The sequence below is a fragment of the Oncorhynchus keta genome, chromosome 7 (genome assembly GCF_023373465.1).
Source record: "Oncorhynchus keta strain PuntledgeMale-10-30-2019 chromosome 7, Oket_V2, whole genome shotgun sequence".
NCBI classification, from domain to species: Eukaryota; Metazoa; Chordata; class Actinopteri; order Salmoniformes; family Salmonidae; genus Oncorhynchus; species Oncorhynchus keta.
The window spans coordinates 11,424,396-11,496,484 of record NC_068427.1 but is presented as its reverse complement, the minus strand read 5'-3'; the positions used below and the strand labels follow the sequence as shown (position 1 = coordinate 11,496,484).

General features: G+C 42.3%; 2 protein-coding genes across 5 annotated transcripts in view; both read left to right on the top strand.

The window, feature by feature from the left end:
- Positions 1–29,581, top strand: part of LOC118385986 (activin receptor type-1-like) — a 33,407-nt gene extending 3,826 nt beyond the window's left edge. For 2 of the 4 annotated variants that reach the window (XM_035773283.2, XM_035773282.2), the window contains exons 2-12: positions 10,912–10,982; positions 12,205–12,459; positions 12,777–13,040; positions 14,894–15,154; positions 21,211–21,416; positions 23,082–23,181; positions 25,360–25,506; positions 25,753–26,028; positions 26,778–26,975; positions 27,958–28,088; positions 28,576–29,581. In XM_035773283.2, coding sequence (XP_035629176.2) covers positions 10,919–10,982; positions 12,205–12,459; positions 12,777–13,040; positions 14,894–15,154; positions 21,211–21,416; positions 23,082–23,181; positions 25,360–25,506; positions 25,753–26,028; positions 26,778–26,975; positions 27,958–28,088; positions 28,576–28,710 — 2,037 coding nt within the window. In that variant the 5' untranslated portion in view covers positions 10,912–10,918 and the 3' untranslated portion in view covers positions 28,711–29,581. Of the gene's footprint in view, positions 1–1,295; positions 1,372–6,233; positions 6,330–10,911; positions 10,983–12,204; positions 12,460–12,776; positions 13,041–14,893; positions 15,155–21,210; positions 21,417–23,081; positions 23,182–25,359; positions 25,507–25,752; positions 26,029–26,777; positions 26,976–27,957; positions 28,089–28,575 lie in introns of those variants that run through there. The other 2 variants (XM_035773284.2, XM_035773285.2) reach the window with 2 other exon arrangements.
- Positions 29,582–40,026: 10,445 nt separating this feature from the next.
- On the top strand, positions 40,027–70,954 carry LOC118385985 (activin receptor type-1C-like). The gene is made up of 9 exons (XM_035773281.2): positions 40,027–40,372; positions 44,032–44,262; positions 58,445–58,696; positions 59,013–59,243; positions 59,544–59,711; positions 62,465–62,621; positions 64,054–64,178; positions 64,627–64,757; positions 65,203–70,954. The coding sequence occupies exons 1-9, from the start codon at positions 40,303–40,305 to the stop codon at positions 65,326–65,328; spliced, it is 1,491 nt and encodes a 496-aa protein (XP_035629174.1). The 5' UTR covers positions 40,027–40,302; the 3' UTR covers positions 65,329–70,954.
- Positions 70,955–72,089: the final 1,135 nt, after the last annotated feature.

Genomic DNA, 72,089 nt, shown 5'->3' with positions numbered 1-72,089 from the left:
TGTAATCATTGTGCTTTGGCCCAATGACACTGTGGTGAATGTTGGGAAAATCTCTGGTAGGCTGCTCAGAAATGTAGGACTCCTATTTTTTTCATGAAGATTTTCATTTAATGTTGTCACAGTTAACGACTCCGTTTAAAGCAGTGGAACAGGTTTACTAAAGCTCTTTTGATGGTGGAACAAAACGTATTGTTGTAATAATATTGTGCCAATGTGATTCTGGATATTAACATGTTTGTCAGCGCCATAATGATTTTTCAAACTTTTTAACATTTTAATTGTGGACTTATCTACTAGATCAGGGTTTCCCAAACTTGGGAAACCCATTTGGGTGCATGTTTTGGTTTTGGGTGCACATTTTGGTTTCATCAAACTCGGTCCCAGGATAGAGGTTGGGGAAACCCTGTACTAGATGATAGTAGATTCACAGTGTAATTTCTAGATGCTGTTTGAGTCATCCACGGTTTATCTACTGGGCTGTTATGCCTAAGTGCAACCAGTAGTGTTCTATTTTCTGATCAAGGCCATTTCAACACCATGTGTTCATGTTGGGTTAGTGGGTTCAACACAACTCGTTTCTGACCCAACATGCTGTTTTTAAACCGATTTCTAATTCTCTCCCATAATCATTACTTCTACATTACATGATATCCACTTTCTATCGGAGCAGATATGCTGGCCTTTCCTCCCCAGATCCATTCTGCAGCTGCTCTTTCAGAGCACCCTAAAGTGCATAATTTGCCCACAGAGGCCCTGAACAGTTCAGAAAACAGAGGCGAAAGAGAAGAGAAGGGGGGAAACAGTCCTCTGACAGCAATCGTTTCTCTGTACGTACACAGTCATTTGGCTGTCAGAAAAAGCAGGCAGTATAGGCTGGATCATTATGAGAGCAAAGCAGAGAGAGAAGAGCTTGCCTTGCTCTGTGTGTGTGTGTGAGAGAGAGAGAGAGAGAGAGAGAGAGACATGACTGGCCTGCGGGAGGATAAGGTTACACACACTGTCATTAACAACAGACTGCGCTGTCCACAGAGACACAGAGCTTCAAGTCTGAGCAGGAGTCTGGGGCTGGCTCAGGCGCAGTGGTGTAGGTAGATCCGTCTCAAATCAGCCTGGGAGGGTAAGAGAAGAGGTGTGTGTATAACTGTGTGTGTGGTTGGTTGCATCCCTGTGTGTATGAATGTGTGTGTGTGGGAGGGACCTGCGTGTATGAATGTGCGTGTGTGGGAGGGAGGGACGGAGAAAGGGAGAGAGTGGGAGCTGGGGGGGGTAGGACTTGGCAGAGACTCCAGCAACGGAGCAGCAATCTCTTTAAGGACCCATCAGCTGCGAGGCTGGCGCTGCTGACCATGTGTGCCTGGCGCTGACATGCGAGTAAGTTGGGCTTTTAATTTTCTATTTGGATTAGCAGTAGACCTGACAGTTGTGGAGGCAGTGGGGTTGCAGAGGAACACAGCATATTGGTCACTTGGCCTGTTTCACCCCTGTGTCCACTGCTTTTTAGGACGTGGCCTCTGTCTGCATGTTATTTTTAGTCGAAATCCTTGAGGCTTTAATAATCATAAGCCTTGTGCAGCCGAAACATATTAGGATGAGTGTAACCTAGTCGTCTGGGGCCTGGCGGGCTCTGCAGCCTCGGCTCAGTGCGAGACAGGAAGTCAGACAGAATGTCTGTGCCCCAGCCAGACTTTCGTCCTACTTCTGTGTGTGTCTGCTCCTGCCGCCGGGTGCCTCTCTCCTTTGGTGGCTCTCCAGTGGGTTATTGATTTCTGTTTCTATCCTCTGTACAAATGTGGGTGAAAAGCAAATGGAGACTGGAGTCTGCCGTCTGCGCAGCCTAGAGCAGACACAGATCCGCAGTGTTCCTGGCTCCTCGCTCTCCCATTACCCCGAGACTGCACTGGAGACAGTCTGCAATACACATTTTATGAGTGCTTCACTCGCTTCAGTGCTCTTATTGCTCAGCTGTTAGGGGGGGGGGGGTTATGGCTCTGTTTGGTTTCTCTGCCTTTACTTGCTCTCCATTCCTGGGCTTTGGAGTGGATATAGAATACTAAGACTTAAAGCAGCAATATGTTGTTTTTTTGGGTGATCCAACCAAATTTACATTGATCTGTCATTCTCATTGAAAGCAAGTCTAAGAAGCAGTAGATATGTTCTATGTGCACTATTTCTATGCTTCCCGTACTTCTGTTTTATTTTTGTGTTTTGTACACCAGCTGAAAATACAATAACCTTGGTTATGGAAAATATATTTCAGTGGTTTAGATGCTTGTTTTGTCATAAACTGAAATTAGGTGAACTATTAGAATTTTACAACCAGAAAATGGCGGAGCGATTTTTGCGTAGTGTGCCTTTTTTTAAAGGATTGTAATTGCAGGTTCAATTCCCTAACATGCTGACTACACCATCCACGCCATCGAGCACATGTTGATTTTTATCCATCCGCGACAGATGCGATCAGGACACGCAGGTTAAAATATCAAATCCAACTCTGAACATACAGTATATTAATTTGTCAAATCGCATGAAACATTCTTGGACATTTAAAGATTGCTAGCTGTTGCTAGTTTGTCCTGGGAGATGAACATTGGGTTGTTATTTTACTTGACATGCATATTGTCCTCTTTTTAGCTCGTTCTTTGTAGAAGTTTGACCTGGAGTCTAGGGTGTCTTCCCACTCTACCCTGAGGGGGTGAGAATGCGCATTGGTTGATGAAATGTCAGTTCCTTATGTTAAACATTTTACGAAGACAAATATTGATTATTCATGTTCTAAATAGTTCAGTGGGGTATTTCTCTAACAGTATATCCAAAAAGTCTTAATTTTTGTAACCTAATACATCCGATAATGATCACGAGCTCTGTTGACAGAACGGTGCAACCTTTGAAGACTTTTGTGGGAGTCATCTTCAAAGTAGTTTCTGCGGGTCGCAAAAAGCGGAATTAGCAAGACACGAGCTGAGTTAAATGTGAAAGGCTTTGAAAATGCAAAGCTAGTGGTATGCTCAGTGCTTTGTTGACATTTATAGTTCCTTTTGTTTCCGTATGTTGCATTGATAGTGGCTAATATAGCGTTGATTTGATCACAATTGCCACAGCGAAGGGAACCGTTGATAGTGTTAACAGGGAAAACTAGAATCTCATAACCAATCAGTGCTGCAATAGGCCTATATGCAAATTGACCATTGTCATATATGGATCTGTGCCATTTACTTCGATCCGACTGTGTTTACAGCTGTGGTCGTGAGTAGATGAGCTTGTTTTCAGATCAAAGTGAGAGCTACATGTAGCCATCTGTGTAAATTGTTATATATTCTTTGCTAGTTAGTGAGTTGTTATTAGCCCAGCTATAGATCATTTGTAGTCAGCAATCGGGGAGGGATTGCTTCCTACAATAGCACAAAATGTGTACATTTCTAGACATATTCGAAAAGAGTCTTAAAGGGGCAGTGTTGTATTTTGAGATGGCTTCTAAAAGCCTAAGTAGCCAATAGGCAGAGGGCAGCATCCATTTGTTTGATTCTCTGTAATAATGGTATGGGAATAATAATGCATTTTATTTTGTAAAGTGTTTCCTTGCATCAAACAACACAACACCATTTTCAGTCACCTCCTTGTCTGAAGGACAAATGGATAAAGAGCATAATGTCAAGCTCTGCCTGTTTTTATTTTTTTTTAAGTCTCATGGGATGTAGGCCTACATTGAACACCACACATTGGCTGACCCTATAGGCTGAATGATAGAACAGCTATTTCCATGTTAAAATGTAATGGGATGCATTTTCTCCATTTAGTTTTTGATGGTAGGCCACTCTGATAGGTCTACATTACAATAAAATAGCGACAGTAGCCTACTTAGCCACTGTTATAACAGAGGGTACGGCCTCAGTGTTCACAGTAAACGTGCGCTGGAAGTTGTACAGAATTTTCACAATGTTCAAGTTTTGTGCTCAGCAAACCCCCCCCCCTAGCTTCCATTGATTTAGTCAGCCTAATTTTGGCCATCCTAAAAGGGTTAAAAAAAACTCCAATAATTTAACGGATTATGATAGAGACATGAAGTTTGGACCATTTGTTTTTCTTAGATTATCTACATAATTAACATATTTTAAATATGCCCTTTTTGATTGGACACCCTCCCGAGTGAATGAAAATTGTCTTTCTCTACTCTGACGATTTAATCCACCTATTTAGTTTTTAGTTGTCTTTTAACCTCTCCTTGTTTGTTTTTCAAGCATCCGCGTGGGTTTGTAACTACCTGATATCCATTAAGGAGGGGGTTTGCAGCGCGTGGAGCATCTGAAATGGAACCAAGTTCTATTTTAGTTCTGGGCTACGCAGACACTCGTTCACGCGTGCGAGCGACGGGGGTGAAATGATTTAACGTGTATGTGTACATTTGTTATGCGACGCTCACGCGGCCGGCGTGTGATTGAGCAGGGACCTCTGTTTGATCGATCCCTTGATATGTTTGATTGTAAACTGATATGATATGTTTTAAAAGTTAAGTCTGTGTTTTGGAAAGTTTTAAATGAGCAGTGTTAGAGTAAGGCCTATACATACGATTTTGTGGGATCTGTCCTAATACCTACAGTAGGTAAAGAGTTGGTGGTAGAAGATAAAACCGAGGCAGCCATTTTTTGGCATGGTGTGTAAATACTCCAAAGTATCATAGTACACGAGTTTGAGAACCCTAGCCTCTCCTCTTGCAAACAAATATGTTTCCCGGATTTATGTCTCGAGACTAGCGTTAGTCACACTCGCTAATATCAAACGTGTGTTTGATGTGCTGTGCTGCAGTTCAACTTGGACCTCCTTGTCTGTTGTGTGCTGCTGTTAGTTGTCTCTCCATGGCCTTGTGAGGAAGCTAGGTTAAACGTCTGATGGAGGCCAAACACTAAATATTTTAGAAAGTAAATAGACCCCAAATCTGTCACTCTCACCTGTAATGACATTATGTTCCCAAATGATTAAAACCTCATAACCAAGACAACAGGCATCTACAGTGCCACCATTTGACTTGCATATGTGCCTAAATATTTTGCTATGTGACCTGGAATTTCAATTGAAGGAGCGCTAGGGTGTCTAGAAAAAAAAATGAAGGATTCTAGTTGAATTAGCACAAATCTTTTTCTTTGTTCTCCTTCTTTTTTGTGTGCACCTACTTTTTTTCCAACTTAGGCACGCACATGACCCTTGTAGGAAGAACCCCAAAAAGGGTCAGCTTAGAGCCCTGGATAATGCTATTGAACAGTGCCACTTTTGTGTGCTTCAAGATCACTGTGAGAGGAGATCCAATTATACTGTCCCGTCACCTATCCTCTGTAATTGAAGGGGCAATTGACTATCAGGAATACCAGGTCATAAAGCTTCCATTGACAGGAGGGTGCGACTGTGATGGTCCAGCTGCAGTGGTGTTGTGTGGTACTCACGCTGACTCACGCTGACAGGTAGACATGGAGGGCGTGGGGTGGTGTGTGTGTGTGTGTGTGTGGCTTGGGGGACTGGTCTTGTTAAACCCGCTCTCAACGGCGAAGCTCACTTTCTGCCACAGGACATAAAGTCAATAGAAACGTATTGAAATTCCCTCTGCTTGGTGATGTCACCTACGATTCTTCTCGTTGCTTCCATACTGTAATTTTATGAGAGGTTTCTCCTCTCATAGCCCACTTGATCTTTGTCCGCGAGCCCAATGTGACCAATCAGGTCTGACGGTGGAGAAGAGGTGGTACAAATCAGGGTGCTATTGGAGGGCCCTGACGCTCCAGCACACTGATCTTTGTCAGAGGGTCAATCGGAGGGAGAATGTTTGTGCATTCCACTTTCTGCAAACATTGCTAAAGGTCATAAAGACAGTGTTTGAATTGGCCGTGGCGAGTGTTGTGATGGTGGTCCTACAGTGAACTCTGCAGTGCCATGGTGACTGCTGCCCGGTGCAATATGCTGACTTCTTGTCTTGAATGTCTTCTCGAAGCTATAAACTTTGTTCTTGAATAATTACCCTTGATTCATCTCTGTAGCACAGATCACTTTTATTTAATTGTTCTGGAGTTCTCGTTGCTTGGGGTTTTTGAACATTTTAAAGCTTTTGTGGTGGTGCAGTCGTTAATTGTTTTTCTTTTCTTTGCTCTCGCGTCTCACCAGTGCAACGTGTTACCGGTCGAGGCTGAAGATCCTCTGATGCATTCGATGGAATCAAAACGCTTGCTTTGCTGTAGCAATTTGTTTCCCCATCTCCTCACTCCCAATGTCATTTCAAAGTGAACAAGGTTGTCTGACCACATCAGTAGTCCCTGCCAACACCATCCCAGGGTATCATGAGTTGTCCGGTAAGAAATCAAACTTCATTTTTTTCAAAACCTTTTTATTTAACCAGGCAGTTAAGAACAGACTCTTATTTTCAATGACGGCCTAGGAACAGTGGGTTAACTTCCTTATTCAGGGGAAGAACGACAGATTTGTACCTTGTCAGCTCGGGGATTCGATTTTGCAATAAGTCCAACGCTCTAACCACTAGGCTACCTGCCGCCTAATTTTACTTCGTGACGAGTAGGTCATCTGAGACCAAATGGTTTCAAGAGGGTCTCTCTGGGTGTTTTCCAAGACAAAATGATGGGGGGAAAATAGTACTGCTGAAAGGAAATACATCTCTTGTCTCTGATTTTAAATGATCTACTACATGGGCCCCTGTGTGTGTGTGTCAGTCAGAAATGACCCTTTCTTGCACCGTATCCTGGAACCAAACCTGCTCGCCTCTTACCAGGACAGGAGTGTCAGTATTGTGATTTTACAAGAAAAGGGCCATTTTGCATTCGATTAAATTCCTTACATTGTGAGCGAGTCGGCTGCTGAGTTGAAGTCCTAGAGAGAGAAAGGAACGATAGCTCCGGCAGGGCCAGAATGAACTGAATGGGGTAGGGCCACGGAGGGCTGCCTGTGGGCTTTTCACTATCTCTTTTAATCTCCCATTTGATGAGGCCCCTGGCAAGGGTGGAGCAGACCTTCCATAGGTTAATGAGTTTTTCAGATTTAGTGTGATTATGGCAACCCCCAGTTGTTAGCTGTCTACGCTGTAATTAACTATCATGGCCGAGTTGTTTTATAATATAATATAATAATAATAATAATAATAATAATAATAATAATAATAATAATAATATAATATAATATAATAATAATAATATAATAATAATAATAATATATGCCATTTAGCAGACGCTTTTATCCAAAGCGACTTACAGTCATGTGTGCATACATTCTACGTATGGGTGGTCCCGGGGATCGAACCCACTACCCTGGCGTTACAAGCGCCATGCTCTACCAACTGAGCTACAGTCCCGGAATTATTTTTGACTTGCTCTGTAAAAGCTAATCTGTACATTTTTTCCCCCTTCTTTTGTTTGTGTTTTTGTTGTAGGATGACACGTTCTCGAAGTGCAATGTCCCTAAATGTACAAAATAAGGCATAAATTCATTATTAAAATTGTAATTTTTTTAAAATTGCATAGCTGAATTCTGAAAGAATGTTGATTAGCCATTGGATGAGTTGAAGAGCAGGGCCTGGGTGCGACAGAAGTCGTTCTTGGTTTTAAGCACTACACTTCCGAGTTAACAGGAGCATTTCTCTGCTGCTCAAATGGAAGCAATGACATTTTCTTCCCTGCTCCTAGTACACTAATACTCAACACATCTAAAAACATCCTGTGTGTGTTGAAGTCACACCGTTTTCAATTTGAATGAGCAATTGTTTTGTGTTTTGTATGGCATTCTGCATGTCACAACCAGTCGTGGGCTGCAGTCTGTTGTGCAGTTATGAGAGACGCCTTTTCCCCAAATAACCTATAGTATTTATATTTGCCGTAGCTGCACCTGTCTAATCAAGGCTATTTTTGGTTCTCTCTCTTTGAGAGTTTCCAGACAAGTCTAGTAAACAACCGAATAAACACTGCGATCCTATGTCAGGTTGACTTTGTTCATCCTGATTCACTTGGCTGTTTGGCTGCAAGCAGAGGCTGCCCCTTTGATCTGATCTGTTGTGCTAGTCTGCTGTGTGAATGCCAGGTGAGCACAGACAGACCGAGGGCTAATTCGCCCTCGGCGCTGTCTGTGTCACACCCACGCTCACCTCGGAGCGGGCCATCTCCGTCTCTCTGGTGTCGTACTCTTTGGTGAGTGGGACGGGGACATGTTATGTAGAGGCATGGGCTCCGGAGCAGGCCAGACTTGGTCGGCTATGCCCAGTTCTCCCTCCCTGCGGCTCCCCTGGTGCTGGGCCTATTTGTGCCGTGGTAACTATGCCAGCACCAGCTCAGACACAGATTCTACCTCCTGTCTCCCAGCTCGGCAGCACGATGACTCAGCAGCTCCCGCTAGGGCACCCAGGCCCATGCAGCGTCACACACACGCTGGGTCTGGGAGGGCCACACATCTCACATCAGACAAAATATAAGGTTCTACACTGCATCGCACCAATCGTTACCTGAGCACGATCTAAGCATATCGCAACCACGCGTGATTGAATCATGACGGTTGGGTGAAAGAGGAAGAATCCATCCAAATATCTGCGGTGTGCAAGTCAACACTGAAATGTTCATTTTGATGCAAATGTGAGCTTTTGAAGGAGCAGGGACTTTGAATCGTTTCAGGATCGTTTTAGAGAGAGGAGAAGGACTGCATGAAACCCGATTCTTTTTCAAACTGCCTCAACCACAACTTGGCCACATTTTTGTTTGGTCCCACTTGGTCCTTGGACAACAGCAAAGCCTTTCCACTGCCAACACCACGCCTTCCAATCCTCTCTGCTTATGTACTTTAGTGGTCGATCGGTATTTGATCTCCCTCTTATGTTTTCATCCTTCCCTTGGCTGACTGAATTACAGTGATACTAGCCCAAGATGCACAGAAAATGGCAACCCACGAGAACTGCCTGACCTCCCTCCCTGAGACTGGGGGGGGTTGAAGGGGTGATGCGGCACACCCCCTGTCAGGATGTCAGCTCTGTGAACTCACTGCAGTCAGGGGACTGCCAGAGAATTCAATATGCGGGGACAGAGGGAGCATAATCACAGCCCAGCACAGGCACACAACTCTGGGAAAAACCTACCTCTCTATGCTTCGCGCAACGTGTTCTGCAGATGCTGCTGGCCTTGTTTCTCTATCTCTCTCTCTCTCTCTCTCTCTCTCTCTCTCTCCGAGGACCTACTCTGAGGTCTCCAATATCAGGAGGAGCACATGTTAATCCCTCAACACAAATACTGCATCAGATCAGTCTGCCTTGCATGACCCGGTTTGTTATTCAACACAGGCATCGCTGCTCGCTGTCCTCGTAAGATGGCGATCGGGTTTTTGCCTTTTTGATATGCTGCAAAAGTTAGACTATCCTCAAACAAAAAGAATGTGGTCGCATTCTCGTCTTTGTATGAAGGCAGACTGCAGACTGTCAGTGATTTTTAAATATTTTTTAAAACATTTTTTGTTTTTTGAAGGCTAGTGATTGAGCAGATGAAGTGGCTGAGGTTCACTGGGCAGATAATTGAGGTGATATATTGATTTGTCGGGGATGGATATTAGGTGCCTGGAGGACAGCATTCTGTATCAGGCTGTTGAGGAGATCTGTGTCATGCTATGCATCCCTATATGTTGTTGCACGTTACCGTAATTTAGCGACCATAACCAGACCCTAACCAAACTATGCTGTCCACCTGAACTGACCTAGCCCCTCATTGTCCTCCCTTGCCAGTCTGTGCCCTGTCCTCGTTAATTGTGCGGCCCCCTATCCATCTGCCACCCTCCATTCCTCATCAGCCCCCCTGTCCCCCTGCCCTCTCGTTGCCCCCTGGCCATACATGGGTGCCCCCCTCGGTCCTCCTGTCCCCACTCTGCACAGAGCCCCTGATTATCTCTCAGTGGCTGCCTCTGTTTTGTGCTCTGATTAAAGGAGCAGCATGTGGTCTGTGTGAGCCGGGCCATACAGGCGGTGTTGGGGTAATGCTAACATTTATGTCTGGGAGCGGGCACAAAGGCTCTGGGAATACACCACTGGGATATTTATCAGTGGGCAGACACACACTGCCAAGATAACGATCAGCCCGGGCTTAGTATGTCATAAACACGCTGCATGGGGAAAAGGTGGCGGGATTGGAGGGAGATATCCTCCCGCATCAAATCTTATCGGTGTGGAATTGGTACAGGAATAGATTTGTACAACATGCATCCTGTTTTAATGGAGTGCGGATGTGTTGCTGTAGAGTGCGGTGGGCTCTGCTTGAATCAGACGGATCACAGCCGAAATCGAGCAGACATCAATGTACATGTATGTCAATGTGCCTAAAGACACATATATAGAAGGTTTTAAAGACCCAGCCTCTTCATTTGAAATCTTTCTATTTGGGCTCCCACGTTGGTGCTCCCTGCTGTGCCCTTCTCCGGTCCTCCTCGTTCTCCTGCCGCGTCTGTCTGCTCTCCTTGCTGTCAAGAAGGCTGTCTCTCTCGCTCTCTCTACAGCTCAGCCAATAGGAGCGCACCAGTCTCCCTATTGCTTGCCACTCAACACCTTGTTGCCAGGACAACAGGAAGGCATGAGACCCACTTGAGCATTTTAAAGTTGGTGTTGACTCTTTATTGAAAACAAGGAAAGGTCTTTCTCTTTGAGTAAAAATGCCATTAGGGTGGTGCTCTTAGATCAACCCCCCCTCTTTCCATCCCTTTATCCTGTCACAGCAAGTGGCTTGAAATCATTTTAGTGAACATAGCAAAGGCATGTACATAGACGCTGATTTGTCAAATGATGTGACACAAATTAATGTATGTATCTTGTCTTTCTAAATTGTAAGCTATTTTGAATGTCCAGTTTAGTGAACACGTCATTCCAGTGTCATCTGGTCGTCTAATCACAACTTCTGTCTCTTCCAGGTCTACGATGTTAGATGACATGTTTATTCTGGTCTTCATACTTCTGGTTTTACCCTCTTCCAGTGTGGAAGGTAAGAATTTCACACCTTTCCTTAAAAATAAAACCCTGTTTATTCTCACGAATAATTAGTTTTCGGTACGTTAGGTAGCTGCTTCAGAGATTACACGCATTCGGCACCATTCACCATACATTCGGCCAAGTACTCGGCTACGAATCTGCGTAGTGAGTTTACATTTTTCTGTCAAGGGCGTGCTTTGTCTCCCCCCGCTGTCTCGCAGCATTTTTTTTAACAACTGCAGTGACAGGCTCGCAGACTGGGCTCTGGGAGAACTGAGGATTTCTCACTGTCACGGGCTGGCTGGCTGGCTGGCTGGCTGGGGATACTTATTATTCTGCATTGCCTACTATAGTGTAGCAGCTAAATGATGACACACTCATTATTAGAATGAGGGAGGTTATAGCACATAGCATATCTCCTGCACTAACATGACCATAATATTCACACATTAATAAATCCTCTTAAGGATCCGTACACTTTTTTCCAATTTTCGCCTAAAATGACACCCAAATCTAACTGCCTGTAGCAAGGACATGCATATTCTTGTTACCATTTGAAAGGAAACACTTTGAAGTTTGTGGAAATGTGAAAGTAATGTAGGAGAATATAACACAATAGGTATGGTAAAAGATAATAGAAAAAAAAAAAAAAAAAAAAAAAAAATATTACCATCTTTGAAATGCAAGTGAAAGACCATAATGTATTATACCAGCCCAGGTGCAATTTACATTTTGGCCACTGGATGGCAGCAGTACATGTGCAAAGTTTTAGACTAATCCAATGAACCATTGCATTTCTGTTCAAAATGTTGTATCAAGACTGCCCAAATGTGCCAAATTTGTTTATTAATAACTTTTCATGTTCAAACTTGTGCACTCTCCTCAAACAATAGCATGGTATTCTTTCATTGTAACAGCTACTGTACAGTTGACAGTGTAGTTAGATTAACAAGACTTAAACATTTCTGCCAATATCAGATATGTCTATGTCCTGGGAAATGTTCTTGTTACTGACAACCTCATGCTAATCACATTAGCCTACGTTAGCTCAATCGTCCCGCTGAAGGGACACCGATCCCGAAGAAGTTTTAACAATGCCGAACGTCTGCGTATTTTATGCCTTTGGTGTTTAAATGTGTTTCTTTTCAGTTCTGTCCATCAGTATGTGTTGTGATTTTGTTTGAGTTTGAAATGGAGAATACTAAAAATGTCTGTCTGGTCTAATGACTGTGCAGATAAGGGCAGCGTGAGCGACTTTGAGTGTGTTTGCGACGGGCCATCATGCGACAGCGGAGACCGCTGTATTGGCCAGCAGTGCTTCTCGGCCGTCTCCATCCAGAACGCCACGTTCTTCCGATGGAAGGGGTGCATTGTGGGGCGTGGCGAAGGGTCCATAAGCTGCGGAAGTCCCCCGTCCCATAACTTGACTGTGGAGTGCTGCCATGGCGACCTTTGTAACATGAACGTCACAGTGGCAGACCCAGAGAGAGGTGACCGCATTGTTTTCATTGAAATCATTACACTCATGCTTTTATCCCTCCCTCAATGTAGGCTAAGCAATATCAGCATGCTGAGTCACTCACATTACCACATCATATATCTACCTACCTAGGCAGCACATCACCACTTTGCACAATGATTTAGTTAATAACACATTTACATTTAGTTTTTCATTTGCGTGTAGGCCATTTGGGTACATTAGTGAAATGCTTCCATAAACAAAACTACCTAAAGAGTCGTTATATTTGTTTAAATGAATGAGAATGAAAAAGTTTCATGGATTTGTCTGGTCTCTCTTATTGAACAGATGAGGAAGTGGCACTTGCCTTGCAAGACGATGAGTGTGTGTGTGAGGGACGGTCATGTGAGGGCAGCGAGCGCTGTACAGGCCAGCGGTGTTTCTCCTCAGTGAAGATCAGTGACGGGTATGTGGGTCACCAGAAGGGCTGCCTTCAGGATGACGACCAGGGGAGAGCCACCTGCGCCACCCCTCCCTCTCCCAGCCACATAGTCAAGTGTTGCCAGGGGCACCTGTGTAACATGAACGTCACAGTGGAAGCACCAGCAAAAGGTAACGCACTACCCTGTTTTCACTGAAATAATTTCAATAATTTTCCCTAATCTTGCCCTCACTTGAAGCTTCGTCTCTCACTTATTGTAGTTTTTATACATAAATACAGTGGGGCAAAAAAGTATAGTCAGCCACCAATTGTGCAAGTTCTCCCACTTAAAAAGATGAGAGGCCTGTAATTTTCATCATAGGTACACTTCAACTATGACAAACAAAATGAGAGAAAAAAATCCAGAAAATCACATTGTAGGATTTTTAATTAATTTATTTGCAAATTATGGTGGAAAATAAGTATTTGTATTTCTGGCTCTCACAGACCTGTAACTTCTTCTTTAAGAGGCTCCTGTCCACAACCTCAAATAGTCACACTCCAAACTCCACTATGGCCATGACCAAAGAGCTGTCAAAGGACACCAGAAACAAAATTGTAGACCTGCATCAGGCTGGGAAGACTGAATCTGCAATAGGTAAGCAGCTTGGTTTGAGGAAATCAACTGCGGAAGCAATGATTAGGAAATGGAAGACATACAAGACCACTGATAATCTCCCTCGATCTGGGGCTCCACGCAAGATCTCACCCAGTGGGGTCAAAGTGAGCAAAAATCCCAGACCCACACAGGGGGACCTAGTGAATGACCTGCAGAGAGCTGGGACCAAATTAACAAAGTTTACCATCAGTATCACACTACGCCGCCAGGGACTCAAATCCTGCAGTGCCAGACGTGTCCCCCTGCTTAAGCCAGTACATGTCCAGGCCTGTCTGAAGTTTGCTAGAGAGCATTTGGATGATCCAGAAGAAGATTGGGAGAATGTCATATGGTCGGATGAAACCAAAATATAACTTTTTGGTAAAAACTCAACTCGTTGTGTTTAGAGGACAAAGAATGCTGAGTTGCATCCAAAGAACACCATACCTACTGTGAAGCATGGGGGTGGAAACATCATGCTTTGGGGCTGTTTTTCTGCAAAGGGACCAGGACGACTGATCCGTGTAAAATAAAGAATGAATGGGGCCATGTATCGTGAGATTTTGAGTGAAAACCTCCTTCCATCAGCAAGGGCATTGAAGATGAAACGTGGCTGGGTCTTTCAGCATGACAATGATCCCAAACACACCGCCCGGGCAACGAAGGAGTGGCTTCGTAAGAAGTATTTCAAGGTCCTGGAGTGGCCTAGCCAGTCACCAGATCTCAACCCCATAGAAAATCTTCGGAGGGAGTTGAATGTCCGTGTTGCCCAGCAACAGCCCCAAAACATCACTGCTCTAGAGGAGATCTGCATGGAGAAATGGGCCAAAATACCAGCAACAGTGTGTGAAAACCTTGTGAAGACTTACAGGAAACGTTTGACCTCTGTCATTGCCAACAAAGGGTATGTAACAAAGTATTGAGAAACTTTTGTTATTGACCAAATACCTATTTTCCACCATAATTTGCAAATACATTCATTAAAAATCCTACAATGTGATTTTCTGGATTTTTGAGTGAGGTGAGATTTGGGTGAGATTTACACCACTCTAGTTGACGTTTGGCATTGTGCCTGGTGATATTAGGCTTGTGTGCGGCTGCTCGGCCTTGGAAACACTTTTCAAGAAGCTCCCGACGAACAGTTCTTGTGCCGACGTTGCTTCCAGAGGCAGTTTGGAACTCGGTAGTAAGTGTTGCAACCGAGAACAGCACTTCAGCACTTGTTGGTCCTGTTCTGTGAGCTTATGTGGCCTACCACTCTGCGAATGAGCTGTTGTTGCTCCTAGACGTTTCCACTTCACAATAACAGCACTTCCAGTTGACCAGGGCAGCTCTGGCATCACCCTACTCCATGAGCAATAATTATCTATTCTGTTTCCTGTCCAGAGGAGAAAGTGAAGTCCGCCGGGGAGCACGAGTGCGTGTGCAAGGGGCGGTCGTGTGCCACCGGGCAGCGCTGCATGGGCCAGCACTGTTTCTCCAGTCTGACAGTCAGCGACGGAGCCCTGGTCTACCAGAAGGGCTGCTTCAAGGTGTACGAGCAGAGCAGAATGACCTGCAAGACGCCGCCCTCCCGCGACCAGATCGTGGAGTGCTGCCAGGGCCACCTGTGTAACATGAACATCACTGTGGAACTGCCTGTTATCGGTAAGTCAATGCACTGGCTACTTGGTACCGTATTTGGGACACACACAATGGTGCACATTCATTCATATGCGTCTGTATGGTGCATATTTGCATTAAAACCAAGGTTATTAATTAACCACTTACACCCCTTGCATAGGGCTACATTTCATTGTTTCTTACAGAAGAAATATGGAAAGCATATGCATAACCATGGTAGCAATCAAAAGGGAACCGTTTGTAGATTATGGGGTAATGATTAGACTAACTGTCTAGTTTTCATCTTTAATCGGACAAATGACTAAATCCAAACATTACACTGGATTTTATGTTCATTTTAGTTACTGTACTTTTCGCCGTGTTTGTTATCGAAACCTGTCAATACTCTGGATACGTTCAGTATCATGATAACATTGGACAATTTGGTGTAGGTGCATAAACCATTAAATCAAAAAAATGTTAAGGATTTGAGTGAGAGATCTAACTGGTGTCTCCAAGTGGCCCCACACATCTCCAAAATGTGCACAGTTCCTACGTGATTTCATTTATTTTTTTATTACTCAAAGAAGAGCCTTCAACGATAAGGTGCTATTTTGAGCTCGCCTAGCTGTGCTGTTGAGGAACTATAGCAAGCAGACTTGTAGTTTTCTTTGGAACACAGCCCTGCATCCCCGCCTCTACACAATTACTGTTGTTTACACGTTCCAAAGAACAGTCCATTTATAAATTGCAGCCTGGTCGGGTGGGCATGATTTGAAAACTTGTTCTATTGTCAACATCCCTAGCTAAATGACAAAATATAATCATAGTTTTCAAAAGGCAATTCAGAGTAGATTCTCATTTTGGTGCGGATCACAGGAGGTTGGTGGCACCTTTAATTGGGGAGGATGGGTTCTGGGGTACTGACTGGAGCGGAATCAGTGGAATGGTATCAAATGAATCAAACACATGTTTTCCATGTGTTTGATGCCATTCCATTTGCGCCGTTCCGGACATTATTACGAGCCGTCCTCCCCTCAACACCTTCCTGTGGTGCGAAATAGAGTAGACTGCATTCAGATGCCTGTTCCCTGCCAGATTTCTTCACAATACGTCAAACATAGGCTACATTCTATTCAGAACCACCCAGGGTATGACGCCATCTAGTAACTGTACATCAAACATAGTGATTGTAAACGTTCACACGGGATATTACATGAGTTGTGTGATATGGAAGTGTGAAATGCACGTTTGGACTAACGGCTGTTTGGCTTGCTTATATGACATCAAATCGGGTAATTATTATAATCCTCAACGTCTCATCTTACAAAATACATCTAGTCCTCTTTTATTTGCAGCATTTCCCTTACTCAGAAAACAAAACATTTGCAAAAGTTGCCCATTTAGCAGCAGGGATGGGGGGGAAACATCTTGTTGTGGGTGGTGTTCAAGTTCAGAACTGCTGTCAATCAAAACCCATACTGCGCTGTGAAGCGAGACTTTGAGCTCTGACGTCATGTATAGCATGTTACTTTACAGCCACTGCGTTCCAGTTTAGGTGCATGTCCGTGTCCATATCTGCTATTTTGAACCTGTATAAGGCCAACGTGAGTAAGACATTTTAGGCGCATTAACCCTCGCAAGGCTGCTGGCCCAGACGACATCCGTAGCCGCGTCCTCAGAGCATGCGCAGACCAGCTGGCCCGACATATTCATTCTCTCCCTTTTCCCGTCTGCTGTCCCCACTTGCTTCACGATGTCCACCATCGTTCCTGTACCCAAGAAAGCAGGTACAGTGGCTTGCAGAAGTATTCACCCCCTTGGCGTTTTTCCTATTTTGTTGCGTTACTACCTGGAATTAAAATAGATTTTTGGGGGGGTTGTTTCATTTGATTTACAACATGCCTATCACTTTGAAGATGCAAAATATTTATTATTATGAAACAAACAAGAATTAAGACCCCAAAAAAATTACTTGAGCGTGCATAACTATTCACCCCGCCAAAGTCGATACTTTGTAGAGCCACCTTTTGCCGCAATTACAGCTGCAAGTCTCTTGGGGTATGTCTCTATAAGCTTGGCACATCTAGCCACTGGCATTTTTGCCCATTCCTCAAGGCAGAACTTGACTAGGCCATTCCAAGACATGTAAAAGTTTCCCCTTAATAAACCATTCGAGTGTTGCTTTAGCAGTATGCTTAGGGGCATTGTCCTGCTGGAAGGTGAACCTCCGTCCCAGTCTCAACTCTCTGGAAGGCTGAAACGGGTTCCCCTCAAGAATTTCCCTGTATTTAGCGCCATCCATCATTCCTTCAATTCTGACTAGTTTCCCAGTCCCTGCTGATGGAAACACATCTCAGGGTGATGAGGTGTTGGGTTTGCGCCAGACATAGCATTTTCCTTGATTGCCAAAAAGCTCAAATTTAGCATCATCTGACCAGAGTACCTTCTTCCATATGTTTGGGGAGTCTCCCAAATTCCTTTTTGGCAAACACCAAACGTGTTTGCTTATTTTCTTCTTTAGGCAATGGCTTTTTTCTTGCAACTCTTCCGTAAAGCCCAGCTCTGTGGCATGTACGGCTTAAGTCCTATGGACAGATTCTCAAATCTCCTCTGGAGCTTTGCAGCTCCTTCAGGGTTATCTTATGTCTGTTTGTTGCCTCTGTGATTAATGTCCTCCTTGCCTGGTCTGTCAGTTTTGGTGGGGGCACTTGAAACTGAACAAAATGACTATCACCGCGTAGCACTCACTTCTGTCATCATGAAGTGATTTGAGTTAAGGATCATATCACCTCTACCTTGTCTGACACCCTAGACCCACTTCAATTTGCTTACTGCCCCAATAGATCCACATACGTTGCAATCACCATTGCACTGCATACTGCCCTGTCCTATCTGGACAAGAGGAATACCAACTTCAGAATGCTGTTCATTGACTATACCTCAGCCTTCAACACCATAGTACCCTCCAAGCTCATCATTAAGCTCGGGGCCCTGGGTCTGAACCCCACCGTGTGCAACTAGGTCCTGGACTTCACTACCTGGGGAGCGGCCCGTCAGGAAGGTAGGAAACAACATCTCCACTTCGCTGATCTTCAACACTGGGGCCTCACAAGGGTGCGTGGTAAGCCCCCTCCTGTAAGCCATGTTCACCCACGACTGCGTGGCCACGCACGCATCCAACTCAATCATCAAGTTTGCAGACGACACAACAGTAATAGGCCTGATTACCAACAATGACGAGACCGCCTACAGGGAGGAGGTGAGGGCCCTGGTAGAGCGGGGACAGGAAAATAACCTATCCCTCAACGTCAACAAAACAAAGGAGCTGATTGTCGACTTCAGGAAACAGCAGAGGGAGCTAGGGCGTACAACAGGGTGAACAGGGCGTACAGGAGGGGCTGAGCACGCACCCTTGTGAGGCCCCTATCCACATCAACGGGAACGCAGTAGAGAAGGTGGAAAGCTTCAAGTTCCTCGGCATACACATCACTGACAATCTGAAACGGTCCACCCACACAGACAGTGTGGTGAAGAAGGCGCAACAGTGCCTCTTCAACCTCAGGAGGATGAAGAAATGTGGCTTGGCCCTTAAGACCCTCAAAGGTTTAGATGCACCATTGAGAGCATCCTGTTGGGCTGTATCACTGTCTGGTACAGCAACTGCACCACCCGCAACCGCAGGGCTCTCCAGAGGGTGGTGCGGTCACCGGGGGCACACAGCCTGCCCTCCGGGACATCTACAGCACCCGATGTCACAGGAAGGCCAAAAAGATAAGGACATCAACCACCCGAGCCACGGGCTGATCACCCTGCTATCATCCAGAAGGTGAGGTCAGTACAGGTGCATCAAAGCTGGGACCGAGAGACTGAAAAACAGCTTCCATCTCAAGGACATCACTGTTAAATAGCCATCACTAGCCGGCTACCACCCAGTTAGTCATCCCTGTACCTTGGAGGATGCTGCCCTATATAAATAGACATGGAATCACTGGCCAGTTTAATAATGGAACCCTCATCCCTTTAGTAATGTTTACATATTGCTTTACCCATCTCATATGTATATACTGTATTCTATTCTACTGTATTTTAGTTAATGCCACTCTGACATTGCTCGATCTAATATTTACTTATTTGTTTCCATTTTTAATACTTTTAGATTTGTGTGTATTGCTGTGAATTGTTAGATTCTACGACACTGTTGGAGCTAGGAACACAAGCATTTCACTACACCCACAACATCTGCTAAATATGTGTGTGACCAATAACATTTGATTAGAATTACTGCCAAGAAGAAAACACACTTTTGGGCCACATACTCCTAGTGATCTGCTGTCTGTGATCGGTTGACTGACATGAAGAGGCAGGTGCTCTATTGATTGTGTCCACTTGGCCATTCTCCAGCGAGGACGCGATGCTGCGGTGCATGAAATTGTCTGCCATAGTCGTTTGCTGCATGGTCCTCTGTTGGTCTGCTTTTCAGGCTTGTGTGGCGGTTACACCCCGAGCACCTCCACAGCAGAGGAGGGGACAGCCTGAAAAAAAGAGACAAACGTTAGAATTGTGTTTAGTCACGGTCTACTTCCTCCTATGTCCTCTCTGAGATTGTTTGCTCGGCCTGACACAGACCTGTAAGGCAGGGTAGAGCGGAGCCCCCTGGGAAAGGAGAGGACACTGTGGCTGCGTCCCAATTGGCACCCTATACCCTACATTGCACTACTTTTGACCAGGGAATAGGGGGTCATTTGGGACACGGCCTGAATGAAATGTATAGCTCTGTTCTCTAAAACGTACTCTCCTCTCCTATCCACAGTAAAAATAAAAAAAAGAAAGTATGCTAGGTATGTATAAAAATAAATTATTTCCTAAATATCTATTTCTTTGAGGTTAGTCCCTGTTTTTGTTAAACACACAACACACGAAGATCTTAGCATCTACCAAAAATTACGTTTCTGCGTTAACAAGAACAGTAGAAAACATCGAGACATTGACACTGCCATCATTTCGGTCTAAAATCTGTTGTTTTCTATACTGTCTATTCTGAGCTTGTTGAGCTTCATTGAATTCCACTCCCCAAGAGTGCTATGAGAAGGAGAAAGAGTTCAGTATGCATGGGAGAAAAGAGGGAGCATTGTCTGTGCTGAGGGCTAGGCAGTTTTTTTTTCTTCTCTGGAGTGTGTGGTAGTCAGATCTCCAGGCATGGTGATGGTGCAGCCTGTTGATGTGTGGCCTATCCCACCCGTGGATATATGCTGCAGTGTGCTCTTACCTTGGCCTCCCCCTCAACCCTGGAGCCAGGTTCCTCAGTCTGTTTGGTCCAGGCAGAGCAGGCAGGCGGACGGGGGAGGAGGGAGAGAACGTGTTCTTTAACATGCCTAATTATCATCGCCTCTCCTTGAATGATGCCTCCCAAAGCTTAGGGCTTTAGTAAACGCTGTGTTTTGATCCCCCGGGGCAGCTGGGCACCTGGCTAAGCTGAACGGAGGAGGAACTTGGTTGTACTGCAGATTTCAAATTCGTTGTCCAAACACTGTACTGGATTGCATGTAGTTCGTGTTTAAAGGCGATTGATTATGTTGCTAGAGATTTTATTTTGTCTTCATCTGGTTCTGGCATGATGTGACATATACTTTATAATAAACTGGGTGGTTTGAGCCCTGAATGCTGATTGGCTGACAGCTGTGGTATATCACACCGTATACCACGGGTATGACAAAACATGTATTTTTACTGCTCTAATTATATTGGTAATCAGTTTATAATAGCAATAAGGCACCTCGGGAGTTTGTGGTATATGGTAAATATACCACGGCGGAGGGCTTGTATTCAGGCACTCCGCGTTGTCGTGCTCAAGAACAGCTCTTGGCCATATACCAAACCCCCTCGTGCCTTATTGCTTAATTGTCTCTGACTTGGACAATAGTGCAGGGACAACAACAAAAAACACCCTCTTCCTTGTCTGTTTCCCATATATTTAGGCAGATCATATCTTTTTGAATGCGTTTTTATATATTGTATGACATCGCATTTTATTTATGTTTCTACATACAATACGTACCAGGATGTTCAAATAAACCTAAACCTCTTTCTCATCCTCGTAGCAAGCAACCTGCCCAACTACAGCTTGACGACACTGGCCATCGTCATCGTGGCTCCGGTCATCGTGCTGGTCGTCCTCTCTGGCATCGCCATCCTGGTGTTCAGACGCATCCACCAGAACCAGATGGAGAGGCTGACGGCCCGGGAAGCTGAGTACGGCACCATAGACGGCCTCATCGCCTCCAACGTGGGGGAGAGCACACTGGCGGTGAGTAAGACATGGTCATTAGGGTTGCAAATTCTGGTCACTTTCCCAAAATTACCGGATTTCCCGGAAATCCTGGTTGGATTACCTGCTTATTCCCTCCTGTTTCCGGGCTTCTTCTAACCAGGATTTCTGGAAAGCCAGGGAATTCTGGGACATTGCTACCCTACAATAAGAGCATGGCCAGGCCTGGGCTCGTTGGGGAGCTGTGGATAGTATGTTTCCAATCCACGCAGTCCAGTACTGAATGCCATTTATACACTCTCAAACCAGATCATTATGTTGAGCCCGAAGACTATTTTGTGTCTGAATGTGTGCTAGGTAGTCATGCACTCTGTGTTAATGTAGTAGACTTATATCAACCCTGTCAGGATTACATTCCTGTCCTGGGAATTGGGAATGAAAGAATTTGTTCCACCACTGTGATGGAGAATATGTGCATTGTTTTACCAGAGCACAGATACACATGATTTCAACAAAATGGCCCGCTTTGTTTGCAAGTATGTTGGCTACTCTAGTGAAATAATGCTTTGAGCTTAGCATCTCTAATCAGCATTTGTTTGATTAACTTCAGCAATCTACCCACCTGAAGACCCAGACCAATCCCATCTATTTTTTTTAATTAAAAACTTTAAGGAAAACCTGAAACAAGCCGAATGTTTCCATTGGGGAGACTAGTCTCGCTGATAACACTGATGGGCTGAGGTGCGCTAGAGGAATTGCTGATTTTGGATCTATTTCTAGATATTTTTCAAAGCCCATCAGAGCACTTGGCAGTGTAAACCCCAAATATGCTGCTGCGTAATGATTTTTTTGTTTCAGTATAATTAAAAAGTGCTTGGCAGCAACCCAGATAAAAGTTATTATAAACCATGGTGACAGTAAAAAAAGAAACACATTTCCCTAAAACACCATCGCCCTGGATGCCTAAAAATGTGGTTATTGTTGTAATGCTGTGGCTGAATTCCCCCCTTCAACAGAACAGCCCAGATCTGCCCTCCCACTAAACAGGGACTTTAACTACGACAAAATGTGTTGTCATTGGTTTTACGGCTTCTATTTAGTATTTGTCTCCTTTCCCAAATTGTACACAGCGTGTGTTTTATGCATGTGGCATCTATCTTTTTAGTTTTTCCATTTTAGTCCTCTGTTTTTCTCAGGCGTGTTTGATGGAGTTGTGGAACACTACCCCCTTGTGTCAGCCATGATGCCCTGCAGATGCATGGAGAGGAGTTAAAAAATAAAAGGCTTAGCAGCATTGCGTCTGTTTGGAGTCTGGGGCTGGGATTAGATCAAATCTCTCAGCCCCCTCAGTTCACTAATCACCAGGGACTGCTGTTGTTTACCCAGAGGGCCCTCTGCTCCTCCAGGGTGGCCAGACTGACTGACTGACTCTTCAGAATGTCTATCTGTGAGTCAGTCTGGTCATGCGCACAGACTGACAGCTAGATAGCCAGCATTTGGAGTCTGAGCACTAATCATCAACCATTTCACTCAGCCTCTCCAACGTGGGCCACATCATAAGGAGGGAGGCCAGCCGTATTAACTGAATCCCAGATGCTCTGCTGTGTTGAGGGCTGGGCCACCTTCATCTAGAGAGAGTACAGGCCGGTCATATTCCTCTGGTTGCAGTTCATTTATTTTGTCTGTCCCTCTTCTCTCTCGTAGGATTTGCTAGACCACTCGTGTACGTCGGGAAGCGGCTCCGGACTCCCCTTCCTCGTTCAGAGAACTGTCGCCCGACAAATCACACTCAACGAGTGTGTGGGTCAGTATCCAATCAGAGCCTGATCTCTTTGTTCAGTGGCTAAGGTGTACGTTTAGCGTCAGTGCAGGTTTTGGAGTAAATGTTTTTTCCCCCAAAAAATGTAAGACCTCTTAAAGTGTAGCACTGTTGGAACAGAGATTTGTGTTGCAAAACAGAGCCACTGCTGTTCTCTGACCCTGAGAGATTTCTTAGAAGAGTTAGTTTTTTTCCCAGTAGTGTCTCTTAATATTTCTCTTAGTTTTCCTAGAGTTCAGTCTGAAACATGGCCAGATGGCCAATGTAACACTCAACTCCCTAAACCAACATTGCACACATTTGATTTGTGGGTCTAGTCGAGTATAAACTGCCAACAAAAATCTTTTTAACAAACATGTTTCATTTAAGGAGCCTCCCGGGTGGCACAGTGGTTGTGCCACCAGAGACTCTGGGTTCGCGCCCAGGCTCTGTCGCAACCGGCTGCGACCGGGAAGTCCGTGGGGCGACGCACAATTGGCCTAGCGTCGTCCGGGTTAGGGAGGGTTTGGCTGGTAGGGGTATCCTTGTCTCATCGCGCACCAGCGACTCCTGTGGCGGGCTAGGGCACAGTGCACGCTAACTAAGGTTGCCAGGTGCACGGTGTTTCCTCCGACACATTGGTGCGGCTGGCTTCCGGGTTGGATGCGCTCTGTGTTAAGAAGCAGTGCGGCTTGGTTGGGTCGTGTATCGGAGGACGCGTGACTTTCAACATTCGTCTCTCCCGAGCCCTTACGGGAGTTGTAGCGATGAGACAAGTTACTACTACTAACAATTGGATATCACGAAATTGGGGAGAAAAGGGGGGCACATTTTTTTTTAACACACAAAAAAAAACACGTTTAATTTCATGTCAAATGGGGCTATACAGGTAACTACCAAAATAAAGGAAACACCTACATATTGTCTTAATTGATTTTATTTATTTAACCTTTGACCCTATTTAACCGGCCTAGGAACAGTGGGTTAACTGCCTTGTTCAGGGGCAGACCTTGTCAGCTCGGGGATTCGATCTAGCAACCTTTCGGTTACTGGCCTTCTAGGCTACCTTCTGCCCCAAATAGGGTGTTGGTCCACCACAAGCCACCAGAACAGCTTCAATGTACCTTCGCATAGATTCTACAGGTGTCTGGAACTCTATTGGAGGGATGCGACATCATTCTTCCACTAGAAATTCCATAATTTTGTGTTTTGTTGATTGTGGTGGAAAACGCTTTCTCAGGCGCCGCTCCAGAATCTCCCATCAGTGTTTAAACCTCAATCCAGATTGCATCACATCCGGCAGTGATTGGCAGTCCCATAGGGCGGTGCACAATTTGGCCCAGCGTCGTCCGGGTTTGGCCTGGGTAGGCGGTTCATTGTAAATAAGAATTTGTTCTTAACTGACCATGCTACCATGCCTAGTTAAATAAAGGTTTAGATAAAAAATAATAGTAATTAAATGCTCTTTTGAGACCCCTCTTTCAACGTCACTGAGATCTCTTCTAGTCGGGGTAGCCAAAATAATGGGCAACTGGGCGTTTTTATTATACATGACCTTAAGCATGATGGGATTAATGATGGGTTAATTGCTTCATTAACTCAGGAACCACCACTGTGTGGAAGCACCTACTTTCAATATACTTTTACCTGTACATCATCATCTGATCATTTATCATTCCAGTGTTAATCTGCTAAATTGTAATTATTCGCCTACCTCAGGCCTTTTGCACACAATGTATATAGACTCTTTTTTCCTACTGTGCTATTGACTTGTTTATTGTTTACTCCATGTGTAACTCTGTTGTTGTCTGTTCACACTCCTTTGCTTTATCTTGGCCAGATCGCAGTGGTAAATGAGAACTTATTCTCAACTAGCCTACCTGGTTAAATAAAGGTGAAATAAAAAAATACAAATAATCTGATATTTGCATTGGAGATGAACATTGGGTTTATTCCTGTCAGAGGCTCTATTTTCCCACTGTATTTGATGAATCGCATTTTCAGTAATTCACTAAAAATGGCTGTATGAAATGGCACCCTATTCCCTATATAGTACACTACTTTTAACCAGGGCCCATACGACTCTGATCAAAAGTAGTGCACAAATATTAAGAATATGGTGAAATTTCAGACGTACACAATGTCTGCTTTGCTCTAATCTTTTTTTCCTTCGCCCTATTATAGGTAAGGGGCGCTATGGTGAGGTGTGGCGGGGCCAGTGGCAGGGGGAGAGTGTGGCTGTGAAGATCTTCTCCTCCAGAGATGAGAAGTCCTGGTTCAGAGAGACTGAGATCTACAACACAGTGCTGCTGAGGCACCAGAACATCCTGGGTATGTACCTCCAGCCATGTTCTGGACAGGAGCTGTTCTCCATGGGACAAATCCAAACTTCCACTTTTCACTTCGTCATGCATCGATGTCATTGGGAGACTAAGGGAACATATGACTTAGGAGTGAATTCTTTCTGTCCGGCAGTGTTTTAGTGTTCCTTCTTAGTGACAAAATGTCTGTGTCTTATTGATTTTGAAGACCTTTCCTTGAGTTCGAACAGCTCTGTGTCTGTCTCTTTGACTGCAGGCTTCATCGCTTCGGACATGACTTCCCGAAACTCGAGCACCCAGCTGTGGCTGATCACACACTTCCACGAGATGGGCTCCCTGTACGACTACCTGCAGCTGAGCACCCTGGACACAGCCAGCTGTCTGCGCATGGCCTTGTCCATCGCCAGTGGCCTGGCACACCTCCACGTGGAGATCTTCGGCACCCAGGGAAAGCCGGCCATCGCCCACCGGGACCTCAAGAGCAAAAACATACTTGTCAACAAGAACGGCCAGTGCTGCATCGCCGACCTGGGTAAGAACACAGTGTTCCGGACAGGAAGCATAAGTATTATGAGCTTTCATTCAACATGTGTTGTTTACATGACCGTTTTCTGTTATCGTGTCCATATTATGTAGTGTGATAAAAAAAAATAACAGGGCATGTTGTCCATTTCGTCTGTGGGTGGAGAGGATGTCAGGCTCTGTTTGTTGTTGGAAAGATTTTACAGTGGGCTATGCCACCGAACACTCCAACCCATTTCCCTCCATGTTTGTTGATCGTTAGATGAACAGCAGAGCCGGTGGCTCTTTTAAATCTTAACCAAAAATGCATTAAGGGGTACTCTTGTGCACCATGTCGCATACTTCCAATGTTCTCTGTGCTAAAGATAAGTGTGAGCTATTTCAGGTGGCACACGCAATCTACTGCTACTAATTGAGACTACTACTGCGGCCACAGGCGTCACTGCTGTTAGGTTGTTTATGGAATGTTATGATGTTTTTGCTCACGATCAAGATGCTTTTTTGTTATTTGATGGAAAAATAGGGTTGTTTTTGACAACAGTCCTAAACTATCAGCTTGTTTTACCGTTGCTATTTTCAAATCCACCAGAGGGCAGTGTTCTCATCTTTGGATAAATTAATTTGGGTTATTTACTTTAACACTTTTTTTAAAAATCCTCTTAAATAATTTATCTTTTTTTTTTGTTTTGTATTTTAATTATTTTGAAAATGTTTGATATAGATAGGATATCCTAACGGAAGTCTGTTTTTCTGTCCCAGGTCTCGCTGTGATGCATTTCCAAGACACAAACGAGTTAGACGTGGGCAACAACCCTAAAGTGGGCACGAAACGCTACATGGCCCCAGAGGTCCTGGACGACTCCATCCAGACGGATTGCTTTGAGTCCTTCAAGAGAGTGGACATCTGGGCATTTGGTCTGGTCCTGTGGGAGATCGCCAGGAGGACGGTCAGCAACGGTCTGTACGATCCATGGTCCATGGTTTCTTCTGTTCCCTCTCTCACTCCCCACTCTGTCCAATCCACGTCGATTTGTCATATGCACAGAATACGGCGTTGTGTACACGGTGCAATTCGATCATTAATTGCAAGCTTTACTCTCGAACAGTGCAGCAACTATACAAGGTATCCATTTTTAAAAAATGTAGGATAAAAAAAGACACCTCCTAGAATGTCATGCATTTAGAACAATATGACAAAGCATGGTAAACATCTTTCCTAGAGTAGTTGCATCATACAGTTGCTTTAGGTATATGTACTGTATGTTACCTGCCTGTCAGTCTGCACATGTGTGCTTTTCTTGGAATATTCTCTGATGCCCCTGTCAGGGTGTAGTAAAATCCTATAAAAATATGTCCAACATAATTTAGTGTCCAGCTGGTGTGTTATTTTCGCAGAAAGTCTTCAGCAATCTGATGGCATAACTGCCATATATCACTTTGTTAAGCACCAAGTTACATCAACCGTTGGCAGAACGAGCCAATAATTCAAATCCATACTTGGGCTGAGACTTAGTCAGTCACTCATTTCATCAATGAGACAATGTGACTTTAGAGGAGTGACAGACACAAATCTCTCCATGCGTTTGTGGTCTAGTCTGGTGCTAAAGGGAGCTGGCGTCTTATCTGAAATGGATCCGGCTTTCTCCACTCCCATTTTAAATGACTGTGGTTATTTATAGTTGAACCTGGCTGACAGCCACACACAGGGTATTGGTTAATGCAGGACACCGCAATCTTACTTTCCACATGACTTTCCACCTGGTACACAGTAGCAGGTGAGAGCAACTATCAAAACAAATCCCCTTTTTGTTAGGAAATGAGCAATTTCACGTATTGTCTTTGACACATATGTCACTTTACTTACTTTAAATTGTCATGCTGATGATTGTGTCGTCTTATGGACATTTGTGTTGTGTATTTACCCCCATACTCTGTGTAGGCATTGTAGAGGACTACAAACCTCCCTTCCATGATGTGGTGCCCAGTGACCCCAGCTTTGAAGACATGAAGAAGGTTGTGTGTGTGGACCAGCAGAGACCCAACATCCCCAACAGATGGTTCTCAGACCCAGTGAGTACACGGAGACCAGACGAGGCGATCTGAGTTAAATGTTTACTGGTGGAGAGGGAACTAGCTAATATGTTGTCATGGAGAATAGGAGCTGCTCCAAATGTGTCAATTTAGAAGCCGTGCAGAATTCAGCACTGCCTGCTAGGTTGTCCTGCTTCATCAGACGTTTAGTTCACTTGAGTCTTTGAAAACAGCCTGTCAGCCACCCACCTCATTTCTCAGGATCATTGAATGCATAATACGGTCTGCTGGGCAGTTAAAATCTTTTGTGCTTAATTCTAGTGTTTAAGAATAATTGCTTTACCCTTTGCAGAACTATAGACTTTCGCAGTTGAGGCTTAAAAATAGTAATTTTCCCAATGTATTGTTTTGTTGTGCAAATTACTGTACTTACATATTCAGGACATTTTTAAATGGGGAAAAGACTCAAAAACAAGTGGAGTGGGACTCTTAACAGATTTGCTCCGTTTTTCTTCTTCTTTTCCAGACTTTAACGTCCATCGCGAAACTTATGAAGGAGTGCTGGTATCAGAATCCCTCTGCCAGATTAACGGCGCTACGCATCAAAAAGACTCTGACAAAAATCGACAACTCTCTGGACAAAATGAAAGCGGACTGTTGAGCTTGTTCCTCGTTGATGCAGAGGGAGCGAAGACCTATTGACCTTTTAAAGATGTCAGGCGGTTTGGTTTCCTGGACAACAGGAGAAAAGGGACTGGTTGGGCTCAGTGCTCGTGAAGTGGCACATTGTATTTATTTGAAACACTCTTGGTGGGACACATTTTGGCATCCAAAGATGGCTTACAGGGCATATAAAACACTGCCAATAGTCTTGGAAATGTAGGTGACTATCACTTTAAAGACATAGGAATATTGAACTAACGTTCTTCAAAGAAGACTGTTACCTGGGCATTTGAGTACTGTTTGTCGATTTAGAGCTACTCATATTTTTTCTTTTTGACGCGACTTAAGTTTGAGAAACATATGAACGTATTTCATTCAGCAATATTGGCCGTGCTTTATCGCTGTTATTGCACTAGCAATGTTTGCATTCCCGACATGCACTGTTGCGGATGTATTTGGGGGAAAAACACAACTTGCCAAAAACATTTTTTTACATTTTTTTTAATATAGGCCACATGAACTCCATATCGTAACAGTAATCGGAATTAGGGAAACGTTTTTACGTTCTACTTGGACTGCATCTCTTTGCACCACTGTTTTACGAAATTGTTAGACCAATTCTCTTGGTATTTCGTCCAAGCTGTAACTTATTTAGCTAATGCACTGTGTTGTAGGATTGTGCTGCGGACAGTTGTAGGCCCTCTCTTTTATTCGTCCTTCGGAGGTGTTGTCTTAACGTATCCTGTCGTAGAAACTTTGTATATCACACACACATTTTACATTATATGTACCTGTTCTTTTGTTTGGTTGTTTCATCAGCTTTCTTGAGACAAAATGCTAAAAGAGCAAATAAAATATTTACTAGATGACACTGAACTCAATTCATACAGGGCCACTAATATTGTCTTACGGCGTGCATTGTCTAAGTAATTGAGGTGGAACTTCGGGCTTTTTAATTTCTTTAATATTTTATATCAAGGAGTGACTTCTATTAATTAAATAGAAAAAACATATAGATGCTATCTGTCTCATATGTCATAGTCACAACATCAAATGAACCATTTTACTCTCATAATTAAAACATATCATTGGAATGATTGCCACAAAGTTTGTCCACCATCTACTAAAACCTGAGCATTTTTACAAGTCATGATAGGGTTGCAAAAATCTGGTAACCTTTCCAATTCCCAAAATGTAGGTGGGAATAAACAGTACGCCTGGAATACTCCCAACTAGGATTACTGGAAAAGCCGGGAAGTTTGGGAACGTTAACAGGTTTGCAACTCTGTCAGGATAAGCAATATGCTGGTGGTGAGTACGAGTAGTGGTTGTTATGCGAACCACTAAGAGCATATTTTCATTTCAACAGCTCTGAATATTTTCCTTTGTCCCCCCCGGACTAGACAGTTCCTTTGCATAGTGCAGTCTTGCTGACCTGCCGCAGAGACGTAAAGCTGTTCAGTGCACAAATGACATTTTCTTGTGTCCAGCCATTGAACTACTAAACAAACAATGAAATGCAGAAAAGTATGTAGGGCATGTTAATCCATTTCCATCCTGAACACCTCTCAATCTCGACTGTAAAATACCAATTAATTTTAATTTGGGAAAATGTCAGAGGGTTCGCTAGGTCCTAATGACTATAAATTGAACTGCTTGAATTGTGGAGCATTTGCCAGAAGAGAAACAAAAGGCAGGTCTAGAATGGTAAATGGTGCCAACTGCGGTGGTTCATACTCGGGAATCAACATGGCACCGGTAAAGGGCAAGGCAATGGCTTTGTCAGTTGTCTGCCAGGACTTACTGTGGCCCCCACCCCCCAATTATTTTGTTGTTGCATATTTTTACAAACATCCTGAGACTGGCAACTTTTTCAGTACATTTGACCAAGGCCAATAGGGATCTGGTCAGAGGTAGTGCACTATATAGAGAACAGTGTGCCGTTTCGGGAGTCATTCATGGTCCATATTAACTGGTCATTTCAGCCATCTCCGGTCTGTGTTACTGTGGACATCGGATCCACAATGACCAGATTTAGTTTTTTTTTTTTAGCAAGGTCTCATTTTTCTGCTTTGTGTGTCAGGCCGGTTGATTACTCACTGTGCTTCCCAACAACGTTGCATCTCAGTAGGCCTACAAATTATAGCAAATGGCAGAATGATTTTAAAACTGTAATACCCACCACAGTACTGCAAGAAGACAGTAATGCCTATTATTTGTGTACTTGTTTCCTCTCAGCTTTTAGCTTTTAAATGAAAACATTGAAGCAAAGTGTTGCCTGTGGTGATGATGATCCTTCAACAGATGGCCTTGAATTCATTCTGCACGTTCATTCCCAGAGTGCATTCGTCCACCTCCGTCACTAAGCTGGCAACCCGTTTTCTTTGAGAGACCGTTTCTTTTTCAGCTTCAAACAGACACCACGGAAAACACACACACACACACACACACACACCCTACCTGCCTCTTTCTTTCTCCCACTCAATTGCTGTCTCTCTCTCTCCCCCCTTGAGTGCGTCGGTAGCCTTGACCTTGAAGAAAGCGAAAATAACCTCTACATTCAGAGTGGGTTTGTTAATGTGTTTGAAATACAGGTAACTGCCCTAAAACAATAGGAAAACTTGTGTAAATGAGGGAAAGTATAATGAAAGCAGTTGCTTCAACACATGTGGTTCCCGAGTTAAGCAATTCACCCATCATTGATTCCATCATGTTTAGGGTCAAGGATAAACATTCTGGGCAGGACAATATTTTGGCTACCATGGCTATGCCTAGGATGACATTTCCCCCATCCACAGGGCACGAGTGGTCACTGAAGTGTTTGATGAGCATGCTTCTACACCTGCAATGCTTGCTGTTTGGGGTTTTAGGCTGGGTTTCTGTACAGCACTTTGAGATATCAGCTGATGTACGAAGGGCTATATAAATACATTTGATTTGATTTGAGCATGGAAATTATGTAAAGCATGGCCGCCATGGCTGTCTCGGTCACCAAAGACTGTGTTTTCCACCACCATCAACAAACCCAAATGATGGGATTTCTCATGGAAGAATGGCGTTGCATCCCTCCAATAGAGTTCCAGACTCTTGTAGAATCTAAGCCAAGGTGCATTGAAGCTGTTCTGGCTCGTGGTGCCCCAACGCCTGATTAAGACACTTTTTTTATGTTGGTTTCTATTTGAGCAGTTTCCTGTAGGTTACACCTCTGATTTGAAGGTGTGTAGTGATTTTCATGCAGGTAGCTGTATGGGAGACTATCAGTCAGATTCACTTTTCATTTACAGTCAATAGAAAGGGAACACTGCCTCAACCTTGCTTTTCAACCAAGGTGCATGAATTGACAAGCAAAGAGAAATTGACAAGCAAAGAGAAATTAATCTATTCTTTGAGGACAGTGCAAGTTGATATTTATTTATTTGTTTAAACCGATGAAGGCTTTAAGGATGTATTGGTCAATAAAGAAGCACTTTTAAAAAAAAATCAAGTTTCACTGTCCTGAAAGAATTCTGTCAACAACAGTACTCTTGAGTGGTTGTTGCCCTGGGTCTGTGTATGGAATACCCTTAACCTTATTCTGTTGCCCAGTTGGATGACCTCTGCATTCTGGAAGTTACAGCCCTTCGATCTACATTAGGGACCTAATATGGACAGTCCCAGACTACATCAGAAGCAGGGGTCTCATTTTTCTAAACCGTTTTTCTAAATTCGATACATTGGTGCCATAACGAGCATGGTGCTGCCGAGTAGCTTAGAGTTTTTCCTAACCATGTGATCTGACCAGGAGGTATGCCGGTGCCTGAGGTACTGTAGAACAGAGAACGAGGGTGCTAGTCTAGTGCATCTAGGGTGCTAGTGTTGTCTGGCTAACATGCCAAACTCTTTAGCCATTAGGCCTGGCTATTGTACCATGTGGTTTGGCACGACGAGTGTAAAGGCAGAGGCTGAAGTAAATCACTTGTGATTTCATTCAGTGGCTCAGTCAGACACCTTGGGGTAATGGCTTTGTACACTGATAGCTGCAAGCTTCAGCTCAGGTGAAGCCCTACACATTTGTAACAGTAGAAACAGTATTTTACAGGTATAGCCCCAGTTTGCAGATTGCATTCTCCTTGGGTTTTTATCAATTTATTAAAACAATTGTGTTGTGTTGTTGGTATACCTGGTGAATTACAAATTAATCAGGTTTGTCTGTCCATTAGTTTTAGATAGACAATTAGTTGGTATATACAGCACTTTGCATCAAGCTACCCTTTATAAACATAATACAGGGTTTATAAGTAGTATTCCAGGGCTGGAAGGTACCTTCACTGTCATTTCAACCTCACCTTTCCCCAGTCTGTAATCCCCACATGACTCAAGCTGACCACCACCATTCCTTTTACCAAGAACTCTTGCTACCTGCCACAATGACTACCTCCCTGTAGCACTAAGATCTTTAATCATGAAGTGCTCTGACTGGCTGGCCATGGCACCTCCATCCCAGGCACCCGAACATTTGGTTTATCACCATAGTGCCTCCGAAGCTCGTCACGAAGCTCTGGACCCTAAGGCTGTAAACCTCCCTCTGCAACTATAGCCTGGACTTCCTGATGAGCTGACCCTAGGTGGTGAGAGTAGGCAACAACAACCTCTGCCAGGCTGACCCTCAACACGGGGGCCCTCCAGGGCTATGTGCTTACACCTCTCCTGTACTCTCTGTTTACCGACGACTGTGTGGACACGCACAACTCCATCAAGTTTGCCAACAACACGACAGTGTTAGACCTGTTCACCAATGGCAATGAGATAGCCAACCGGGAGCTGGTCAGACCGCAACCTCTCGCTCAACATCAGTAAGACCAAAGAGCTGATCCTGGACTCCTGGAAACGGGGGTGCGCGCCCCCATCCACATCGATAGGGATGTAGTGGAGAGGGTCAAGAGCTTCAAGTTCCTCAGTGTCCACATCACTGAGTACTTAACATGGTCCTCTCACACCAGAACAGTCTTGAAAAAAGCACGGCAACACCACTTCTCCCTCAGGAGGCTGAAACAATTTGACATGGATCCTCGGGAGCTTTCACAACTGCACCATTGAGAGCATCCTGACCAGATGTCAGATCGCACCACTGGGGGCAAGCTTCCAGCCATCCAGGATGGACATGCCAGGCGGTGTATGAAAAAGGCCCGAAAAGTTCCCAAAGACTCCAACCACCTGAGATATGGATTGTTCTCCATTATCCCGTCCAGCAGGCGGTACCCGTGCATCAAGGCTCAGACTAACAGACTCCTAAACAGCTTCTATCCCCTGGCCATAAGCCTGTTAAATGGCTACCCACTGGGCACAAACTGGTTTAATCAACAAACATTTCAACCACAGGATTAGGTCCTCATTGTAACCAATTTTCAACATAGACAAATATGTTGAATTTGTACCTTTTTTGAAACTGTCAATCTTCAACGTTATATCCACTATCAGGAAAAAAAACAATAGTCTGGGCTGCAACTCCTACTGGACAGTTGATCTATCTATAGTTATTCATTTGGTCTCCCATCCAGCCCTGCTTATCTTCGATATTTGTCACACACTACTGTGCTATCATGAGAATGATTCTCGAGAGATTTTTTTAATAACTAAATATATTTACTGTTGCTATCGAAATGTAACCATACTTTTTACAAGTCATATATCATCAGTGAGTCTATTTAGGCCTCTAAAGTATAGCATTTGCAAAGTCCTCACCAGCTTGTTGTTTTTGTTTCAATTGTTTCAATTCAGCCCAGGGTTCAACTAAAAATAGACAACACATAAATGTATAGGCCTAAGGTTTCAAGCTTTGGTTGAATTAAAATGTTAGTCATTAATGTTGGATTCACGTCTGCATCTCAACAAATAATTGAATTTAAAGAATAGGACTTTTATTTAAAGTGCATTTTAAAGTTGAATTGTTTTTTTGGTTGAGATGGAGACGTGAATCTAACATACAGTTTGAAGTCGGAAGTTTACATACAATGTAGCCAAATACATTTAAACTCAGTTTTTCACAATTCCTGGTGTAACTGAGTCAGGTTTGTAGGCCTACTTGCTCGCACATGCTTTTTCAGTTTTGCCCACAAATTGTCTATAGGTTTGGTCGGGGCTTTGTGATGGCCACTCCAATACCTTGACTTTGTTGTCCTTAAGCCATTTTGCCACAACTTTGGAAGTATGCTTGGGGTCATTGTCCATTTGGAAGAACCATTTGCAACCAAGCTTTAACTTCCTGACTGATGTCTTGAGATGTGGATATATTGAAGCAACATAATTTTCTTTCCTCATGATGCCATCTATTTTATTAAGTGCACCAGTCCCTCCTGCAGCAAAGCACCCTCACAACATGATGCTGCCACCCCCTTGCTTCACGGTTGGGATGGTGTTCTTCGGCCTGCAAGCATCCCCCTTTTTCCTCCAAACATAACAATGGTCACTATGGCCAAACAGTTCTATTTTTGTTTCATCAGACCAGAGGACATTTCTCCAAAGAGTACAATCTTTGTCCCCATGTGCAGTTGCAAACCGTAGTCTGGCTTTTTTGTTGTTGATATAGATACTTTTGTACCGGTTTCCTCCAGCATCTTCACAAGGTCTTTTGCTGCTGTTCTGGGATTGATTTGTTCTTTTCACACCAAAGTACGTTCATCTCTAGGAGAGAGAACGCGTCTCCTTCCTGAGCGGTATGATGGCTGTGTGGCCCCATGGTGTTTGGAAATTGCTCCCAAGGATAAACCAAACTTGTGGAGGTCTAAAAAAAAAATTTCTGATGTCTTGGCTGATTTCTTTAGATTTTCCCATGATGTCAAGCAAAGAGGCACTGAGTTTGAAGGTAGGTACTGAGAGAGGCACTGAGTTTGAAATACATCCACAAGTACACCTCCAATTGACCCAAATGATGTCAATTAGCCTATCCGAAGCTTCTAAAGCCATGTTTAAAGGCACAGTCAACTTAGTGTATGTCAACTTCTGACCCACTGGAATTGTGATACAGTGAATTATAAGTGAAATAATCTGTCTCTAAACAATTGTTGGAAAAATTACTTGTGTCATGCACAAGGTAGATGTCCTAACCGACTTTCCAAAACTATAGTTTGTTAACAAGAAATTTGTGAAGTGGTTGAAAAACGAGTTTTAATGAATCCAAGTGTATGTAAACTTCCGACTTCAACTGTATCAATTATTAATTTAGTAGACAAACTGGAATTTGAATTGTTTGGTTGTCAATGCAGCTACTGTAAATATCAACATTTGAAGGAGATGTATCTTCTGCTTGGATAGTTCCATCTGTGCCACTGACTTAGTCTGGCTAAAGCCAGACTGTCTACAAATGAATGAATGATATGTTGGATTCATGTCTCCATCTCAACCAAAAATCTATCTAAGTTAAAGACTAGAACTATGTAAATCTAATCTAACCTTAAATGCTCTTTCAACAAAGTTTGATTTAGTCCTACTCTTTAACTTTGATTATTGGTTGAGATGGAGATGGGAATCCAACATATCAATGATTCATTTGTAGACCAACTGGAATTAAAGCCGGACTTAGTCAGTGGCATAAAAGCTACATCTCCTTCATGTTAATATTTGGTTTCCCCAAACACAATTCAACATCACTTTTGTAATACAGTAAATAACCTATTAACTTGACAAGTTAACAAATATGTTGCATTCATGTCTCCATCTAAACCAAAAATACAAGTTTAAGAATACGATTTAAGCCAGTGGTTCAAATGAAACTATCCCAGCATGAAAGATCCTTAGAAATGTTGATATTTGGTTTCTTTGTCAACCAAACACAATTCAAAATGACTTTTTAAATGCAGTAAATAGCCTATGTTACAAGCTAATGTAACTGTATTCAACCTTAAAATGAGTTACAAATCCATTGCCACATGTTGAGGTTACTGTAACAGTAAATGTCTTACGTAATCACAGAAAGCGTGCATGTTCAAGCGCATGCAAAGGTCGCAGGTCGAAGGAGATCTTCACAATTGCTTAAATAATCTGCACAGAATGTTGTACAACATTGATCACTTGCACCGTGTACTTTTAATGTCATCTCAACTGCAATCCAAGTCATTTGGTTGTGCTTTAACACATTAAATTGTTGTATAAATAGAAAATATCTGACATTGTATTCCCAATTTTAACTTTGTTATATAAATGGTTGAAAGTGTGGTGATTACACATTTTGAGATGTTTTTCCATTAGAATTTGCTGTGCTTTTAGATGGTTGAAAGCATAGTGAAAACACAAACTTCTGTCTGTCTTTAAGAGTGGGTGAATAAAGGTTGAAATCTCATTGATCGTCTCAACCAAATATTACACACATTTCCACATTGAAATGAGGGGGTGTGCCCAGTGGGTAACAGCTACTGCTCTCCCTCTCCCACAGACTATCCTCACTGACTCTATGCACATCCACAGGTTTGTGCCCACTTACACACACACACAACCTACACTGTTGCTAAAATGATTATTTATTTGATGTATTATTCAATGTGTTATCAATACACACACACTACAAAGATACAGGTGTCCATCCTAAATTAGGATGGATCAACATTGTAGTTACTCCACAATGCTAACTTAAATGAGAGTAAAAAGGAAGCCTGTACAGAATACAAAAATTCCAAAATATGCATCCTGTTTGCAATAAGGCACTAAAGTAAAACTGCAAAAAATGTGGCAAAGATTAACTTTATGTTCTAAAATACAAAGTGTTATGTTTGGGGCAAATCTAACACAACACATCACTGAGTACCACTTCATATTTTCAAACATGGTGGTAGCTGCATCATGTTATGGGTATGCTTGTCATCTGCAAGGACTGGGGAGTTTTTCAAGATAGAAAATAAACGGAATGGAGCTAAGCACAGGCAAAATCCTAGAGGAAAACCTGGTTCAGTATGCTTTCCACCAGACACTGGGAGACAAATCCACCTTTCAGTAGGACAATAACCTAAAACACAAGGCCAAATCTACACTGGAGTTGCTTACCTAGATGACATTGAATGTTCCTGAGTGGCCTATTTACTTAAATTGGCTTAAAAATCTATGGCAAGACTTGAAAATGGATGTCTAGCCATGATCAACAACTAACTTGACAGAGCATTCTTTTTTTAAACAATGCAAATATTGTAGAATCCAGATGTGCAATGCTCTTAGAGACTTGCCCAGAAAGACTTGCAGCTGTAATCGCTGCCAAAGGTCATTCTAACATGTATTGACTAAGTGGTGTGAATAGTTATTTACATTTATTTTCTGTATTATATTTTCAAAGATGTTTTCACCTTGTCATTATGGAGTATTGTGTGTAGATTGGTGAGATTATTCTTTTGCATTTTGAATTCAGATTGCAACAAAACATGGAATAAGTCAAGAGATATGAATACTTTCTGAAAGCTCTGTATATCCTACTACCAGCTACTACCTTATGTCTATACCCACCTCAGGCACTCCAGTACCCCTGCACATTGAATGAGGTACTGGCACTGACTTGTATATACTTGAATTCTCATGTTTCTAACTCTCATCATAGTTCTTGTGTGGTTTTTATTATAATTATCACTGTACTGTTTTACACCTGTTGTATACTGTGCACGTGGGGCGGCATCTTGCCGGGGGCGGCACGGGGCACAAAAGAAAATCGGAATGGTGACATTTGTGCGATCGGTTTTCTATTGCTCATTTGCACGTTACGCCAATAATATGTCACTGTGTGGGACTGTGGGTCAATTAACCTTGTCGGAGTGGGCATCCTGATTGTAGTTTGTGAGCTAGGCAGGCTATTGAAAATCCTGCTGCTGAGGATGAACCACTGTCTACAGACCCTGCTGCTGAGGATGAACTATTGTCTACAGACCCTGCTGCTGAGGTTGAACCACAGTCTACAGACCCTGCTGCTGAGGATGATCCACTGTCTACAGACCCTGCTGCTGAGGATGAACTATTGTCTACAGACCCTGCTGCTGAGGTTGAACCACAGTCTACAGACCCTGCTGCTGAGGATGAACCACTGTCTACAGACCCTGCTGCTGAGGTTGAACAACTGTCCACAGACCCTGCTGCTGAGGATGAACCACTGTCTACAGACCCTGCTGCTGAGGATGAACCACTGTCTACAGACCCTGCTGCTGAGGATGAACCACTGTCTACAGACCCTGCTGCTGAGGTTGAACAACTGTCCACAGACCCTGCTGCTGAGGATGATCCACTGTCTACAGACCCTGCTGCTGAGGATGAACAACTGTCTACAGACCCTGCTGCTGAGGATGAACCACTGTCTACAGACCCTGCTGCTGAGGTTGAACCACTGTCTACAGACCCTGCTGCTGAGGATGAACCACTGTCTACAGACCCTGCTGCTGAGGATGAACAACTGTCTACAGACCCTGCTGCTGAGGATGAACCACTGTCTACAGACCCTGCTGCTGAGGATGAACCACTGTCTACAGACCCTGCTGCTGAGGATGAACCACTGTCTACAGACCCTGCTGCTGAGGATGAACCACTGTCTACAGACCCTGCTGCTGAGGATGAACCACTGTCTACAGACCCTGCTGCTGAGGATGATCCACTGTCTACAGACCCTGCTGACTGGCCTTCAGTTCTGACTGATTCGGACACAACTAGTTTGCAGAGGACCAAGAGAGGTACCACCTAACTTTGTGTTCCCAAGGAATGAGAGTGTTGGAAGAAGTTGCCACCACCAGTATTTCAGGAAGACCTTGGTGAGTGGTGAAAAAATCCCTAGAAGTTGGTTGGTGTGTTCTGAAAGAAACAACAGCCTCTTCTGCTTCTGCTGCACACTCGTTTCTAAGAAGAAAATGAATTTAGAAAACTCAGGACTGACAGACTGGAAGCACGCAAGTTCTTTGACTTCACACGACAGCAGTCCAGAACACCAAAACTGCATGAAAACATGGAAAGAACTGGCAATGAGGATCAAAAAACGGGAAAGCACTTATGGAGGCTGAGAGGATAAGATAGAGAGAGGTGTTGACACGTCTGACTGCTATTGTGCAGTCTCCGGCAATTAGAAATCTGGCACTAAGGGGACACACAAACACTGTACTCTCCAGTTAATGGACATTTCCATGAACTGATGGCACAATTTGATCCAGTCATGATAGAGCACCTTAACCGTTTCCAAAAAGGGACCTCGAGTCACACCACCAGCTACCTTGGCCACCAAATACAGAATGCCAGATACCTTTGCCACCAAATCCAGAATGAACTCATTGATTTGTTGTGAGCAGCAAGGTCATTTGAATTATGGTGAGTGATATCAAGCTGACAATTTTTCTTCTCAGACATTCGACAGTTAAGGGGCGTTCGTTCAGCACTATCTCATTCGCATGTCTTTATCGGTGGGCTGGAGCGTTAATCCCTTTAAATTCCAGTCGACAGAGGCGGAGCAAATCACCCTGCTGCGTATTCAGTTCTCTCACTTGTTATTTAGAGTGGAGCAATGCGAAGTGTGCACATGACGGATTTACCACGAAAGTAATTATTTACTATAGGAAAACGGTATAGACAGGCGTCCGCGAACCAAGCAGATGGTGCTCCTCCGGCCATGACTCGTACCAGGCTCCCCACGGTTGAAGCGGCGTTGATATTTCTATCTGTCGCACAGCTGAGCACAGGTAGGCTGTATGACAAACGTTCGCTGGGTTTCTTATTGAAACTGTGCGACCACTGCATGTATCATGGGTTGTTTAGGCGGTAATTGTAGGCTCTTTTGCTGTGTCTGATGCTCAGTGCTTGACGTGCAGGAGCTCACCGGAGTACTGGCATATCAAGCGTTATACTGCTTGAGCGCCTGTTCCTTTTATAGAATATTAGCTCAAAAGCATTGTACGGCCCCTGCACCTAAATATAAACCGTACCGGCACCCAAAATGATTACCGGGACCTATTTCAGTCCAAGTCGAGTACTGCTTATGCTGGAACGTTTGATAGTTGGACTTCAAATTTACAGCCTGATAGTTTGAGGAGACTCAGTGATATGATGACTGCCGTTCATGTACGATACAGTTTGCTACATATCTTTTTGTGAACACGTTTTGTACCCCTGAACAGTATGCAATATCTACACTATAATCATCTGAAAAATAGCTAATGTTAAAAGATCAGTCTTAAACGTGGTTTATTTTTTAATCAACTTGTTAGACGTTCACAGGTTCATGTGTAATATGACTTGTGTAGGCTACTATGTCATAAACCTATTTTACTCTACAGTGTTAAAATGAATTGTATTTTCCTGAGGCTCAATTTGTTCCACCTTTGTAAAAGGAACCGAACACAAATGTTAATACCTTTTACATGTTTATTTATTATTATTACGGTGCTTTTAAAACTTTTTATTTACAGTACTATGATGAAAAGTTTATTTGCTATGAATGGGTAGATGTAATGTTATCTCATGATTAGAGGCTCTTTACATTCAACAGTGAAGCGCCAGATAAAGTAGGAGTTGTTTTTCTTACTTAGGCCTGTTTACAGAAAATAGTTAGATATTACTCATTCATCTTCCCTCATTTTCTAATAGCAGGCATGTTTAAGGGTTTTGGTTGGACCATATCCTACCATAATGTTGTATGGTCTGTGCCTTGATGGTGCAGACTGTTTAAGAGACTACAGAAGCTATGTCATATTATAGTGTACTATGATCTAAAATCCTGGCATTGGCACTTATTCTGCTGATAGCTGCTATTTCGAAGAAGGGTCTACTTGAGTAAAGGAGAGCACGGTGCTTGCTTAGTGAGGACCGCTCTTTCTTTTAGATTCGGATCACACGAGGCTCGAACCCAGGACCTCTGCATTGCTAGCACACGTGAAGATGTTTCTGAGCACGTTTACATTTATGTGGAAGCAACCTTCATGACTGATGAGAGGGTTAGAGGGACAAAGGTTGGCATGTTTGGTTGTAGCCTTTGACTTTCTCACTCATCATTATTAATGAATTATAAATATGTTTTCTTAATCATGGCATCCTCCATATAGGCAAACTCTCGCACACTCACACATTTAATAGTTTTTTTTTCTTGTGACTACTGATACTTTTTTACATTTATAATTAGTAGGTTTTGTGTTTTAACAAACCTTTTTATTTTTGTACTTATGTATTGTATATTGCAGTGGAGGCTTTGGTGGGGAGGACGGCTCAATAATGACTGGAACGGAGCAAACGGAATGGCATCAAACACATGGAAACCATGTGTTTGTATTTGATACCATTCCACTGATTCCGCTCCAGCCATTACCACGAGCCTGTCCTCCCCCAGTTAAGGTACCACCTACCTCCTGTGGTATATTGCTTCCAACCACACCTGCACACGGTTTTAAAAAAAAAGCTGTTTATAACCTGTTTTTCTTTTGTGCAAATAAGTTTAATTTAAAGTAAATACTAACCTTTTTGACTACTTTAATACACTAAGTGAATTTTGTCCAAATATACTTATGACTTCTTATGACTAGATATAAGTGCTTTCATTTCTAAACAGTATAACAGATATGAATGAAAATACCCTAAAATAAAATGTTCTGTACTGTCGCCTCATATGAAACATTTGATCCAAAATGCTGGAGTATAGAGTCTAATGTGAACATTTTACCTTCACTGTCCAAATGCATAAGGAGGGGAGTGTATGTCTAACACATTTTAAGATGCATTACAAGGTTACATTTTTCAACAAAAATGAACGATTATTATGGTAATTCTGGTCATTTGCATGAATTAATCATGATCCAAAATTCTTCAAGCCCATGGGGATAAGCAAGAACAACAAGTGGGATCCAATCATCACTATAAGATAATTGAGGTGACCATTAAACCATTTACAGTATATGAGTTGCTTGTAGTAACAATTGCAGTGCGGTTTTATAGGGATTTGTCATGATTGTGAACCACAGATGGCAATCAAGACATAGTATCCCGAGCCACAGGTTGCCTGCATGTCAGAGCTGGTTTCCCCATTAGTTAGATCTTTATTGTACATAGGCACTGTGTAATTTGCTGCCTTTATGAGTAGGTATAAATTACCAGACATCCAACTGTTCACAATAGTGTGCCTCTTATACTAGAAACTCTCTTGTATCTTAGTGTGCCTGTCCATGCTTGCCATACAACACTCTTCTTTCGCGATAGCTAATGGGAAGGGCAGTGTATAATGTAAACACTCAATGGTAGATGGCGCGGCAGGTAGCCTAGTTTCGATCCCACCTTAGACGGGCAAAATCTGGAGTGTGCTGGCAACCGGTGGGTTGCTGGCATCATCCTAGATGCCATTGTGCTTGCCATTGCTCTAGGGGCTTTGCACTGCAGCTGACCCATTGCTTCCAGACCTGTGTGTGTGTGTGTGTGTGTGTGTGTGTGTGTCTCGGTTGAGTTGTGAGCATAAAGACACGTTTCCGTTCACTAAGTTAATGGACAATAAAGTACATCTTATCAGGGACTGACCCTGCAATTAAGGTGTGTTTTGGTCATCATTTAGTCAGTGTCAGGTAGCCAGACCTATTTGATGCCTACTTCTGCAGCAAAAAGTTCTCGCTTTGTCAGGAATATGAGCAATCTGGGAAACGGGCCCAAAGTCTTTTGTGACTGTGTGTGTATATACAAAAAATGAATTCATACTCTTATTAAAAAGTGAAATTCCAACTTCATGATGAAGTCACCCAGGAATCTTATAAAGGCGTAACGTGGACAAGTGAAGTCATTACCACATTTCACTGTTTTGAACACAACATACATTTGGAATGGATTAGCCTGTTCATCTTCACCATCAGTAGTGTTGGCGAACATCTAAGGGCGTTCTGATATTCAGAGAAATCGAGCTTCGCTCAGACATGCAGCAGGGACCTGAGAGAATGATCCGAGAGATTCCCTACAGGTCCAACCAGGCAAACCTCTCTGCCCTTATAAAAGATGGACACAGACCGATAGTATAGACCTACCTCCTTTATAAGTAGGAAAGCCATGCTGTCCTCATCGCTTTATCAAATCAGGACAGGAGTGTGTAGAATCTCCAAGAAGAGCACAGGATTATCTGGGTGTTAATATCTGGGTTCGAAATGAACAGGCATTATACTTGTTTCCCCAGCCACTGAATTGATTAAAAAAACAATACTGTTTTCCATGCTGTAGCTGATATGGCTTTGTCCCAAAACATGATTTATACAGCTGTTCTTCAGAAGTCTAAGTGGTATGCAAAGCCTGGCAAGAAAGGCTCTAGAAAATCACAAACGTAAGAGTTGTACGAAGACATGTCTTAAGCCAGACGTCTGATGTCACCCTGTCGTTCCAGCTCTGAAGTGTGTGTGCCAGCTATGTAACAACAACACCTGTGAGACGGGCGCGGACGGGGCCTGCTGGAACTCTGTGATGCTGATCAACGGGAAGGAGGAGGCCGTCAAGTCCTGTCTGTCCCCGGCTGAGATGAGGGGACAGGTCTTCTGCTACAGCTCCCGGAACGTCTCCAAGAGGAACTGCTGCTTCACAGACTTCTGCAACAACGAGACCCTGCATCTGCATCCAGGTAGTTACGAAGCTTTGATAGTTTGTTTTATTTATTATCACTTTTGGTGTAATTTTTTGCAAGTATGTGTTATATTTTCCAAAATGTTTAGTCAAATTCAAAACCAATAATCAGAAAGGCAATTTTCAATTGACTAAGTACAACACACAAACTTATACACTCACTTTTCACCACTGCTTTACTAAAATTGCATTGGCCAATACAGTACAGTACCACCGTAATATATGGCATTTAGAGTCAACACATTTTGGTATGTGACCCCAGTGGGAAAACTGGTATTGCTAGTGCCATGCTCTTATGAACTGAGCCACGTACAGGGCCACTACAATATATAAGTACAATAAAATACAATACACAATTACAATACAGGTGGAAGATGTATGATTGCCATCCCGATGAGCGTACCACCCTCCTTCAGGCCGTGGATGAGGCATGCAATGATTTCAATCCAGGCCAACAGTGCCTACAGAAAGTATTCACACATCTTGGCATTTACCACATTTTTTTTGTTACAGCCTGAATTTAAAATGGTTTACATTGAGATTTATTCTGTCACTAAGCCTACACACAATACCCCATAATGTCAAAGTGGAATTATGTTAGATTTTTTTAAACATAAAAAACAAATGAAAAGCTGAAGTGTCTTGAGGCAATTAGTATTCAACCCCTTTGTTACCTCATCTCTGTACCCCACACATACAATTATCTGTAAGGTCCCTCAGTCGAGCAGGGAATTTCAAACGCATATTCAACTACAAAGAGCAGGGAGGTTTTCCAATGTCTCTCAAAGAAGGGCACCTATTGGTTGATTGGTAAAAATAAAAAGCTGACATTGAATATCCCCCCTTTTTTTTTTAAATGACAATTTTGAGCATGGTGAAGTTATTATTTACACTTTGGATGGTCACTATAAAGATACCAGTGTCCTTCCTAAATCATTTGCCGGAGAGGCCAATGGTGACTTTAAAACAGTCAGAGGTTAATGGCTGTGATAGGAGAAAACTGAGGATGGATCAACCACATTGTAGTTACTCCACAATACTAACCTAATTGACAGTGTAAAAAAGGAAGCTTTTAATAAGAAATATAACAAATATTCCATAACATGCATCCTGTTTGCAACAAGGCACTAAAGGACTGCAAAAAAATGTGGCGAAGCAATGAACATTTTGTCCTGAATACAAAGTGTTATGTTTGGGGCAAATCCAATACAACACATTACTGAGTACCACTCTCCATATTTTTAAGTGTACTGGTGGCAGCATCATGTTATGGGTATGCTTGTATTCATTAAGGACTGTGGAGTTTTTCGGAATGGAGCTAAGTATAGGCAAGCTCAGAGAGGAAAGCCTGGTTCAGGCTGCTTTCAACCAGACACTGGGAGATGAACTTGCCTTTCAGCAGGACTATAACCTAAAACACAAGCCCAAATCTACACTGGAGTTGCTTACCAAGAAGACAGTGAATGTTCCTGAGTGGCTTAGTTAGAGTTTTGAACTTAAATCTGTTTGAAAATCGATGGCAAGACCTGAAAATTGTTGTCTAGCTATGATAAACAACCACAAATTTGACAGAGCTTGAAGAATTGGACAAATGTTGCACAATCTAGGTTTGGAAAGCTCTTAGAGACTTACCCAGAAAGAGTCACAGCTGTAGTCACTGCCAAAGGTGATTATAACCTGTATTGACTCAGAGGGTTGTATAATTGTCTAACCAAAATATTTTAGTTTTATTTTCCATATACAATACCAGTCAGAAGTTTGGACACACCTACTCATTCAAGGGTTTTTCTTTATTTGTACTATTTTATACATTGTAGAATAATAGTGATGACAATAACACACATGGAATCATGTAGTAACCAAAAAATATATATTTTATATTTGAAATTCTTCAAAGTAGCCACCCTTTGCCTGATGATAGCGTTGCACACTCTTGGCATTCTCTCAAACAGCTTCATGAGGTAGTCACCTGGAATGCATTTAAATTAACAGGTGTACCTTGTTAAAAGTTAATTTGCGGATTTTTTTTCCCTTAATGTGTTTGAGCCAATCAGTTTTGTTGTGACAAGGTAGGGGTTGTATACAGAAGATAGTCCATATTATGGCAAGAACAGCTCAAATAAGCAAAGAGAAACAACACTCTACTCACTCACTCACTCACTCACTACCGGTCAAAAGTTTTAGAACTTATACTCATTCAAGGGTTGTTCTTTATTTTTACTATTTTCTACATTGTATAATAATCATGATGACATCAAAACTCTGAAATAGCACATGTGGAATGATGTAGTAACCCCCAAAAAGTGTTAAAACAAATCTAAATATATTTTATATTCTTCAAAGTAGCCACCCTTTGCCTTGATGACATCTTTGCACACTTGGAATTATCTCAACCAGCTTCATGATGAATGCTTTTCCAACAGTCTTGAAGGAGTTCCCACATATGCTGAGCACTTTTCCTTCACTCTGCAGTCCAACTCATCCCAAACCATCTCAATTGGGTTGAGGTTGGGTGATTGTGGAGGCCAGGTCATCCGATGTCGCACCCCATCACTCTCCTTCTTGATCAAATAGCCCTTACACAGCCCGGAGGTGTGTTTTGGGTCATTGTTCTGTTGAAAAACAAATGATAGTCCCACTCAACGCAAACCAGGTGGGATATCGCTGCAGAAAGCTGTGGTAGCTGCTGGTTAAGTGTGCCATGAATTCTAAATAAATCACAGACCGTGTCACCAGCAAAGCAACCCCACACAATAAAACCTCCTCCGTGCTTTATAGTTGGAAATACACATGCAAGATCATCCGTTCACCCACACCGCGCCTCACAAAGACACGGCGGTTGGATCCAAAAATCTCAAATTTGGACTCCAGACCAAAGGACAGATTTCCATCTGTGTAATGTCCATTTCTCGGGTTTCTTGGCCCAAGCAAGTCTCTTCTTATTATTGGGGTCCTTTTGTAGTGGTTTCTTTGCAGCAATTCGACCATGAAGGCCTGATTCACAATCTCCTCTGAACAGTTGATGTTGAGATGTCTGTTACTTTGGACTCTGAAGCATTTATTTGGTCTACAATTTCTGAGGCTTATAACTCTAATGAACTTGTCCTCTGCAGCAGAGGTAACTCTGGGTCTTCTATTCCTGTGGCGGTCCTCATGAGAGCCAGTTTCATCATAGTTCTTGATGTTTTTTTTGACTGCACTTGAAGAAACTTTCAAAGTCAAGGGGCGTATACTTTCTGAAGGCATTGTATGTCAGGCTTAGATCCGTCGTGACAAAAGGTTTTCCCCCAGGTGCATGAACAATGAGGATATTTACTGAGCTTTCGATGAGCACCTATGGCCAAATACTCAAGACAGGCTTGATGCAAACTAGTGCCTGCTAAACATTGTTTCTTTAAATTGTGAATGAAGTCTTCTTTGATCACACAATTTTAATAATATGGTTTTTATAGTATGTGAACTTTTGGAAAATGTAGTGTGCTTTAAATGCCAGGATGTCACAATCCTTTCGGATTTTCACTTAGTAGAATTCGCTGCACACTTGAGGAAGAGAATCATATTTTGGGGGCCCATGTCTGTCTGACAATAGCTGACGCTCTGTACCAAAATGAACGAATGGCGGGAATTGACGTAATTGCGTATTAGATGACACGTTCTCAGAAGGAGGAGCCTAGTATGCTGTTATTTATTGCTTAATGCATTACATTTATACTAAACAGAATGTTATAAACAGTATGTCTTACGATTAGTACACAGTATGCATTTTAAGTAGTTAGGCAAGACAGATTTCAGAATATTTTTTTCTTCACTTTTTTGGAATCCCTAAATAGCCCAATATCCTAGAATAGAAGATCTTGTACTCTTCATATCCTCTAATTTGACATATCTGACTTGTTCTATATACAGTGAGTGTCATGAGGAGCTTAGTCATTGAATCAGGTGTTTTAGTGCTGGGCTTGAACATCTTTTAGTTCTTCAGGTCCAGGGTTAGTAATAACTGTATTACAATAATCCAATATACATTTAAGTACATCGCATACCAATCATCATCATTTTAGACCCTGGTGTTTTAATGTGAAAAATAATCAAACACATAGTGAAAGCAACATTCTTGAAAAGTAACATTCATCAATTTTTGATCCCTTTTGTTTATGATTGGATTAGGATGTTGAATTGCCTGCTGATGTTTTGGGAAAAAAACGGTACACTTGCTGAGGCCGCTCTGTTTAAGAGATGTACTGACTACACTCTACCCTCTATTCATCAGTGCCTGTTCTCAGCCCTTAATAACAGTTCCCCTGGTTACCAGATTGATTATATGTACTGAAGCAGAGCGGTCCAACTGCTTCCAAATTACCCGAGCTCAGTGGTGACCCGTCATTTATTTATGTCTGTCCCTCATTTTAAGGTCAACCCTGTTATGTGATCTAAACTCTCATTTTAATGTATTCCTTTAAAAAAAAAAAAATTCAAAAGAGACATTGAACATCTAATTGTCAAATCATAGGGTAAAATCAGATGAGCTGGTTCTACTCTTTTTGGCCATTTTTCTGGTGTTTTGTGGTGGAAAACTGAGCGGGTCGAGCGTAACATGTCAATCCTGTTACCCATAGGTTAGAAATATTTTAACATTTTTGTTGTTAAGCTTGCATTCAATTGTCACTCCCTGTTGTACACAGCAAGCTTCCATTCCCCATGTCACAAGGGGATTTATGGCTGATTTTTAAGATGACATGGTCCACCCTGTTACCTTTATTTGGCACTTATTATAGTAAATTGAGATGGGAAAACTTGTTTTTTTATGGAGTTGAACATGTTGTTAAGCAACTGCTTGCTAAGGTTACGATTAGGGTGAGGTCTAGAATAAGGGTTAAAGTTAGGGTAAGTTTATGGCTAGGGTTAGTAAATGGTTAGTTAAAATGTTACTATCTAAATTAAGTGTTACTGCTATGCAGTGTTGGAAAAAGTACCCAATTGTCATACTTGGGTAAAAGTAAAGATACTTTTACTTGAGTCATTTTTTATTAAGGTGAGTCACCCAGTAAAATACTACTTGAGTAAAAGTCCTAAAGTATTTGGTTTTAAATATACTTAAGTATCAAAAGTAAATGTAATTGCTAAAATATACTTAAGTAGTAAAATAAAAGTATAAATAATTTCAAATTCCTTATAAACTCAGCAAAAAAAGAAACATCCTCTCACTGTCACCTGCATTTATTTACATGTATGTGTAAATATTTGTATGAACATAACAAGATTCAACAACTGAGATGTGACTAACGGAAATGAACATGTGACTAACGGAAATGGAATAATGTGTCCCTGAACAAAGGGGGGGTCAAAATCAAAAGTAATAGTCTGTATCTGGTGTGGCCACCAGCTGCATTAAGTACCGCAGTGTATCTCCTCGTCATGGACTGCACCAGATTTGCCAGCTGTGAGATGGTACCCCACTCTTCCACCAAGGCACCTGCAAGTTCCAGGACATTTCTGGGGGAATGGCCCTAGCCCTCACCCTCCGATCCAAAAGGTCCCAGATGTGCTCATTGGGAATGAGATCCGGGCTCTTCGCTGGCCATGGCCAGAACACTGACGTTCCTGTCTTGCAGGAAATCATGCACAGAATGAGCAGTATGGCTGGTGGCATTGTCATGCTGTGACACACCACCCAAGACCATGACGGACCCTCGATCCCGCTCCAGAGTACAGGCCTCGGTGTAACGCTCATTCCTTCGACGATAAACGCGAATATGACCAAAAGGGAAAAAAAGGGACGTTTCTTTTTTTGCTGAGTTTATTAAGCAAACCAGATGGCTTCATTTTCTTATTTTTAAAAAGTTACAGACAGCCAGGGGCATGCTGCAACACTCAGACAATTTACAAACTACGCATTTGTGTTTAGTGAGTCTGCCAGATCAGAGGCAGTAGGGATGACCAGGGATGTTCTCTTGATAAGTGTGTGAATTAGACAATTTTCCTGTCCTGCTAAGCATTCATAATGTAACGAGTACTTATGGGTGTCAGGGAAAATCTATGGAGTAGAAAGTACATCATTTTCTTTAGGAATGTAGTGAAGTAAATTTAGTCAAAAATATATAAATAGTAAAGTACAGATAAAGTAGTACTTTCAAGTATGTTTTACTTAAGTACTTTACACCACTGCTGCTATGTTTATGGTTATTTTTTGTAAAGAGTAGACCACATGACTGAAAGTGCAAAGGGCAGATGAGATGACGTTAGCCCATTACAGTTGGAATGTTAGATGTTTTATTCGATTAGGATCTCTTTTAGCCCACCAAGGGCTAGTCTTCAAAGATTCCCTTTAGAAATGTAAAAACATACAGAAAATCTGTAGTAACACGTGTCTGTGCGTGTAAAATACTGTATCTGTCTTGTCAGAATGACTGCCTTCATGTTGAGGTAAACCATTGGAGCCGTCTGTGTTTTGGGGAAAAATGAGACGAGGTACTCTATTTTAAACAGCTGATGTTGATTTCTATAAAATGTGCCTATTTTCATACCGTCTCATAAGCATTGAGATAGAGGTATTGTGATTTGGATAAGAAGGTTTGAATTTGTCAAAAACGATGAATGACATGAGATTGCTTCCCTAACACATGCCGCCCCCACAGTAGCCTCCCAACATTAGACAAAAAAAGATTAGTGGCCTACTCAAAGCACATGGGGAAGTAGATATGTCCCAAGTGCATCCAACTGATATGCATGTTGAAAAACATTCCAGTATCTTTTAACCAGTAGGGCAATGGAGGTTAGAGGCTGATTTCCTGTTGTTTTGCACTTTTCCTTGAGTGATTTTCTTTGCTCTACTGGGACATGCGATAGAATAGGCTTTTAGGTAAAAGGGAAAGACGTGTTATGAAATACTTGACTTGGGTTGTTGACTTGTGTTCACATATCTGACTCTGTGTACAGTTCTCACTCTGTGGATGTTGCAAGACATCTTACTAGATGAGGACACTCAATTGCTGTATTGGGGATAGCTAAGGCCACCAGGTCAAACAAACATGACACCACTTGAGCTTTCGCAAAGCAACTTCATACAATTTTAGTTGCATTTATTACCATAAGCCCTTCCTCTCCAGTTAAGGTTCCACCAACCTCCTATGGTTGCAAGTTACATCTCAAGCAACTTTGCTGTTACATGAAGCAACTGATTTAAAAAAAAAAATGTAACCTTTTCGTTTACTAGGCATGTCGGTTAAGAACAAATTCCTATTTACAATGACAACTCACTGTTCCCCGGTAGGCCAACTGCCTTGTTCAGGGGCAGAACGACAGATTTGTAATATGCCAGCTCGGGGATTTGATCCAGCAACCTTTCGGTTACTGGCCCAACGCTCTAACCACTAGGCGACCGACCGCAACTCAACCGCGATTAAAATTGCATGTAAGAGCCAATCAAATTGAAGCTGCTTGTTTGAGAGTTCCAAACTCACCCCATGTCATCTGCTGCATTACGTTGGTGGTTCACAAACGATTTGTTTATCCAACCATTTAGTTATTGTAACAGCAAGGATATATAAGACATACAGCCTGTAAAATATTGCTAGCTAGCCAAAATGACATTGCAAACACAAAGACAGCTAGCTAGCTAGCAACAAGCTAACCATACTAGCAACGAACCAAGATAGCTGACACAGTTCACAGTTCAATTAGCAGAATGTCAGCCAAAATCCATCTCAATACAGTAAAATCTATCTTCTCCCATTGCCGGCTAGTGAGGTTTCCTCTCACTACCACATTTGGTAGTGAGTGGAAACGCCACATCTATACATCCGGTGAAATATCTGTCTCATTGATCTATCTGTGGTGCTCGTCTCTGTTCTGTCAACGCAGATCGTGGGTTGTGCTGCACAGCACTGACATCTGTGTTGACATGACAACTTGGTCGAAATTCTGAACCTTCGAATGGATCATGTGACAAAAGGGTTTGATTTGCGCAACTAGTTGCAAGCAACAGCCAATCAAGGTTGGATGCATCCAGATGAAACTTCAAGTTTCAGATGAGCAGCTTATTAGTGTCAGGGGGTTGTCTTGTTTTGCACGCTTTGTATAAAATACAGCATGACAGGATCTTTATAAAACAACATAGCTCTTTATTAGCTAGCTATAACTGGCGCGTGCATGTGTCTTCGGTCATGATCAACAGAACATACCTCATGACCTGGGTAGTCTTAACCAATCATAGTGCAGATTGATATGACGGTAGAATGCAACCAATTACAATTCAGTATGTTGACACACATGAATATTACAGGGGTTGTTTCACAAAGCAATAGAAAAGCAACTCTGTTGCAAGCAGCTAAAATGACGTGCAAGTTGTGTAACAGCTCTACGCTGAGTGCAGTTTCGGTATTGTTGATATTTTCAACTTTGAAAAATAACTGTTAAACATAGAAAGAATACTGCTTTAGTACATTATTTTCCATTACTTTATTATTTTATTATGACATAATTTTGTATTACTTTATTACACTAGTAGTGCCATGGGAATTCTAGCATTCTAATTCTAAAGTGAGGTTTTGAGAAGGAGATGTTGTCCCTGAAATGGTTGTTTCTAACCAAATTGTCCACATCCACCCACTGAAAAAAATCAAGGACCGTAAAATGTCAACTGCTCATTATTTAAACATAATGACAAGGTTATACTTGCACTGCATTATGATTATGTCTGGCAGTACACGGATGATGACGAACCCAGAGTCTCTGGTGGCACAGCTAGCGCTGCGATGCAGTGCAGCGCCACGAGGAAAGGTACAGCCGGAGCGGCTTGTTATAATCCAATCATTGCAGCAGGCTCAACCGATACCCCGCCCATTTCTTTACAGACAGAAGAACTAGCCAATAGTTGTTTATAGCACACAGCACTTCACACTGAGTGAAAGAAACATGCGTGCTGGCAGCTGAAAATCACGATCACGGATAATTACAAAACATACTTGTGTAAAAATCGTATTCGGAAGATTCTCCATATCCGTTACTAATTTTGTCTGAATACTCGGCACTCCCCTACTGTACATGTAAACCAAATCAAATCAAATCAAATTTATTTATATAGCCCTTCGTACATCAGCTGATATCTCAAAGTGCTGTACAGAAACCCATCCTAAAACCCCAAACAGCAAACAATGCAGGTGTAAAAGCACGGTGGCTAGGAAAAACTCCCTAGAAAGGCCAAAACCTAGGAAGAAACCTAGAGAGGAACCGGGCTATGTGGGGTGGCCAGTCCTCTTCTGGCTGTGCCGGGTAGAGATTATAACAGAACATGACCAAGATGTTCAAATGTTCATAAATGACCAGCATGGTCGAATAATAATAAGGCAGAACAGTTGAAACTGGAGCAGCAGCACAGTCAGGTGGACTGGGGACAGCAAGGAGCCTTCATGTCAGGTAGTCCTGGGGCACGGTCCTAGGGCTCAGGTCAGTTGAAACTGGAGCAGGAGCATGGCCAGGTGGACTGGGGACAGCAAGGAGTCCTCATGTCAGGTAGTCCTGGGACATGGTCCTAGGGCTCAGGTCCTCCGAGAGAGAGAAAGAAAGAGAGAAGGAGAGAATTAGAGAACGCACACTTAGATTCACACAGGACACCGAATAGGACAGGAGAAGTACTCCAGATATAACAAACTGACCCTAGCCCCCCGACACATAAACTACTGCAGCATAAATACTGGAGGCTGAGACAGGAGGGGTCAGGAGACACTGTGGCCCCATCCGAGGACACCCCCGGACAGGGCCAAACAGGAAGGATATAACCCCACCCACTTTGCCAAAGCACATCCCCCACACCACTAGAGGGATATCTTCAACCACCAACTTACCATCCTGAGACAAGGCCGAGTATAGCCCACAAAGATCTCCGCCACGGTACAACCCAAGGGGGGCAACCCAGACAGGCCGACCACAACAGTGAATCAACCCACCCAGGTGACGCACCCCCCCCCAGGGACGGCACGAGAGAGCCCCAGCAAGCCAGTGACTGGGCTGAAAAGTGACTGGTCGCAGGAATAAATCATATCACATTTTATTTGTCACATACACATGGTAAGCAGATGTTAATGCGAGTGTAGCGAAATGCTTGTGCTTCTAGTTCCGATAATGTAGTAATAACCAATGAGTAATCTAACCGAACAATTTCACAACAACTACCTTATACACACAAGTGTAAAGGGATGAAGAATATGTACATAAAAACATATGAATGAGTGATGGTACAGAACGGCATAGGCAAGATACAGTAGATGGTATCGAGTACAGTATATACATATGAGATGAGTAATGTACGATATGTAAACATTATATTATGTGGCATTATATAAAGTGGCTAGTGATAATTTATTTACATACATTTTTCCGTTATTAAAGTGGCTGGAGTTGAGTCAGTATGTTGGCAGCAGCCACTCAATGTTAGTGGTGGCTGTTTAACAGTCTGATGGCCTTGAGAATAGAAGCTGTTTTTCAGTCTCTCGGTCACAGCTTTGATGCACCTGTACTGACCTTGCCTTCTGGATGGTAGCGGTGTGAACAGGCAGTGGCTCGGGTGGTTTATGTCCTTGATGATCCTTCTGGATGGTAGCGGTGTGAACAGGCAGTGGCTCGGGTGGTTGATGTCCTTGATGATCCTTCTGGATGATAGCGGGGTGAACAGGCAGTGGCTCGGGTGGTTGATGTCCTTGATGATCCTTCTGGATGGTAGCGGGGTGAACAGGCAGTGGCTCGGGTGGTTGTTGTCCTTGATGATCCTTCTGGATGGTAGCGGGGTGAACAGGCAGTGGCTCGGGTGGTTGTTGTCCTTGATGATCCTTCTGGATGGTAGCGGTGTGAACAGGCAGTGGCTCGGGTGGTTGTTGTCCTTGATGATCCTTCTGGATGGTAGCGGTGTGAACAGGCAGTGGCTCGGGTGGTTGTTGTCCTTGATGATCCTTTTGGCCTTCCTGTGACATCGGGTGCTGTAGGTGTCCTGGAGGGCGGGTAGTTTGCCCCCGGTGATGCGTTGTGCAGACCTCACTACCCTCTGGAGAGCCTTACGGTGTGGGCGGAGCAGTTACCGAGTAAACTGGCCACTGACTGTATGTTGTAGATCCTATTTTAGTTGTTGTGCTCACCATCGGTTGAACCACCGCATGCTCTTGAATACAGGGTGGGCGTCATGTTTTGTTTGATTTAATGTACTAAAATGTGAATAACATTTTAATTTCAAATTTCAAATTGTACCACAAAGATGGTTGGAGGTCAACACATCAGCCGATGTTGATTTTGAGTGAGAATATATATCGTTTTAAATTAAACTGTCAATGTTCCATAGGAAACCTTTTGAAATCATAGAAATATAGATCATAGAATTGACATTCCCATTCAAGTTTAAATTAAACAGAGGGTGGGCTGGTGGCCATCTTTCTGGTAATAATTAGGGGTTCACAGCGAAGTTATGAACCTATTGTTATTCTTAGATTCTAATTTGGCACACAGAAACTAGATGCCATGACTTACTTGGTAAAAAAAAAAGTGGCACCGATTGGCCAATAGGTGGCACTTGTATAAGCAGTCTCTCTTAAACCCTCATATCTGCCCGTGTAACCTAGAGACTTGAAACTATGTATGTAGGTGTCTTTCCTCATGCTGAAGAAATTTGCATCAAGGACCCATAATGTCTATCAGGATAGATTTTCCTCCATCTTGGACATTTGGGAAAACCGTCTTCTCATAAACCATAGGACCAAATGGCACCAAATTCGGAATGTAGACCCATGATACGTATTAACTTAGTTTGGGTAAAACAATGGCTGACTTATCTACAAATCAAAAATCTGATTTTTATGTGTCCATTTAAATCCACTCCACAGTGGCGTATCAACTTGAAACTTATCATCGCTATCATGGACATCCCTAAGATGAAACACGCTGAATTTGGTATTTATGTAAAAAAAACAACAGGGAAACTATTAACATATTATTTGCATATATAACGCAAAGGCTGAAAATCGCCTGCAATCATCTCCTCCTGAACCATACGTCAGATTCTCCACATATTTTGTATTTAGACCCACTACATCAGTGTTTAATGGTTTTGAGATTTGTTTTTGTTGCATTCAAATATGGCCGCACTGTAACTATAGATGCACATATGCTAATGAAAAAATGTATACTTAAAAAATCTTTCTCATGAACCATAAATAAGATTGGTTGATCAGATTTGGTCCTGATCTATGGATTTCACATAACTGAGCAGGGGTGCCAGTAGTGAAATTAACATTCAATTCTCTGGAAACTGCTCTGGTGGACATTCCTGCAGTCAGCATGCCAATTGCACACTCCCTCAATGATGGAGAATGTGTGGCATTGTGTTGTGTAATAAAACTGCACATTTTAGAGTGTCCTCTTATTGTCCCCAGCACAAGGTGCACCTGTATAATGACATACCGTTTAATCAGCTTCTTGATATGCCACACCTGTCAGGTGACTGGATTATCTTCACAAAGGAGAAATGCTCAGTAACAGGGATGTAAACAAAATGTGAGCGAAATAAGCATTTTGTGCGTATGGAACATTTCAGGGATTTTTAATTTCAGCTCATGAAACATGGGACACTTTACATGTTCCATTCATATTTTGGTTCAGTGTAATTAACCTAATGATTTTGAGAATGATTAGTTGCTGCATTAAAAGTGGGCCACGCTACACCACTAGATGGCACCATATCACACCAGGGATATAAGAACTGAACCGATGGACATGGGGCCATGAAATTTGGTATGTTTGTCTTATGTATATGTCCTTAGAAGCTGTGTGAATATAAATTCACTGCAACCTTAGCTGCACCAGACCAGTTGGTGGCACTGTAGATGTCATTGGCAACAGTGGCACCATAGGATACTACAGCAATAACTATAGATCAAGTAGACTGTCTCATGAAAATTAATGTTAGATTAAAATTATGCAGATGAACAATGTGAAACATTTTGAAAATAACACTGAAAATATTTCCTTAACTTAAACCATTAGCCAAATTGACCACAGAATTGGTATATAAAATCAATACTAGACTAAACTTCACTAGCGTCATCCTTGTGGTATTGAGAGATAAACATGGTAATGCTTACTCTGATTGTCCATAAAGGAAGGTAGCGCCTACATGCTAGAGGGCTTGCTTTGTCCTTTCTGTCATCCTGTGAATCCCGGTCATTGCTGCTCACAGCTATATTTAGAAGTGAACATTTACATTTAATTTATATTTCAATAGTGTACCGGCTAAATTGCAGTGGTCTGAACTTGGGATAGGCTCATTCTACCGATGACGGGCACAACACGGACACCTCAGATGATGTAAAATAGGTTCTTGGCTACAACATACGTGTTTACACATTTTCTTCGTAAAAAAAATAATTTCGTCAAATGATACTGTTTGATAACCCTGTTTGTAAGCTTTCAAATGATATCAAACTCAACCGTTTTTTCAGTGATGAAGACATGGATGTAGGGTGGTATGCAAAATGGGTCAACTTTGAGCACCTCTATTTTGGCATTCAGGTCATTTGCATTAACCCATTTTTGCATTGACATACTGACACTCCAACAGACACGCACGCTCACACACACAAAACACACACACACACTGCTGCTACATTTTAACCCTTACCTACATGTACGTATTACCTCAACTAACTTGTATCCCTGCAGATTGATTCGGTACTGGTACTCCTTGTGTATAGCTTCCTTATCTATTGTGTTACTATTTTCTATATGCTAATTTTCGTACATTTGAAAACGAACTCGTAAGTAAGCTTTTCAGGGTAAAGTCTAAACCTGTTAGATTCGGCGCATGTGACAAATACAATTTTAATTGGTTTTGGTAGAGATTTCACATTTTGATCACAAGCTGCAACAGCATGTAACGACTACATTATTGGTAGTAATGGGTGTAAAGTGGTTGGAAATCACCATGGAAATAATGAAGTATTAGCCTATGTATGATTTGGGTTCAGGAAGTCTTTTTACATTTTTTTTTTTATCCCTAATGTAAAAATCCACATCCAACTTTTTAAACCTTATATCCCAAATGTGTGGGGCCATTGCACATTCATCTACTGATCAAGTCGTGTTATTGTAAGACCCTCTTTGTTTCTTACATGGTGTTCTTACAGTATGTTGCTGTGTCTGTGTAGGCTATGTAGAGAGGCCTTCGGAGGAGCCTGGCTGGGGCAGACTGGAGCTGGCAGCAGTCATCCTGGTGCCCTCTACCCTGCTCTGTGTGAGCATCCTGCTGGGTGTGTGTGTGGTGCAGAGCCAGCCCTGTGCTTACAACCGGGCCCACAAGAATGACGCGGAGGAGCCCCTGGATGACCAAAGTCTTATGTCCCCCGATAAGTGTCTTAAAGACCTCATCTACGATATGAGCACCTCCGGCTCAGGCTCCGGTAAGAGAGAGTCTATACATGTATGGTTCAATGTACAGTCATAGAAACATAATCACTACAATGGGCATCCCCCATCAAGTCCATGGGTCTCTAATGGGGATTCTATTTAGGCATGCATGGGGGAGAGCAGGTAATGGTGCTCTGATAGATGGACCTCATATCCAACTTAGCATTTTACATCAATTTGATGTTTTAATATTGAAAATTGGGCAGCAAGTGTGAGTAACAACACACTGAGTTCAGAGATTATAATTGGATTATGTTCCTGACGGGAGCATTTGCAACAGATTCATCTGATTTTTGTTTTGTTTTACAGGGCTACCACTGCTGGTACAAAGGACAATAGCTCGGACCATCGTGCTGCAGGAGACCATTGGGAAGGGCCGCTTCGGGGAGGTGTGGCGAGGGAAGTGGCGAGGGGAGGACGTTGCGGTGAAGATCTTTTCATCCCGTGACGAGAGGTCCTGGTTCAGAGAAGCAGAGATCTATCAGACCATCATGCTCCGACACGAGAATATCCTGGGATTCATTGCAGCTGATAACAAAGGAACTTATTGACATATTTGGTCCAAATGGCACCCTATTCCCTATATAGTGCACTACTTTTCACCAGCGCCCTATATACTATATAGGCAATAGGGTGCCATCTGGGACGCATCCTTGATATAACTGCCCTTGGTATGCTATTTTGACTATGTCGTGACTTCAGCAGGAAAAGCTCTTGGCCCTAACTACATTTCATGTCATGTACATTGTTTTAAGGTGTGACAAGAAGCTTTCTCAAGTATGACTGTACACGTACACTAACCCCAGGTGTATGACCATGCCCTTTTGCTGTCTTCTGCAGATAACGGCTCTTGGACCCAGCTGTGGCTGGTGACCGAGTACCACGAGCACGGCTCCCTGTTCGACTACCTGAACAGGTACACAGTGTCTGTGGATGGCATGATCGTTCTGGCCTTGTCCATCGCCAGCGGCCTGGCACACCTCCACATGGAGATCATTGGCACTCAGGGTGAGGTGTTGGCACCTTTACCTTCCCGTAATGGGAATTTAAGATGACTATCATTTTTAGATTCAGAGTGATTGATATAATGTAGCATATTTAGAGACCCTGTATCCTACAGGTCCACAGATGTACCACGCCCTACAAGGCTTATTTGTAGTGTGGTATAGGCTTCAATAACAATAGAAAACCTGTATCTGTCAGTCTAGTTTTGGACTGATGCCATTCCCACTTTAGATATTCTATTGAACATCCCACAGGATTGGCATGTATACTTGTAGTGGAAATAATGATTCACCAAAGGTCAGAACTATAATTACAGGGACTTGGCGAGGGCCTCCTTTTATAACAGAACAACCATAGAAAATCCTCTTTCTAATCTTAGAAAAGATACTTTCCAAAGCACACTTATTTGTGTTGCTAGTTACTTGCGGCTGTGAGCTTGTTGCATTCACAAAGATAGCCTTATTTCTATACAAATTGTTTCTTCTGAATTATTTTTCTTTAACATGTTTGCACAGTACTACTGTTAATCTGTTATTAGCATCAATTAATGCAAGGGCTATATAACAGTGACAGCAAACATCTGTCGATGTTAGCAAGTTATTGAATAGACATGAAATATAACCAGGGTTGGGGAGTAACGGATTACATGTACATGTAGTCCGTTACATGTAATGGATTACAAAAAAACTGGTAACTGTAAATATTGCAATCAGGCTTTTGTAGGCTACAGCCCAAACTATGTCTTCCAATGGTGCGACTGCTGTCGGCATCAGAAGATTATCCAACTTGAATAAACGCTTGTAGCTAAGGATGACAGCAGTGGTGTAGTCTACGGCGATACAGATAACACTTATTATTGATATCTACATAGCGCATTAACGTGAATCACACTGCTGCTCTGTCATTTGCGACTTATGGATTGTGGTTGTTGTGGACGGCTGTTCACAAATCTAAATATGTATTTGAACCCAATAATGGTTGAATTCAAGAAGTTTAAGCTGCCTATCAATCATTGTTTTTGAAACCAGTGGGCAGCCAGTGAAAAATGCGCTCTTGCAACAGCTGCATAGTGCGGATCCCAGCCTATGGAATAAAAGTGGGGCTTTTATTGCTCAATCTAATTCATGCTGATTAAAAAAAAAAGAATCTATATGCCTAATGGAGACATGCTCAAACTCGCACACTTTTGATAGACTTAAAGGGGCAATCTGTAGTTGCTACATTTTTGGACTTATAAATGATATATACATTACCAGTCAAAAGTTTGGACACACTCATTCCAGGTTTTGTCTTTAGGTAAAGACATCAACATTATGAATTAGTACATATGGAATCATGTAGTAACCAAAACGTGTTCAACAAATCAAAATGTATTTTATATTCAAAGTAACCACCCTTTGCCTTGATGACAGCTTTGCATACTCTTGGCATTCTCTCAATCAGCTTCATGAGGAATGCTTTTCCAACAGTTCCCACATATGCTGAGCACTTGTTGGCTGCTTTTCCGCCACTCTGCAGTCCAACTCAACCCAAACATCCCAATTGGGTTGAGGTCTGGTGTTTGTGGAGGCCAGGTCATCTGGCCCTTACACAGCCTGGAGGTGCCCAACACACTTTCATTGTCCTGTTGATAAACAAATGATACTCCCACTAAGTGCAAACTAGATGGGATGGCGTATCGCTGCAGAATGTTGTGGTAGCCAAGCTGTTTAAGTGTGCCTTGAATTCTAAAAAAAATCAGTGTCACCATCAAAGCATCAGCACATTATCTATGGTCAGTCCTTGCATCCATAGCTCTGTCTATTAATCTGAGAGTGGTTACATTTCTCCAGGCCCATCCCTCAGTTTTTTACCAAAACAGGGGCGACCATTTTGTTATTGTTTCATCTGTGGATTTGCCCTTTTAAAAAGCTGTACATTATCAAGATATCAAATTGTCACCACCAAATAGGTAAGCAATAGGCCTATAGCAAATGCAGCATATGGCATTCATTTTTCACATGTAAGTAGCACTTTTCAGTAGTGCTCAAAGCATGCCATTCCATGAGGGCAGCATTATTTTTCAACCTGAATCAATGAGCCCAATCAGTCCTCCATGACAACAAAATCATGGACAACAGAGTAGGGCTGGCTATTAAGTCCTTAGTTTTAGGGTTATGCTCAGGTAAAACAATTTGGCTAATATTTCCAAGTCCTATTCTTGAAGATCAAGGGGTATAACATTTACTGGAATGACTGGAATTCTGATAGACTTTGGTTTTTAATGTAAAGATAGAACTTAATCGTACTATTATTATATGTAGTAGAAAGCGATGGGTTAGAGGAAGCCTACATAACCAACCCATAAAGTAATATTTAACATCCATATATGGCCAGCTTTGTAAACGTTAACATTGCTTTATCCTGCAATAGATGTTGTTCAATTGGTAACATAATGTTTGTCTTCTAATGCCTCTTCAGGGGAAAGTAATCCAAAAGTAATTGAATGTAATCAGATTACATTACTGAGTTTGGGTAGTCCAAAAGTTACATTACTGATTACAATTTTGGACAGATAACTAGTAACTGTAACAGTTTACATTTAGAAAGTAACCTACCCAACCCTGAATAACTATGTTGTAATGTGTGCATCCATTCATAGCACTAGACATGTATTTTGCAAGGGCCATACAACAGTGACAATACACCCATGTATCACTTTAGCAAGTTATTGAAATGACATGTAATAAAACTATGAGTTGTGATGTGTTTTACAGGGAAACCTGCCATTGCCCACAGAGACATCAAGTCTAAAAACATTCTGGTGAAGAAGAATGGGACGGCTGTCATAGCAGACCTCGGATTGGCTGTGAAACACGACTCCAGTACCAACATCATTGATATACCGTCCAATCACAGAGTAGGAACAAAGAGGTAACTAGGCAGCTTTTAACTGAGAGAAAATACCATGGGCTTGTCTATTGGCCACTTTGATCAACTTTTTCAATTATTAGTATTTTATCTTTTCATATCCTTTTTAGAGAGATGGAGGGAGCAATATTGTCCAACGATCAGGAAGGTCTCACGTTGACTTTGAGTGTGTCCAAAATGCCACAGCTCAAGTCAGAAATGGTGCACTAGGGAATAGGGTGCCATTTGGGATGCATCCAAGACTTAACATCTCCCTTGGCCTCGTTTGTTTATGAAATTGATGGCTAGCTGACAGGTATCCTCTTCCACACGCTACCTCCATCATTCAGAGCTCCTATTTTCAGGACACCATGTCCCGTTTGTTAACTGTTAATATAGTGATGGGACCGCTGCTCACATGGAGCCCTGTCTTCTGTCTATATAATAATAAAATGTCTTTGTCTGTGTATCTCTGTGTGCCTGCTGCCTGTCTGCTGACTGTCTGCAGGGTGGGAAATTAACTTTTTGGTCCAACAGCCACTGGTGGAAGATTCTTTTACTGTCCAAAATGTATTTTTCTCCGTAATTACACCACAAATCACCCCCCAAAAATGTATTACTGGTAAGAAGTAATGGTTTATATTTCTTAATTTCCTTTCATTTTTGTGACCTGCTTCTTTTTAAGCAATGCATGTTAAAATGAATCATTTCGATCCATTAATCCAAACAGATAAACAGTTCTACAGCTGAACATCAAGAATCAACAAAGTGCCTGCCCTGCCACAAAATGCTGAGTGATGCAGCTTATTTAATATTATAGTTCAGGGCTCAATGCTGACATTTTTTACAAGAAGTACATGATGTTCTCATAAGTAGAAATGTAGAAGCACAATAATAAATCAAGGAGAGCAACGACTAAAGGTTAATGAATAAACATTTTTGGGAGTGATCCATCCAAGCACAGTCATTAGGTGAGACAAAATTTTCAGACCAGCTGTGGCAACTAAGGCACTTGCTTGTCTGTGATGGAGAAGAAAAAAATAATCTCAGACTGCGATGTCTTCCTAGCAGCAGACAGTTGCAGCAAATTCAAACTAACTTTGTTAAACAACCTAGCATGTGAACACTGTCCAAGAAACAACGACAAAGTCACACTTTTAGTAGCCTTTCTTGTCAGTTCGACAAACCACTACGTGTGGGCTTTGGATTGAAGAAAAAAACAGTTCCCAAATGCTCTGTGTGACCACCTGCCAACATGGCGTGTGAAATATAGCTATAGTACATTCTTACCCGCCGATGACAAACTATACTCTCATTTGGCGGGTGGATGGTGATCATTTCCAACCCTGCCTGTCTATCTCTGCCAGGACTTGAGTGTCTTCAGATGCGTCAGTGTTGACTCACTCCCCTAATACCCTGTTGGTTAGTAGTTAACGAGTTCATCCTCCCTCGGCAGGTACATGGCCCCAGAACTGCTGGATGACACGATCAATATTGGCAGCTTTGAGTCATTCAAGCGGGCAGACATCTACTCCCTGGGCCTTGTATTCTGGGAACTGGCAAGGAGGTGTTCCATCAGAGGTACGTCTTTTTAAAACTCTTAGTACAAAAGCGACCGGAAGCAAATACAATGGAAGGCTACTAGAAATGGCAGTATTTAAAGCTGAAGCTAATACTCTATACCCTGTATGCACTATAGGGTGCCATTTGCGACACTTTCAAGTTATTTAACTCTTAGTACAAAAGCAACATTAAGCAAATGAAATGGAAGTCAGGAAGTCTAGTCTGTGCAGCTAATGCACTCAGAGAAATGACACTGGAGTAGTGATTGATGCAGTTACTGGTTTATTGGGTAGGCGATGCATATACTTTATTCAGTGATTCACCATTTAATGAATATTAATCAATTATAATTTTACCACTGATATTAAGTAAACACAATTTCTCATATTGCCATGGAACTGATGAAGGATGGTACATTTGTGCCAGGGAAATGAAGAAATGTGCTTGTCCCCCCCCCCACCCACAGGACTTCAAGAAGATTTTCAGGTGCCTTACTATGATATGGTGCCTTCAGATCCTTCTGTGGAGGACATGAGAAAGATGGTCTGCGACCAGAAACTGAGACCCAACATTCCCAACCAGTGGCAGAGCTGTGAGGTGAGCAATTTTTTTATTTATTTTTTGACTGGAAACCCCGGTTGGAAGATTCCTGGAATCGGTAGGGAATAAACAGGAACTCCGTAAATCCTCAGAACGGGAAGCCTAGGAATTTTTGGACAAATTTTACAACCCTAGACTTAAAAAAAAATAATAATAATTTAGCTTCCACTACAGAGCCATAGGGCCGATGAAGTCAGATTGGGAATACAATATACTTATTGTATATTAGCTTGGTTAGCATTTAGAATTGTACCTCTGTAAATTGAACTGCTGTTTTTGAGGAAGGTTTTACTTGCAATGACTGATATGGGGCTGTCTAACCTAACTTATTTGAATGCACTTACTGTAATTCCAAGTTGCTCTGGACAAGAGTGTCTGCTAAATAGCCAAAAATGTACAATTTTGACCTGTTGATTGAACATGATCCTTCTTGATTCACCAGGCACTGCGGGTGATAGGCAAGCTGATGCGCGAATGCTGGTATGCCAACGCTGCAGCTCGCCTCACCGCGCTGAGGGTCAAGAAAACCGTTTCTCAGGTGACTGTACTCAAGGACATCAAAGATTAGCTAGCCCACTGGCTGGCGCACCAGAATGTACTGTTATTGGTCTGGAGCAAAGCATCCTCAAGACCACGCTGAAAGAAGAAACACTCAGCTGGGTCGTATTAATTAGAAACCAAACAAAAGAAAATGGGGAGGGACTACCTAAACCTATCCAATAAGACATTCTCATTACAAAAGGTTTTGTTGTGGTTAGTAAATGTAGGTTTTAGCACTGTGTTACAAATGCCTGTATCGCAAGAATCAAGATTAGTTTTGTTTTATGAGCGTTCATGTCCCCTTGTTCTCGTCTTTTTGGTCTCATCTCCTTCGCTCCTTCTGTGCTGTTTGCACCTTCCCACTTACACACACACACACACACACACACACACACACACACACACACACCAAGCCTTTCCCCATGCCACTCACGTCGAACATTAAAGATGTTCTATTTGCATTTGAGGGTTGGTCCAACAGAATTTGTCACATGGACACCCAAACACAATGAGACATTATTTTACTCTACCGATACCTTTTTTATGTCTCGACTCCCAGACCCTCCTAGAACTGGAGGATCAGTGAACATGATTGTGGAACATTTAATGCACAGTTTGTCACACTGTGACAGAAATGCAGTACTTGGTACCAAGTTCCGCTAGGAGCATTTTAGCCACATACTGTTAATGTGCTAGCTGTCTAGTCTGTTTTTATAAATGTGCAATGAGCATAAGAAGCAGCATTTTACATAAGGTAGGCCACTTGATTCCAACATCTGAACAAAGTGGACAGGCTAGTATGCTGTTCAAACAGTTGGAGACGGACAGGAGGTTGTGTTCAGAACAGTTCAACTGTTCTAGCTACCTTGCTAGCAAGTAAATAGATCCACATTGGCTAGACTTTAAATGTAGAGATTAGCTGGCTACTCACTAGCGCGTGGGCTTGTGCTTGAGAGATTGTTTATGAGACCTGTTTTAATTTTCTATAATGCCTGTTAAGAGAAGTTGGTCATTTTTAGTGCATGGTTCAGGTAAAGAAAATAAAAAAGGGCATTTTCATAGACTTGAAAGCCAGATCAGTGATTATTGCAAACAAACAGGTTAAATACTATTTGATAAAACAATGTAATTATTAATGGGTCTTATGGTTGTGGAAGGCCTATATTTAGCTTAGGTATAACTTCAAAAGTCTTGAATTCATTAGATTATTCCTGACCGTTTGAAATGCGGTGTCTTGACCTTTTAATTGTGCAACAAAGCTTCTTTAAAGAAAACATTTTTAAAAATCAAGATGTATATCGTGAATCGGCCATATTTAGATAAGCGTTTTAGGCCATATCGCCCAGTCCTATATGGTGTGCACTAATGAATACGACCCAGCAGTGAGCATGCTCAGCTTGTGATGCCAATAGAGCCTGCTGTGGTTCAGCAGGGAACACTCCTGTCCAGCCCTGCAGTGTGTGACTGCCTGGAACTGGATCAACCAAACCAGAGGAATAGGAAATGAAACTGTGACCTATCAGAAGAAGATGGATGATTTACAATGTACCGATTTCCTCTGCTACCTCAGATGTTTTTAAGTGCCCAAAGCTTGAAGTTGCACATTGAACGCTTCGTGCCATATTATACTGTAAGTAGTGCTAGGCAACATGCAAAATGACTGTAAATGCTAAATGTTACTGAGTAACACACTCACTGCTATGCCTGATTTGTACAGGACACACAAGGTCTATACCCATAAAGATAATTGTTACTTGGGAGCTGCCCCTTCCTCCCCCAACCTATTATATTTGTCATCTATATATATATTTTTTATATAAGACTTGAAAATAATGCCTATTTCAACTATACTATGTATTTAAGTCAAACATAGTCCAATATGTTGTATAATAAAATAGATGATTTTTAAAGGTGCAATCTGCAGGTGTAACAATGACAAAGCCCGCAACCCACCCCTGTTTTTGTCAACAGCTGAGGGATGGAGATGGAGAAATGTAACTACTCTCCAATTCATAGACGGGTGTGGATGCAACGACTGATCATCCATGATATCAAAATTATAGTTTTCACCATGTTTTGAGGCTATACAATGCAAACAATTGCATTGTTTACAAACCATGGAGTAAAACAAGCTTGCATTTTTGGTTCTGATGTGGTACGACAGTCTTACTAAGCTCATGACAAAATGTACAAATTATATTCTTCAAGAGTCAATATCATCAATTGAATAAAAGTTTTAAAAAACAACTATGTAGCAAACACAGATTGTCTCTTTTAAACACAACCGCACAAATAATGTATGATTTAGATGTATTTTCCCTAACACCCGCATCTTCTCTGAGAAGCACAACTGTTGTTATATTACAGAAGAGAGAACTACACCGAACAAAAATGTACATGCAACAATTTCAAAGATTTTACTGAGTTATAGTTCATATAAGGAAATCGGTCAATTTAAACGAATAGATTCGGCCCTAATCTATGGATTTCCCATAACTGGGATAATATATATATATATGCATCTGTTGGTCAGATACAAAAAGTAGGGGTGTGGCTCAGAAAACGAGTCACTATCTGGTGTGACCACCATTTGCCTCATGCAGCGCAACACATTTATTTCGCATAGAGTTGATCAGGCTGTTGATTGTGGCCTGTGGAATGTTTTCCCAGTTCTCTTCAATGGCTGTGCGAAGTTGCTGGATATTGCCAAGAACTGGAACACTGTCATACAGATTGATCCAGAGCATCCCAAACATGCTCAATGGGTGACATGTCTGGTGAGTATGCAGGCCATGGAAGAACTGAGACATTTTCAGCTCATGGAATTCTGTACAGACCCTTGCGACACAGGGCTGTGCGTTATCATGCGGAAACATGAGGTGATGGATGAATGGCAAGACAATGGGCCTCAGGATCTCGTCACGGTATTTCTACATTCAAATTACCATTGATGAAATGTAAATGTGTTTGTTGTCCTTAGCTTATGCCTGCCCATACCATAAACCTGCCGAAACCATGGGGCACTCTGTTCACAACGTTGACATCAGGAAACTGCTCGCCCACACAATGCCATACACGCTGTCTGCCATCTGCCCGGTACAGTTGAAACTGTGACTCATCTGTGAAGGGTACACGTCTCCAGCGTGCTAGTGGCCATCGAAGGTGACATTTTCCCACTGAAGTCTTACGCCCCCGGAGTGCAGTCAGGTCAAGACCCTGGTGAGGACAAGGAGCACATATGAGCTTCCCTGAGACGGTTCTGACAGTTTGTACAGAACATTCTTTCGTTATGCAAACCCAGTTTCATCAGCTGTCCGGGTGGCTGGTCTCAGACCATCCCGCAGGTGAAGAAGCCGGATGTGGCGGTCCGGGGTTGGCATGGTCTGTGGTTGTGAGGCCGGTTCAACGTACTACCAAATTCTCTAAAATGACATTGGAGGCGGCTTATAGTAGACAAATTAATATTGAATTATATGGCAAAAGCTCTGGTGGACTTTCCTGCAGTTAGCATGCCAATGGCACCCTCCCTCAACTTGAGACATCTGTGGCGTTGTGTGACAAAACTGCACATTTTAGAGTGGCCTTTGTAATGATCATGCTGTTTAATCAGCTTCTTGATATGCCACACCTGTCAGGTGGATGTTTTATATTGGCAAAGAAGAAACACTCTAACGGATGTAAACAAATTTGTGCACAGAATTTGAGAGAAATAAGCTTTTTGTGCATATGGAACATTTCTGGGATCTTTTATTTCAGCTCATGAAACATGGTACCAACACTTCACATGTTGTGTTTATATTTTTGTTCAGTATATTTAGATGGTTTGGTTGTTTAATACATAATTATGGAAACACTTATTTCATGGGGATATATTTATACTGTATATCCAAGGCCTTTAATCGAATGCTGCACTATGTAGAGACACTATGAAAGGTCAATGTGAAAATATATACATTTTGTACTTTATTTCAATATCTTTTCATTTAGATACGTTTTTTTCATGCAGTACATTGTTATAAGTTACTCAAGCAGTTCACCCTTTACCCAAGATAATATACATGACTGAACATTTTCAAATTGTTCACATGAAATAGTTTTTTAGCTAGAGCTTTTGTGTTCACTTTTTATTGACATTTGTTAATCACCTGGAATATTATACGCCCCTTGTAATGCTTTTCAGTCAAATTGGTTTTTAATTAATTATTGGTTATCTACTAAAAGAGGAATTTTACAGTGAGTCGTCAGCACAGCCGTACGTTTCAACAAGGACTGTGTTCAGGCTGCTCATGTGAACACTAATACCATTGTGAGATCTGGCTTGTGAACTCTTTCCATAACAGGCTTAGGAATGGAAATATTGTGTGGGTGTCTACTGTACACCACAGGGCAGGCCTGGTGCTCTGCTTGTTTAGGCCTGAAGCATGTTCAATCAGAATTATAGCACAGACATGTTGCCAATGTACATATGTATTCTGTGGTGTCATTTGACTTTTAAAAAAGTTTTAAAAGTCTCCAATTCATTAGAGATTGTTTAAGATGAGTGCTGTTTTAGAATAATACACTTTACTGATCCATATCAATAATACACTTTACTGATCCATATCAATAATACACTTTACTGATCCATACCCTGGCTTTTAATTACTTGTATGTAGATTTACTCTGTTGTGTTGTGGATGGGATGGTGGCAGTACAGTATCTATGAAGCATGGTCAATGTAGCCTCTAGTTGCTTCATGGGGTGTAAATGACCGGTTCGCTGCTCTGCTGCACATATAACCTATCATTTAGTCAATGTTACAATTACATTTTGTATGTAAAAACAATGATTTGTTTCACTCTGTGTAATTATTTGACAAATTATGCAACAACAAAAAAACTCAAATATATATTGACATTGCAGTATTTAGTGCTCTGCCTGTATCCTGTGGACAAACAAATGTTATTTGTCTAAGTTGGAATACAGTTATGCTTTTGTCATGTGTCGAGGCCTACAGTCGAGTCAGTTTCTATGGCTGAGTTTACACAGGCATCCCAATACTGATATTTTCTCCCACTAATTAGTCTTTTGACCAATCATATCAGATCTTTTCACAGGCTGTTTTTCAGAGCTGATCTGATTGGTCAAAAGACCCGTTATTGGAAAGAAAAAAAAATCAGAATAGATTTGCTTCTGTTAAGACCATCAGTCATTCCAAAGAAAAGAGTATTGGTGTAATTTCTGGTCAAATATCTTTTTTGAAGATTGTGTATGACACGATTGGATGTTACTTTCATAAAGAAGGATTAATGCTGGAAAATGTCATCCTCCAATCAATTAGCATCGTTCTTTCTGTTGACAAGAGTAACTAGTAACTGGGGGCGGCAGGGTAGCCTAGTGGTTAGAGCGTTGGACTTGTAACCGAAAGGTTGCTAGACCTGACAAGGTAAAAATCTGTCGTACTGCCCCCTGAACAAGGCAGAACAACAATTTCACTGTCATTGTAAATAAGAATTTGTTCTTAACTGGCATGCCTAGTTAAATAAATAAAATACAGCTATTTAGTGTTGTGAACTTGGACATGATATCTGTCAATATGATGTGTCATTGGATTGTCTTTCCGTTTTACACTATTTATTATGAATACGTGAATCAATAAACAACTTTTCATTGAACATGAGATTTTTCTGAGTAGTTTAATATTTCATCATTTTTACCAAGTGTAATTCCCATGACAGATTATGATAGAATCAGGGCACGATTTGATCTTCCTAAATGAGAGCATTTTCGTTGACATACACAATAAATTGTCATTTCAGGTAAACTGTGGTTCAGAAAGCATTACAGCGCACTTAACAATTATAGACATATTTTTTGTCCGTTAACTGGAGGAAGTAAGCATTGCCACCTTGGCTGTTTGCAGCACTACTCAGATGAGTCAGCCGCTCCTGAATGTGCTGTGCTTGGGTTTAACTGACTCTCCATTCGATTCTACCTCACAGTGACTGAGAACATGGACAGTCATAACGTGTTCATTTAGATGTGGCTTTTTTTCTGTTTTAACATTTCAGAAGTCAGGCTTGGTTTTCTCAATGGTGAAGTGACTTCCTGAGAAAGTGTTAATGTGCTCAAAATAATTGATTTGAATGTTCTGCAGAGTTGAGATAAAACTGTGTCATAAAACCACTTCCAGTAGTACACACACTTTATAAAACTCCACTGCTCCAGTCTCACACTGAAGGGCAGGACAGGAGTGAATCTCCAACTAGGCAAAGCCTATTTCAACAACTGACTGTAAACTTCCTACATTCAGATAATTGGTCAATTAATATCCCAGTAACTTAAAGCCGATCGGCGTCATCTAAAATTTGAAATAGAGCGGATGTGTTGGGACTTTTTTTTAGTTTGTTCTACACATTTGTCTTGATGGTGAGGTATTGCAATATGTTAAGGGTGACAAACATTATAATTAAATTTCTTGTTGCAACCCTATTTCTTACTTAGGCTGCGTTTAGACAGGCAGACCAATTCTGATCGTTTTCCCCCCACTAATTGGTCTTTTGACCAATCAGATCAGCTGTAACATATCTGTAGTGATTGGTCAAAAGACCAATAAGTGGAAAAGAATATCAGAATTGGGCTGCCATAGTGCACTATATAGGGAATAGGGTGCCATTTGGGAAGATCTCCTTGTCTGTACAGTGTTACAGTGGAGGGAGATTCTACTGGCCAGACAGTCCCGTGGGAGCTTGGTCGCTGGCACTGCTAAGGGTCACACGTTCAATGGGCCAGAGGGGAATGCAATGAGGC

What these genes read in the sequence shown, in the direction of transcription:
- LOC118385985 (XM_035773281.2), top strand. Translation starts at nt 40,303, where the DNA reads ATGACTCGTACCAGGCTCCCCACGGTTGAAGCGGCGTTGATATTTCTA. An exon ending in CACAGAGTAGGAACAAAGAG is followed by an intron (nt 62,622 to 64,053) that starts GTAACTAGGCAG and finishes CTCCCTCGGCAG; the next exon opens with GTACATGGCCCCAGAACTGC. An exon ending in AAGGAGGTGTTCCATCAGAG is followed by an intron (nt 64,179 to 64,626) that starts GTACGTCTTTTT and finishes CCCCACCCACAG; the next exon opens with GACTTCAAGAAGATTTTCAG.